The sequence below is a fragment of the Hordeum vulgare genome, chromosome 4H, assembly GCF_904849725.1.
Source record: "Hordeum vulgare subsp. vulgare chromosome 4H, MorexV3_pseudomolecules_assembly, whole genome shotgun sequence".
NCBI classification, from domain to species: Eukaryota; Viridiplantae; Streptophyta; class Magnoliopsida; order Poales; family Poaceae; genus Hordeum; species Hordeum vulgare.
Window position 1 is genome coordinate 195551603 of NC_058521.1, and position 72089 is coordinate 195623691.

Genomic DNA, 72089 nt, shown 5'->3' on the forward strand with positions numbered 1-72089 from the left:
AATAAAGATCGCCTACAATCCAGTACAACACTCTAAGACTAAGCACATCCAGATTCGTCATCATTTTCTTTGGGACCATGTCCTCAAGGGCAATATCATCATTGTTCATGTCAAGACTGACAATCAACTAGCACATATTTTCACTAAGCCCTTGCATGAGAGAAGGTTTTGCAAGTTGTGGTATGAGTTAAATATCTTATAGTCTTCAAATGTTTTGTCAAAACATGCACATATACTAACACTTATGCAAAATTGATGACTTAGATGTGCAACACACGAAGAATCGATTTTCTTCAATCAATGAAGAATATCACTCTTAGTGTGAGGAAATTAATGAAGAATTTGATTCTGAGGGCCCTACGACAATTGTAAGCAGCGCGTGAAATCATCATTCTTATACGGTGGGTCACGCAACCACCCAACTTTGACATTCTTCAAGCTATTTTTCTTCAAAGTTGAAATTCATCAATCTAACACTTTGTCACAAAATCCTCAAGTTTCTCGAAATTTTCAAAATCTTCAAATTCTTCAAAATATTTGATGACTTTCATTTGGATATATATATATATATATGTGTGTGTGTGTGTGTGTGTGTGTGTACATATATATATATATATATATATATATATATATATATATATATATATATATATATATATATGTATAGACTGTGATTTCAAAGTCATCAACAACATTCACTTATAGCTCAGTCTTCAATTTGATATTTCATCTAAATGAATATGATCGGACCCGTCTCCCCTCTATGCTAAGCTCAACCCAGTCTATTCATTTCTTCATATGCATTCTGCTTGAAACTTGTTCAAAATCCTCACTGTGTCCTTGTCAACTGAGGACTTTGCAACCAAATCCTCAAAACTTCAAAAATCAATTTTTATAACTTACAAGTAACTGGACCCACTTCCCATGATGGGATAACCACGAACTCCACCGCTTGGGCAAGGGCAGTTCGGTCCGAGAGTTTCGGTCGAACAGTTTTCACCTCAGCTATAAATAGGCCCTTATCGCCCCCCCCCAGTCAAAACTCTTCGTCATCTCGTCTTCTCCGCTCGAGCTCAACCCTAGCGCCGCCGCTAGCAATCTCGTCGCCGGTGAGGAAAATCTTCACTTCCTCGCCCTCGTCGTCGCCAAACTCATGCCGGAAGAGAAATCTGTCCCTCCACCACCGTTGTAGCTGATCTCTATCGCCAAGTTAGGGCGTGGAAGATCTGAATCGAAGAGCTTCTTGTTGGGGAGCGTTGCATGGGAAACAAAAAATTTCCTACGCACACGAAAACCTATCATGGTGATGTCCATCTACGAGAGGAGATTTGGATCTACGTACCCTTGTAGATCGCACAGCAGGAAGCGTTTAAGAAACGCGGTTGATGTAGTGTCTTCACGTCCCTCGATCAGCCCCACAAACCGTCCCGCGATCCGTCTCACGATCCGTTCCGATCTAGTGCCGAACGGACGGCACCTCCGCGTTCAGCACACGTACAGCTCGACGATGATCTCGGCCTTCTTGATCTAGCAAGCAAGATGGAGAAGTAGATGAATTCTCCAGCAGTGTGACGGTGCTTCGGTGGTGGTGAGGATCTACTCCTGCAAGGCTGCGCCCGAGCTCCGCAAAAATACGATCTAGAGGTAAAACTATGGTGTCTAGATCTGAGTTGCACGTGGCAAAAGTTGTCTCAAATCAGCCCTAAATCACCACTATATATAGGAGGGAGGGGGAGGAAGCTTGCCTTGAGGGCCAAGCCCTCAAGGGTGCGCCGGCCAAGGGAGAGGAGGAGTCCTACTCCAATCCTACTCCAATTAGGATTGGAAAGTGGAGTCCTTCTCTTCCTTCCCACCTTTCTTTTTTTTCCTTTTTCTTCGGTTTTCTTTCCTTGGCGCCAAGGCCCTCTTGGGTTATCCCACCATCCCACTAAGGGCTGGTGCGCCACCCGTAGGTCCATTGGGCTTCCCCCGGGTGGGTTGCCCCCCTACCGGCGAACTTCCGGAACCCATTCGTCACTCCCAGTGCATTCCCGGTAATGCGTGAAAACCTTCCGGTAACCAAATGAAGCCATCCTATATATCAATCTTCGTTTTCGGACCATTCCGGAAACCCTCATGACGTCCGTGATCTCATCCGGAACTCTGAACAACATTCGGTAACCACACATATAACTCAACTATACTAAAACATCATCGGACCTTAAGTGTGCAGACCCTGCGGGTTCGAGAACTATGTAGACATGCCTCGAGGCACTCCTCGGTCAATATCCAATAGCGAGACCTGGATGCCCATATTGGATCCTACATATTCTTCGAAGATCTTATCGGTTGAACCTCAGTGTCAAGGATTCATATAATCCCATATGTCATTCCCTTTGTCCTTCGGTATGTTACTTGCCCGAGATCTGATCGTCGGTATCCGCATACCTATTTCAATCTCGTTACCGGCAAGTCTCTTTACTTGTTCCATAATACAAGATCCCGTGACTTACACTTAGTCACATTGCTTGCAAGGCTTGTGTGTGATGTTGTATTACCGAGTGGGCCCCGAGATACTTCTCCGTCACACGGAGTGACAAATCCTAGTCATGATCCATACTAACTCAACGGACACCTTCGGAGATATCTGTAGAGCACCTTTATACTCACCCAGTTACGTTGTGACGTTTGATGCACACAAGGTATTCCTCCGGTGCCAGTGAGTTATATGATCTCATGGTCATAAGAACAAATACTTGACATGCAGAAAACAATAGCAATAAAACGACACGATCAATATGCTATGTTCATAGTTTGGGTCTAGTCCATCACATGCTTCTCCTAATGATGTGATCTAGTTATCAAGTGACAACACTTGCACATAGTCAGAAAATCTTGACTATCATTGATCAACTGGCTACCAACTAGAGGCTTGCTAGGGACATTGTTTTGTCTATGTATCCACACATGTATTTATGTTTTCATTCAATACAATTATAGCATGGATAATAAACGATTATCTTTAAACAGGAAATATAATAATAACTATTTATCATTGCCTCTAGGGCATATTTCCAATACTTCTCTCTTTTACTGCTCCTGTTCTTCGTGTTCTTCGCTCACGATAATTAAAATCTTATTTTACTGCCTCTGTTGATCTATAATTTCACTCTAGACTCGCGAAATCTGTTTTTCCTCGGAGTGTTTGTCAGCCACGCACACTCATTCCTCAAACACTTGATGAATTTGACTAAGCCACTCAAATTCTTCATGAGATTCCTCAATTGTGTAAATTCTCAAATCTGCACAACTCTGGAACCCAAGATCAGAATGCTTAGTCAAATTCCTCAACCCATTGGTCAAGTTCCTCAACTTCTAAAATTTTCAATTTCTTCAAATCTGAGAACACATATGACCTCTCCAAATTCTTCGCACCTATACTCTGTTCACAGGTACAAAAATGTCAGCTGATGAATCACTAGGTTCTCATCAACTTAACTCATTTGCAGCATTCCTCAAAGAAACTTTACCGGTGTCATCAGAATCTTCAAGAGTGCATATTCCTGAACAAAAGCCTTAGTTGAAGAAAATGGAAGATGACAGGAAGCAGAAGGGATGAAAGAAGCTGAACAGAACACAACTTTTTCAGATTCATGAAGACATATACGCTGACTACTGCACTCCTGATAAGGAAATTCATGGCAAAGAAACCATGGCGAAGCGCAAGATAAGGCTTCGGAAAATTGAACGCAGGTGGGCTAAGGATTGGAAGGAGTACAAATATGTTACTCCTAAGTATGCGAAGAAATTCACCCACAAGCCACCTTGCAAGAGTCCTCCTCAGGGTGATCAACAAGCTGCTCATCCCTCAAGCGTTGAAACTATTGAGGATAACCGTGATGAAAAAGACAAATATTTGTCTAAGTTACAAAAGAAGGCAGAAGCAACCGTGAAGAAATTCAATGATGACTCTGCTGCTGCAGGCACTGCCGCCACCTCTTCAGCTGTTGAGGCCTGTGCTACAGCAATTCCTTAGAAGAAGACTGTGTTGAATAAACCAAAGGTCTCGGTGCCAAAAGAGCAATTGCCTCAAAAGGCTGCACCAGTGATAAAATCTTCAACAACACCAAAGTCCTCACAGCCTCAACAGAAGCAAATCATTAAGCATCAGCCTGCTCAATGAAGTTCCTCAGTGTTGTCTGCCACGAGCTCGGCTACAAAGTCTTCACCACCTCCGTTGAAGACTAAAATGACTGCTGGAAGAGGCACCAAGCCTAGTCCTAGCAAAGTCATCAACATTCCTTCTGCATCAGAGGGAAGTGAGGAATTTGATGAGGAGACTCTTCAAGCTATCATCAGAAACAAGCAGGAACGAGTTGCTCAAGCCTCGGGCAGCTCTATTCCTCTTGCCATGGACCTGAAAGTTTTGCTGGACTTCATCAACCTCCGGTATGAAGATCCAAACACTCCCATTGATGACTTGAAGCTTCCCCTGGTGTAAGACACATGGTAGCAACTTTTATTAATGAGGCAAAATGGAAAGAACAACAAGCCAAGCAAGCAAAGGCTGCTAAACTCAAGAAGGAGAAATTCCTCAAGCAGAATCTCCTCAAGTTGACGCCTGAACCTCTTGTATCTACTCATGCTGAACTTAAAACCTTGACAGATAAGTACACAAGTCTACCTGATCGTTAAAGTGTCAAGGTGAATTTCATCAAGGATGCAACAACTGCAGTTGATGAATACAAGAAGAAGGCTGCTCCTCCTATGCAGCAAAAGCCACCTCAGTCTAGCTACACTGTTCAGCTGACAGAGGAAGATGAAACTTTTGAACCTGCTGTTGAGGAAATTCCTCAAGATACTCCAGCTGAAGAAACTGCTCCAGCTAAAGACACTGCTCCAGCTAAGGAAACTGCCAGGACTGGATCTACAACAACTCCTGATGAAACTATTCCTTCACCTCCACCCTCAAAGGTCAAGAAGATGATTCCATCTGCATCAGGCATGAAGAAGACCAAAGCTGCTGAGAAAGAAGCAAAGAAGAGAAAAGCTTCAATGAACTCAGAATCCTCAGAGGCCAAGCACCAACAGGACACTCCGTCAGGGTCTTCAACTGCCCTGGTGGATGCTACTCCTCTGAATGTAGCTCCATCTTACTTGATCGTTCCCTTCGGAGTTGACTACGTCATTCCTGAAGATGATGAAGAAATGGAAGATGCGGAAGATGAAGAAATCATGGATGAGGAAATACTGATTGACGATATTCCTCAATCCACCATTCCTCAAAAGACCTCTGAAAAACGTGTGGGTGATGATGAAACTGGGTGCAGCACTCCAGTGATTCATGATGAATTCTGTGAAGAAACTCATGCTCACCAAGGTCAACTCAAATTCCTTCGACTCCCGCTGCAACAAAAATCCTCACAGGCTCTGATGGGAAGACCTTCCATGAGGAATCTGCTCAAGAATCAGCTGCATCAGCTGAAGACAATGCTGCAAGTGCCTCCTCCAACAAGCAAATTCCTCAAGCTGAGGAAAATCCTCAACCTGATGAAAATGCTCGGAATGAAGAAAATGCTCCTATCCCAAACACTGAAACTGCTATTGTTGTGGTAAAAACAGAAACATCAATGATAGTGGCTCCTTCTCAAGAACAGCAGCATAATCTTCAACCGCAACAGAATCTGCCTTTCTCCAAAAGGTCAAAGTTTCTAAAGGAGGCATTCTATGAAGAACGCATGTATTTTACTCGCGAGAATCCATATGATAAGCTTCGCATCAGGCACAGGAAGTTTTGGACAAGGAACCAACTCAACTACTATGCTTCAGTGCTCTGTGGGAGGAACAAGATATTTCAGCACAAACATATTCCTCACTGTGATATGGAGGAAATACATTGCTTCAATCCAGTCCTTAACGTTCTTCACAAAGCTGGATTACTGCCTCTCTGCACTGACATTGGTAACTGGAACCACGACATCATTCTTCAGTTCTACGCCACTCTGCACATCTCTAGCGATCCAAAGGATGTCAACACTTGGGTTTTGGATTGGATGACTCAGCACACACACTACAAAGCTCCTGCCACCGAATTGCTTCTAGCTCTTCCAGTCTCAATTCTCTTAGAGGATGCAGTGCTGATGTATGATGAACGTGAACTGCCTAATAGACTAATGGAAGTCCTCATGAAGCCTTTGGCCAAGGACCAACCTCCACAGACTCGCTTTCCGGTACAAGACTTGAGGTATGAACCACGAAAAGTCTACAGAATCCTTGCCAATGTCATTGCTCCTATCAAAGGGCACGACGATGAAGAAGATGTCATAGGCATCGTGAAGAATATCCTTTTCAATGTCATCCATGGCATACTAATGAATCTTCATGATTTCTTCCTGAGGACTTTGGCCGATAATGCACTGTCGCCTTTTGAAATGAAGATTTATGCTCCATGGATCATGAGATTCATCAGAAGTAGGTCAAGCATCAACTACCATGCTGATTTTCCTAATCACATCGGATATCTGCCGCCAATTAGAGTCATCAAGAAAACATTTGAGCATGTTGAAGGCAAAGGCAAATCTGTGATTGATGAAGGAAATCGGCCCCTTGATGGCCAGTTTCGTCAAGCAGAGTCATATTCTTCATATGATGACACTGCTACCCAAGATCCATCAAGCCCAACTGCCCCAAGAGTGATGAATAACACACAGCTACTCCTCAGTCTTCATCACAAGGTCGATCGCAATCACAAATGGGTCAAACGTCAATTCAGTGCCATTGTGAAAACCCTCAACGAGACTCAGAACATAGTGAGGAAAAATCACTATTATCTTCATGAGGTGTTTGATCATACCTGGGCCACCTTGGCTCATCAGAAGACTCAAGAGGAACTTGAGGAATTGGAGTTTACTCAAGACTTTGACTGGTTATTGCCTCCCAAGAAGAAATTCAAGCCACTTCTAGTTCCTGACCTTGAAGACAGTTCTTTTTCTTCATTCGCACTGCTGAGTCAGATGAAGAACCAGAAGACACTGCAACTGGTACAACGAAGAAGCCTATCGCCAAGAATCCTCACGCCTCTTCATCATCCAAGAAGTGAATTTCTTCAAAGGGCGTTAGTCCTCAGTTTGTCCCCTTTCATCACTTGATGACAAAGAGGGAGAAATCTGAGTTAGTCTTCAAACAGGGTCTATTTTGGGGCTTATAAACATTATTAAGTTACAAACTCTTGGTTCTTCTGAAGTGTTTTATGTAATGAGTTGTAACTTAAGCCCGATGGTGCACTAACTCTTCTGAACGTTTTTTCGCATGCTTATTCCTCAAAATATATTAATGCAGGCATGCTGAAATTCGTCAGACACCATTTCTCATCATGCATTCTCAAATTCCTCATTTTATATGTCAAATGTATGCATGATTTACAAGATACAAGGGGAGATATCCATGATATAAATCATCAATGTGCATCTGTAGTGAAAAGCAAATTCCTCAAAATATGCACGTCTTCACGTGGAGTCTCTCAGTATATTGATTTCAAATTCCTCAAACTCAGTATTTAGACTTCATATTTTTATCCACGTTGAAAACTTAACCTAATTGTCATCAACCACCAAAAAAGGGGAGATTGTAAGTGCATCTAGTGCCCTTAGTGATTTTGGTGGTTTGAAGACTTATAGGTTAAGTAACAAATGTATTTGTAAGTGTACACATGCTCTATAAGTCGCTGAAGAGTTTGAGTTATACGATGAATATGAATATCGACCCCTAAAAATGTATGTCTTCGGCTGAAGACTTTGGTCTTACCTTGAAGACTTTGACCGTGAAGAAATGCGATGGAATTGATATTCCTCATGAAGATATTGAAGATGAGGAATTCAGTGTGTCCTGAAGAAAAACTGTGTGAAGACTTTGAAGCGTGAAGATTTACTCCTTTTGTTTCATTTTATTTACTCTTGAGTCATAGGATCACCGTATTATTAAACGGGGTCGAAGTAATACTACGGAATGAATTTCCTCATGATGCTCAACCCAAGCCTAAACATACTTAAGACTCAAAGTGAGGAATAGGAGAGACATGAGGACTTTCACAGTTGAAAGTTCCGACCGTTGCCGCGACACGCGCCACCTCACTGATCTTATCCACCCAAGGGTCACAATATTTGAGGGCATTTATGTCAAATAATGTCGGGATGCTCCCAGGCTATAAAATTAAATAGCCACCCCCTACAACCACTAGTTGGTTGGCTGCTCCGCGAGAAACTCACACTTGTCATTTAGAGCAACCCAAATTCCTCAGAGTCTTCGATAGTAAATCATCAAGTGAGGAAATACCCCAAACACCAAACCACAAACCAAAAACCAAGTTATTGAGCATCACTGAAGAATTTGTTCCTGCGTGGAAGTGAAGCCTTTTACCTTTGAGGACTGTGCATCCTCTAGACGGTTAGGCATCATGGTCTAGAGCATCCAGCAGTCAATTGTCGATCCCCGGGTGACCGAGTTTTTGAGGGCTTGGAAGTCTGCCCTGAAGACTTACCACGAGTGTTGGGCAAGGACTGTGTGTCCTTAGCTCAAGGAGAATACGTTAGGGACTGTGTGTCCCGGGACTGTGTGTCCTTTGGTTTCAATACCAAGCTGCTCCAAACTAGACATACGACTGTCACAACAGTAGGAATTGGGTCATCAACAACCGTCTTCATCGTGATACGGGTTCTATTTCTTCAACACTTTCATTTCCTCAGAATTGTATGTTGAAGACTTTCATTTGTATTGTTTGAAGAATTTGTCTGAAGACTTTCTCTGAATTTCCTCAACCTCAAATTCTTCAGTATATTAATCTTCACCCGCGTTCTGCGTACCTGCGTACCGTGCAAACCGATTCTCATAATCTTCACCAAGTAATCTGTTGTTGTAATGTTTGCACCTCTGATCCTGCGCTATTTTCGCTGCACGTAATTCATCAGTGAGGAAATTCCTCAAATGGAATTTCCTCAGCGATGAAATTCTAAAAAATCGCCTATTCACCCCCCTCTAGTCGATATAACGCACTTTCAGTTCCTCGGTGCCATCTGCCACTAGCTTTGCTGCAAAGTCTTCACCCACTCTGTTGAAGACTAAAATGAGTGCTGGTAGAGGCATCAGGCTAAGTCCTAGCAAATTCATCAATGTTCCTTCTGCATCAGAAGGAAGTGACGAATTTGATGATGAAACACTCCAAGCAATCATCAGAAACAAACAGGGGCGTGTTGCACAAGCCTCGGGCAGCTCCATTCCTCTAGCTATGGATCCGAAAGTTTTGCTGGATTTCATCGACCTCTGGTATGAAGACCCAAACACACCGGTTGATGACTTAAAGCTTCCCCTGGTTTCAGCCATATGGTGACTACTTTCATAAATGAAGCAAAGTGGAAAGGGCAGCAAGCCAATCAAGCAAAGGTTGCTAAAATCAAAAAGGAGAAATTCCTCAACCAGAATCTCCTCAACCTGACGCCTGAAGCACTTGTATCAACTCAGGCTGAACTCAAAACCCTCACAGACAAGTATACAAGTCTTCACTCTAATCGTCATGGCGTCAAAGTGAAATTCATAAAGGATACAAACAACTGTTGTTGATGAATACAACACGAGAACTACCCCTCCAAAGCAGCAATCCCCACCTCAGCCAAGCTATACTGTTCAGCTACCTGAGGAAGATGAAATTGATGAATCAGCTAAGGAAATTCCTCAAAATATTCCAGCTGAAGAAACTGCGAGGCCTGACACTGAACTAGTGCCTCATGAAATTGTCCCTTCGCCGCAACCCTCAAAGGTGAAAAAAGTGACTCCGTCTGCATCAGACGTGAAGAAAAAAAAGTTGTTGAGGAAGAAGCCAAAAAGATAAAAGCTTCAATGGCTTCAGAATTCTCATAGGCCAAACGTCTGAAGATCACTCAGACATGATCTTCATCATCCCCGGTGGATGCCACTCCTCTCAATGTAGCACCATCATACATGGTCGTTCCCTTCGGAGTTGACTATGTCATTCCTGAAGAAGATGAAGAAATGAATGATGATGAAGTAATGGATGAGGAAATACAAATAGATGATATTCCTCGGTCCACCACTCCTCCAAAGACCACTGAAGAATAAGTGGGTGATGATGATGCCATTGGGTGTAGCACACCAGTAATCCATGATAATTTCTGGGAAGAAACTCATCCTCACTCACCAAGGTCAACTCAAATCCCTCCAACTCCTGTTGCGACTGAGATTCTCACCGGTTCTGACGGAAGAAGCATTCATGAGGAATCTTCTCAAGAATCAGCTGCATCAGCTGAAGACAATGCAGCGACAAATATTACAACTGCCTCCTACAACAAGCAAATTCCTCAAGCTAAAGAGAATCCTCAAACTAAGGAAAATGCTCAAACTGAAGAAAATGCTACTACACCCAACACTGAAACCGCTATTGTTGTGGTGAACACAAAAACAACAATGGTAGTAGCTACTCCTCAGGAACAGCAGCACAATCTTCAACTGCAGCAAAATGAGCCTTTCTCCAAAAGGCCAAAGTTTCAGAAAGAGGCATTCTATGAAGAACGTATGTACTTCACTGGCAAAAATCCATATGACAAGCTTCGCATCAGACACAGGAAGTTCTGGACAAGAAATAAGCTTAACTACTATGCTTCTGTGCTCTGTGGGAGAAACAAGATATTTCAGCATGCCCATATTCCTCACCGTGGTACGGAGGAAATACCTTGCTTTTCTCCAGTCCTCAACGTTATTCATGAAGCTGGGTTACTGCCTTTCTGTACAGACATCGGATATTGGAACACTGACATGATTCTTCAATTCTGCGCCACACTGCACATCTCTGGCGACCCAAAGGATGTCAGCACTTGGGTTTTGGATTGGATGACTCAGCACACGCACTACGAAGTTCCTGCCACTGAATTGCTTCGAGCTCTTCCAATTTCAATTCCCTCAGAGGTTGCAGTTCTAATGTATGATGAACGAGAACTGCCCAACAAGCTGATGGAAGTCCTCATGAAGCCTTTGGCCAAGGACCAACCCCCAAGGACTCGATTTCTGGTATAGGACTTGAAGTATGAACCTAGAACAGTTTACATAATCCTGTCTTATGCCATTGCTCCTATCAAAGGGCATGATGATGAAGAAGATGTCGTAGGCATCGTGAAGAATATCTTGTTCAATGTCATCCATGGCATACCTATGAATCTTCATGATTTCTTCTTGAGTACTTTGGCTGACAATGCCTTGTCACCATTTGAGTTGAAGATTTACGCGCCTTGGATTGTGAGATTCATCAGAAACACGTCAGGCATCAACTATCAAGCTGATTTTCAGAATCACCTCGAATATCTGCCGCCTATCAAAGTCATCAAGAAATCATTTGAACCTGTTGAAGGCAAAGGCAAGTCTGTAATTCATGAAGGAAATCGGCCCCTTGATGGCCAATTTTGCAAGGCAGATTCCTATTCTTCATATGATGACAGTGCTACTCAAGATCCTCCAAGCCCAGCTGCCCCTAGAGTGATGAATAATAGAGAGCTACTCCTCAGTCTTCATCAAAAGGTCGATCGCAATCACAAGTGGGTGAAACGCCAGTTTGATGCCATTGTGAAAACCCTCAACGAAACCTAGAATGCAGTGAAGAGAAATCACTATTATCTTGATGAGGTGTTTGATCGCACTTGGGCCACCTTGGCTCATTTGAAGATTCAATAGGAACTTGAGGAATTGGAGTTCACTCAAGACTTTGACTGGTCGTGGCCTCCAAAGAAGAAATTCAAGCCAATTCCAGTTCCTGACATGGAGGTTAGTTCATTTTCTTCCTTTTGCACTGCTCAATCAGATGAAGAACAAGAAGACACTGCAACTGGTCCAAGGAAGAAGCATGTCTCCAAGAATCCGCACGCCTCTACATCAACCAAGAAGTGAATCTCATCAAGGGCGTTAGTCCTCAGTTTTGTCCCTTTTCGTCACTTGATGACAAAGGGGGGGAAATTTGAGAGTTAGTCTTCAAGCGAGATCTATTTTGGGGGCTTATAAACTTTATTAAGTTACAAAATCTTGGCTCTTCTGAAGTGTTTGATGTAATGAGTTTTAACTTAAGCCCGATGGTGCTCTCACTCTTTTGAACGTTTTTCTTCGCATGCTTATTCCTCAAAGTCTATTAATGCAGGCATGCTGAAATTTGTCAGACACCATTTTCATCATGCAGTTTCAAATTCCTCATATTATATGACAAATGTACGCATGCTTTACAAGATACAAGGGGAGATCTCCATGATATAAATCATCAATGTGCATCTGTTGTGCAAAGCAAATTCCTCAAAATATGCACATCTTCACGGGGAGTCTCTCGGTATCTTGATTTCAAATTCCTCAAACTCAATACTTACATTTCATATTTTTATCCCCATTGAAAACTTAACCTAATTGTCATCAACCACCACAAAGGGGGAGATTGTACGTGCATCTAGTGCCCTTAGTGATTTTGGTGGTTTGAAGACCTATAGGTTAAGAGACCAATGTGTTAATAAGTGTACACATGCTCAATAAGTCGCTAAGGAGTCTGAGTTATACGATGAATATTGACCCGTAAAAATGTATGTCTTCGGCTGAAGACTTTGGTCTTACCTTGAAGACTTTGACCGTGAAGAAATTGCGATGAAATTGATATTCCTCGTGAAGATATTGAAGATGAGGAATTCGGTGTGTCCTGAAAAAAACTGTCTGAAGACTTTGAAGCGTGAAGATTTACTCCTTCTGTTTCATTTTATTTACTCTTGAGTCATAGGAACATCGTACTGTTAAAGGGGGTCGAAGGAATACTACGGAATGAATTTCCTCATGATGCTCAACCCAAGCCTAAACCTACTTTAGCCTCAAAGTGAGTAATAGGAGAGGCATGAGGACTTTCACAATTGAAAGTTCCGACCGTTGCCGCGACACGCGCCACCTCACTGATCTTATCCACCCATCGATCACAATATTTAAGGGCATTTATGTCAAATCATGTCGGGATGCTCCTAGGCTATAAATAGCCGCCCCCAGAACCACTAGCTGGTTGGCTGCTCCGAGAGAAACTAACACTTGTCATTTAGAGCAACCCAAATTCCTCAGAGTCTTCGAGAGAAAATCATTAAATGAGGAAATACCCCAAACACCAAACCCCAAACCAAAAACCAAGTGATTGAGCATCACTAAAGAATTTGTTCTTGTGTGGAACTGAAGCTTTTTACCTTTGAGGATTGTGCATCCTCTAGACGGTTAGGCGTCATCGTCTAGAGCATCCAGCAGTTAATTCCGGATCGCCGGGTGACCGAGTTTGTAAGGGTTTGGAAGTCTTCCCTGTAGACTTACCACGTTTGTTGGGCGAGGACTGTGTGTCCTTAGCTCAAGGAGAATACAGTAAGGACTGTGTGTTCCGGGACTGTGTGTCCTTGGTTTTAATACCAAGCCGCTCCAAACCAGACGTACAACTATCATAACAGTTGGAACTGGGTCATTAACAACTGTCTTCATCGTGATACGGGTTCTATTTCTTCAACTCTTTTATTTCCTCAAAATTGTATGTTGAAGACTTTCAACTGTGTTGTTTGAAGAATTTGTCTCAAGAGTTTCTCTGAAATTTCTCAACCTCAAATTCTTCGCTCGAGTTAATCTTCATTTGCGTACTTTGTACATGCGTACTGTTCAAACCGATTCTCGTAATCTTCACCAAGTAATATGTTGTAGTAGTCTTTGCATCTCTGATCCTGCGCTATTTCCGCTGCACTTAGTTCATCATTGAGGAATTTCTTCACAAGGAATTTCCTTAGTGATGAATTTCTAAAAATCGCCTATTCACCCCCCCCCCTCCAATCGATATAACGCATTGGAACAACACTAAAAAGGACTATACTTAAGAAATCTGCTATGAAGTCAAAATCCTCAAGCTCAAATCTCTCACAGCTAATTCTTGAACCTACTTCCTCTATGGGCGAAGCGAAGCGCACGTGGACGCGTCCGACATAAGTTTAACTGGGGCGCCGACGCACAAACAATTTCCTTACTAATAATAGATAAATATAGGTAAAAAGGATAGAGATAAAGATTAACCCCGTAAAAGGTCCGACCTCTACCGAATCGGTACCCCTCTCCCTCCACATCTCTCCCTCTCGAACCCTACGCATGGTTCAGCGCCGCCTTTCCCGGATCTCCCCGTAGCCGGGCCCACTCCTCCGCTGGAAGATCCGACCGTCCCAAACTCTTCCCCGCTAGAGCCCATCCCATTGATACCCAAGACCTAGTCGCCAGCCAGGAGCAACAATCCCATCGCCTTTGACACCCGAGAGACCTCGCCCGAGGCATTGGTGCCTCTTTGCCCTCGCCTCTGTATAGATTGCCGAATTGAGCTGGTTCCAGCCGGTCCAAGTTGGCGCTAAATAGGCCAACATCACCTGCCATCCAAGGTGGCGCTGAGAGAAGCTCCTCCCGTGCCGAACTGACAGGAGTCGCTGGGTGGAGCGAGAAGCAGAATTTACAAAGTTAGAGAAGGAGTCGGGAGTGTTAGATTGATCTCTTCCCCAATAGGCCCAACGGCCCATTGGAACCTTAACTCACCCCTGATCGGGGGCGTGCAACCCAAGCAAGGCTGGTGGGCCCCTGTTGCGCAGTGCTATATAGAGGAGGTGGGGACCATGGCACAAGATACGAGGTTCACCGCCGCCACTGGTTCCCCATTCATAACCCTAATCCGATCTGGAGGGTAGCGCTGAAGTGATGGGAAGCTCACCGCCGCTGCTACAACATCTCTCTCCTTCCCCACCGTAGTCACTGCTTGACGATGGACACCGGAGGGAACTCATCGAGCACGGGATAAAGTAATAAATAACTACTATTAACCGAACTCATCTAGCCTGTAAGATCCACGAGATCTATCAATGGTATCAGAGCCATGAGGCTTTAGATGTGTTTTGTGTTGAAAGACACAAGGCAAAGAAAATTCCTCCCCAATGAACCCAAAAGGGTAAAAGCTTCACCGGAGCCCTCTCCGGCAAAGAGCGCCGCCTCGGCCGCGCCTGTTCCTCTCGATCCCCACACGCATCGGCAAGCCGAGGTGTGGAGAAGAAGAACCTACCTCCTCGGAGGCAAAGAATGGATCTAGATCCAAAAGGAAAACAAAGAAAGGAATCGGATTGGATCCGAAAAAGGCAAACAAAAAAATGCAAAGAAAAGGGGAAAGCAAAGAAATCCACCCCTCCCGGGCTAAAGGGCGCCACCACCGAGTCGATTGACGGTGGCGCGTTCACCCTAGAGGTGCTCGCGCACACCGGCAAAGGGGACGGAGACGGCGCCGTTGCGTCGTAGATCCGGAGCCTCTATGGTCATGGTAGTGGAAAGCAACACGAAAAGGAAAAATGAGCCGCAACCCATCGCTCGACAGCGGCGCACCCACTGCAAGGAGTGTGCGCAGCAGGCAAGGGGAACGCCATGGCTCCGGGGGAGAGACAAGGAAGGCGCGGTGGCGCGGCTAGTAGGAGTGTGCGCTGCCGGTGGATGAAACGGCGAGAAGTGGAGGTGCGCGGTGCGCGCGGCCGGAAGGGCTCGGCCCAAGCGCCGGCGGGCGGCAACCCCTCCTGCCAAGAGGCAACGGACATACGGGAGCAGTGTCCCGCGCCGAGAGGGAAGGGGAGAAAGCTGTGCGGCGCTGGGGGAAAGGAAATGAGCGCCTAGGGTTTTGGCTCAGTGGTAGATGGTTTTTTATCCCAGCGAGAGTCGCGCCCAGCCATCGGATTAGATCCGACGGTCCAGGGCGAAAACCCAGGCGTCGGGCCACTGCCCATGCCGAAGGGAGCCCAAAGGCCGGCGGGAGCCAAGCCAGATAGGCTTCGGCCCAGCCGAAGCCGAAGGGGAAAGGTAGGCCGAAGGGAGGCAGCAGGCCGGCCCATGTCGGCCTTTTTTCTGTAAAGGAACTTTTTTAATTTTCTGTCTATGTTTTAGGCACACTTAAAATGATACTCTATGCATATTTTCCTACGAAAAATATGTTTAGAAAAGAGAAAATAAAAGGTTCACAGTTTGTGTAAAAATAGACACAATAGCAACATTATTTTTCTGCAAAGAAAAATAAAAGTTTTTGAAAATATAATATTTTTTCAAAAAAATAAAAGTTCATGGCCTTTATAAAAGTATTAATAAAGTTCATGAATTTTTTATTAAGTGACAGAATATTATTTTTTTCGTGTAAAGAGTTTGCAACATGAAGAGTGTTGATTTTTCTGAAAAGAAAAATAAAAGGTTCTGAAAATAAAAGAAGATTTTCAGAAAAAGAAAAGTTCGTGGATTTTATAAAAGGTATTATAAAGTTCATGAGTTTTAATTTTAACAGAATATTTTTCTATAAAGGTGATGGGGAAAATTTTAATTGGAAGAACTATTCTTAGCAATATTTTTTCCCCTGTGGGAAAAATAAGATTGAGATAGTTTCCGCTATGACAAAAGAAAGATGTTTGTTTTAAAGTTAAAATATGGTATTGTTGTTTTCTGACCAACGTTGATGATAACAATACTATAATTGTATGAGTCATCTTATGTTCAAAGCTTAAATCTCTGATAAATTTTGTATCAAAGTGATCAATTTTCACAGCATAGATAGAGAAATGTATATTTCTTTTTTCTGCTGCAATATGGTTAACGATGATGATTATTTCTTAGCAAAATTATTCAATAGAAATACTATCATCACATTGTTTATGAGTTATATGCATTATTTCCATTTCTGCCCAACGGTGGTATGGAATTAATGTAGAAGGATGATGGTTTATTCTAATTCTGCCACAACGGTGATTTAGAATACACAAGAAAGTTTTAAAAGGTTTAATGTGCATAATTTTAACCAGACCAACGTAGGTTATTTTTATGCTCATTATTGTTGTTTATTGGCTAAGTTTTCTAAGACTAAAAGTTTTTCATGCTTGCATTCATGAAAGCGAATGGCTGGGTACTAGTGACCCAAAAGATGAACAAGAAATGTCATAACTTGAGGGAATATGTTCTCTTTACAGAATGGCTTCAAAAGAAAAGAACCCTTGGATATTAATTCAAGAAACGAAAAGAGATAGATCATTGAGAGTCTTGGTTGACGAATGTCTTTCATGTAATCTCTATGAAGAAGTCTCCTTTTTCAGTCAACATGATTGAGATGAAACAAGCAACATGCATGTTTAATTTGACCAACATCGGATCAAGCATGTGTGTCAAAGATAATTCAGATTTATTTCTGAATTTGATGATTGAATATGCAGTCAAAAGAGCCAATTATGACATTTATGTCCCTTATAGGGAATTACCCGCATAGCGGGAAAATATGATTATGATAAAACCCGCATGGCGGGAAAAGTCTGGGAAAATACCTGCGTAACTCGGTAAAGCTGACATTGTATTATGTCGACAATCCGTGTATAATGGGAGAAATTTTGGCAAAGGACTTATCTTGTATGTCAGGAGAAAGCTTTGATCACTCATGTGCGGTTAATGTGTCCCACTATGGGAGGAAAGTATGGAGTAGCTATTAAGCTTTCCTAGTATCGACCGTACACCTTATGTGTAATGGTCATTAAGCAATCAATAAATCCAAAGAGGATAAAAGTAACAGACGAACCTAAAGAAAAGAATGATATGCAAGTGTGATGTAACGACTAAGATGCGATCCTTTCCGATTAGGGGAACGAGGCCCCGAATTGGAAAGAAGCGCATCTAAGCGTTTCGCAAGCACGGTAACATAGCACATACATAATAATAGAAGAATGACAATAAGGGGTTCAACTGCCATCTCATAAATATATCAGAGTTACATCACACATCCAAACAAGGTAGTTCCGCTACGGACTACAAAACATGAGAAATGACTAAGCGACCCCGCATGCTTGCCCATGATCACGACCACGCCTCAGTCTTCTGGATAGTTCACGTACAAGCGGTCGTTCTCCTCATCATACTGCCACGCCAGCTGCGTGCCGTCGGGATCACCTGTCTCAGGGGTACCTGAACCTGTTGGTGTTGTGAAGGAATCTGTGAGCCACGGGGACTCAGCAATCTATGACCTCGGTGCCAGAACTAGTCAAGTTATTAGGTAAGGGAGGTGGAGTGTTTAGGTTGCAACATCCTAAGCATATATGGTGGCTAACTTATGTAGAACATGTATTGAAGGTGGTCTATGCTAGCGGTCGATGATAGATGATCACTAAGTGATCCTCAACACCTACTTGCATCAATCATAACCCCACCGTGTTCCCGATCGAAGAGAGATCTTCAAAGGGGACAGTCACGGTTACGCACATAGTTGGCAATTTTATTAGCTTATGTTTAAGTTATCTATAACCGGATGTTAACAAATATTCCAAGTTGCCACATAATCGCGGGCACGGCTTTCCGAAAGATTAAACCCTGCAGGGGTGCTCCAACTAGTCCATCACAAACGTACACGGGCCGCAAAGTAACCCTCTATCACGAATCTCGTGATCTCGTCGGATTCCTTAGAGGAAAACCTCAACTCTGGGGAGAACCAAATCTTCACCGGGATTCCTATACGCAAGATATATCGCTAAGGTAAGACAAGACTAGCAGGACCTCCCGACGTGTCGACGACCCTGATAAGAGCCGCGTATCTCAGTCTCAGGACACGCCGGATGAGCACAGCGTACACTGGCCTGATAGACATCTCCCGAGTTGCCCCGGGTTGGCCCCGCACACGACTCTAGTTTGGACCAACACTCATGAGGAACACTGGCCCTGGTTGTTGATTAAATTCCCCAAGGTAGCTACTCCCTATGCAGATTATTATTAAGCGATAAGCAAATTAACACCAATGTTGGGTCCTGCCGGACAAGTCTTAACACTACGCGATTTATCGAGGGGGTCCCCATAACAGCCCCGAACGTGTTAGGAGCGATCATTATGGAATCAAACACCGGTAGCCGGTAACTATGGCGGCAATAACGGAACAAAACACCCGACAAAAGGCTAGGGCTTCCGTTATTTACCAAGTATATAGGTACATTAATTAAATAACAAATTTAACATAATGATATCAAGCTCATGTTATCACATGAGACAAAGCACGTGCAACTAGCAACGCTAACATTAGTAGTTGAGCAAAGCCTACTTAGCCATTCAAGATTTGCTAGGAAGGGACAAGTGTTTGGGTTTCATGGCAATTCAGGAGGCAATTATTTCAGTGGTAGGCAGCGAGCATATGACGGAAGAAACGTAATCTAGCATAACAAGTCTATAGATGGAATCAAGGTCATATCATCTTGCATGTGATATCCTCAGCTTGGAACTGCTCTTGTTCGTCCTGCACGTACTCTCCCCAATCAACGTACTCGTTCTCCGATCCCGGTGCTACCCAACATAAAAATAACATCCAATGAACAACAGCACCTCAAGATGCAACAAGCACATGATGCATGAGATGAATATGAGCATGCATCTCTATTCTACTCACTAGCACAAGCATGAGAAGAAAATACAAGTTCCTGGACAGAACTGCACTCTAAGCTATCTTGACATGCATGAGTATAGCATGAACGGATGCGTCACGCGAAAACGATGCAAAAGCATATAAAGAACGTTACAACCGGAGCTACGGATCAACGGGAAACAACGAAACAAGAAATGAAATGCTACGTGCCAAATACATCACAACACACTCCAATGGCATACTTCTGGTGTTTCCAGGTTGCCAAGACATAAAAAAAACCAACATGTATGGGGTGGTGCAAATAATAACACCACACCATCATCTATGCACTCACAATCATCAAAACACCAAAACTACACAGTCTGCCATAAACAGCATCATAGCCTTTTGAGAGCTACATGCAAGTCACCTACAGCCACCTAAACATGCCAAATAGGATATGTGGCACAAGCTATCCAAGAGTACTACAAGCACAAGCAAAAAGATCACACAAAGGAGTTACACAGCTGCTAACTTGGCCAGAAATATCAGTTTTCACGGACTTAGTGAAAATTCCAGATTCTCACTAGTTGTCTATGCTCTGAAGCATTTTGACAACACCCAAAACAATATCTACAGGACTCCAAATGGAATAAAAATTTATAGGGTGCTAGACAAACATAAAAGCTACAACTTCCCTGTTGAAATCTAAGGCTGAATCACAACACATGGACCTCTACAAACACAACAACACGAGAAGAAAATATAAACAGTCTCAGACTTGGTCACTAATTTGGAATTTCGGCCACATGCCTACTTTGATTGGGCACAACTTGCACATATGAGTTCCTAAACAAGAAACAAATCCCAACATGCCATGGAGGGGGGTCACCCTCTAATGCCACAACAAGGAATCAACCTCTTGGGCTCACCATATCTCATGGAACCAAGCTCCAAACATAGAACAAATCTGAAATAAGTCATCTCCAGAAAGTGTTCCAATGGCTAAACTGACTTCACCAATGGATTCCTTAGATGATTCTACCCCAAAAACATATATAATACATATGCACTTGTATAGAACAAATGCGCACAAACTAGAAAAAAAAATCTACATGGAATCACATATAGTGAATAGTGCATCATCACATGTGCTATTCACTAGATCTACACCTACACAAGCACTAGCATATGCATGCTCTCACAAGCCAAATGGTGACATGAGGGTTTAGACCTCATCCATGTGTGCCATAGCACATCACCATTCCCACACAATGCATCAAGCACAAGCACCACACACCTACACATGCTAGAATAATACTCCACTAACTACACACACATCATCTAGCCTCTGTGCCCTACACATACAAGCACATGTGCTTATCATGGCACACCTTGCCATGACATGTGTGAGATATACACACATCAGCACACACACACTCACATACATGATCAACTATCTACACACACACAAGGTATGTGGGGAGGGGGAAAACCCATCCACACAGATACAGACACTTGCACAAGATCACCACCATGAGGATGATCAGCAACCCCACATAAATCACTAGCCTAAGAAATCACACATGTTGCACACTCACACATGCATGGAATCAAGCTCACATCCACACACTACACACCCTACACGGCTACACATGCAAATAACAACTACCAAGCTAGCCAAAACTTGCAACACATGCTGGTTGAGGGCATAAACAAATGCCACATATGTCATCCAAGTAGCTACAACAAAAATACAACATACATAAGCAACCAAGACAGTATTACAAAAGAAAAGAACAAAAAAATAAAAGAAATGGGGTGAGGGTTCGAAAACTAGACCCCTGGATCCACAACACTACAACTACACCACTGGGCTATTGCCTATTGCTCGACAGAACAGAGAGGCTTTGCTAGGTGAACCATCCTCTGCCCACTGTGCCGAAGCAAGGAAAATAAAAAGGGGGGCAAGCTAGGACTCGAACCCACGCCCTCGTCAGAACACACACACGGGACTACCACTGCGCTATGCTTCGGGTTCTGATAGAGAGGAGGTGAATTACTAGGTAACCTACTAGCATGCCCTGCTCTGCTCTTTTATGCTCACATATGTCGGCAACAGGGAACATCATCGGAGCGCTCGCCTCTACTGTCGTTGCTATGACGAGGGGGATCCACTACGGCTACGGCGCTACTACTACGAGGGAACACCTCTGATCTGCTCTGCATCTACCGAGCAAGCCACAACACAACACAAGCACTACACCACAAGCCGAACTACTCTCAGGATAGAGACCAGGGCGACGATCTATGCGGATCCCATCGAGGGGGAAGGAAGGAGGAGGCTAGCTCACCTTGGGGAAGGAAGAAGAGGGACCGATCGGGAAGAAGGGGCGCTCTGGAGTCGATCTGAAGGGGAAGAAGAGATGATGTGCAGAACCGAAGAAGAGGACGAAGAACACCGGGTGCCCGTCGATGGCGAGCTCCTGCCCGTCGGTGAGGTCGCTCCTCGACCTCAGCGGCGACGGGAATGGAGCGCGGCGTGCTTCCCCGAGCCCCTGGACATGGCGGCGGCGCCGGACGACGACGGGAGCAGGGGTAGACGCTGGCGACCACTTCTCTCCTCTCTCTGTTTTCGATCTGCAGGGCTTACCTGAAGGGGAAGGAGAGAAGGAGGGAGATGATGGCCGCGCTAGATGGCGAAAGGAGGAGCCCTAAGGGATGGGCACGCACGCCGAGGTTATATGGGGGGGCCTTGACGTCTGTGAGCCTTCACGGCGACTCGCGTGCTCTCTGTTGCCTGACGGAAAGTGTGCACCAGGGAGAAACGGCGTCAAGAAGGAGAAGAGGGACGCGCTGCTGGGCTACCGCGTGGGGGGTGAGGAAATGGGCCACGCAGGAGGGAGGGAGACCACCTGTGGCGCAAGATAGAAGCAAATAAATCTGTGGGGCTTTTCCAATTACAAAAAAAGACTAGAGAAGAAAAGAAAGCACAAACAAATCTATAAATGCTAAAAATAAAACTAGCACACCCCTGGTCATGATAAATTATGACCTATTTGAATAAATTATAAAATGAATATTTGGAGCAACTAAATATTTACAAAACATGAATTGTTTGGACTATTTTGTGAATATTTGCACCTTTAAGACTTGGATCAAAACAGCAACTTCACATCTACAAATCCACCACAAAATATGCTAAACCTTGGGCATTTTTAAAACAGAAAAGGATCAAGTGAAACTTGACCTTGAGATGAAATAGAGAGGGGGAAGTTTTCCAAACCCTAGTGCAAACCAACATGTTCTCCTACTATCACATGCATACTCCACACAAGCTAACACGTCACATCACCAACCATCATGGATCACACCAACACATAAGATCACAAGGCCTCACACATAACACAAGGACATGAAATGATATGGCATGCATGCATGCAAAGGAAGAGTAAACAAAGTGACATCACATGAAATCATATGCATAGGATAGCTCTCATATCATGACAAGGTGGACCCACATAGACAAGGTTAAAAAAGGGGAAAGATACACTCTTGGGGCATTACAAACTCTCCCACACTACAAAAATACCTCGCCCCGAGATCTACGCCTGAAAGAACTCCGGAAATTCAGAACGGAGGTGATCCTCGCGTTCCCAAGTAGCCTCTTTATCGGAATGGTGTGACCACTGCACTTTGATAAATTTGACAGTCTTGTTGCGGGTCTTGCGCTCAGTCGCCTCGAGAACTGCAACTGGATGCTCACGATAAGATAGGTCAGGTTGAAGGTCGATGTCTTGAAGATGAACAGTGCGCTTGGGGGTCTTGAAGCACCTCCGGAGCTGAGAAACATGGAACACATCATGCACATTTGCAAAGTTTGACGGGAGCTCAAGCTGGTACGCAAGGTCGCCTCTCTTGCCAACCACTCTGAACGGACCAACGAAACGAGGCGCAAGCTTGCCTTTGATGCCAAAGCATTGCGTACCCTTCATAGGCGACACCTTGAGATAGACGAAGTCATCAAGCTCATAAGACATGTCAGGATACTTTCTATCATAATAGCTCTTCTGACGGTACTAAGCTGCTCTGAGGTTGTCACGAATGACCCGACACATCTCCTCAGCTTCTTCTATCAGGTCATTCCCAAGGATCTGACGCTCACCGGTCTCGGACCAGTTGAGCAGGGTACGACACTTCCTGCCATAGAGAATTTCAAACGGAGCCTTGCCAGAACTAGCTTGATAACTGTTGTTATACGAGAACTCAGCAAAAGGCAGGCAATCCTCCCACTTCATGCCAAAAGAGATAACACAGGCTCTCAGCATATCCTCAAGAAATTGATTGACTCGCTCCACTTGACCACTAGTCTGAGAGCGTATCTTCGTGCCCATCGCAGACTGAAGAGAGTCCCAGAAATTGGAAGTGAAGATACCTCCTCGATCCGAAGAGATCGTCATAGGCACGCCGTGCAAAGACACAATCCTGGAAGTGTACAACTCTGCAAGCTGAGCTGACGAAATGGATTCCTTGACTCAAAGAAAATGAGACACTTTACTCAACTTGTCAATGACGACGAAGATGGCATCATTACCCTTCTTGGACTTCGGAAACCCGGTGACGAAATCCATCTCAATATGATCGAACTTCCACTCGGGAATGGGCAAGGGATGCAAAAGACCTGTTGGACGTTGATGCTCTGCTTTCACCCTTCGACATACATCACATTCATTTACGAACCGAGCAATCTCACGCTTCATACGAGTCCACCAGAAGGTCTGTTTCAAGTCTTGATACATCTTGGAGCTTCCAGGATGAATAGAGAGCAGAGAGTTATGAGCTTCTTCCATGATTACCTTTCTGAGATCAACTTTCAGGACGACAAGACGATCCTCAAAGAACAACGTGTCTCTGGCATCAACACTGACGCACTTATATTTGGGAAGACTCTTTGCCACGCCAATCTTGACTTTCTTCACCATTGCATCAAGAAGCTGTGCTGCTTAGACCTGATCTTCCAAGGTAGGAGAGATCTGAAGGTTTGCAAGAAATCCCTAAGGTATTAACTGAAGGTTGAGCTTCCTGAAAGACTCACAAAGCTCAGGCTGGAGAGGTTACAGAATGAGACTGTTGCAGTACGCCTTCCTTCTCAAGGCATCTGCCTCGACATTAGCTTTGCCTGGCGTGTACTCAACACTCGGATTAAAATCTTGGAGCATTTCCACCCAACGAGTTTGCTGAAGATTCAGGTTAGGTTGAGTGAAGATGTACTTGAGACTCTTGTGATTGGTGAAAACTTCAACCTTTTGTTCCAACAAGAGGTGTCTCCAAGTCATGAGAGCGTGTACCACAGCTGCTAGCTCAAGATCATGCACAGGATAATTCTTCCCCACTGGCTTCAACTGTCTGGAGGTAAAAGAAACCACTTTCTTCTCTTGCATCAGAACTGCACCAAGACCCTGGAGAGAAGCTTTGCAGAACACCTGGTAAGGCTTGGAATCATCCGGAGGAACCAAGACTGGAGTGGAGGTGAGCTTCTATTTGAGTGTGTCGAAGGCCAACTGACACTTTGGAGACCAAGCGTACTTCACACCTTTCTGAAGAAGACTTGAGAGTGGCTTAGCAATCTTGGAGAATTTCTCAACGAACCTTCTGCAATAGCTTGCGAGCCCGAGAAAGCTTCGAAGCTGCTTCACATTCTGCGGAGGCTCCCATTCAACAATGGCCTGCACCTTGGACGGATCAACTTTGATGCCCCCGGCAGAGATAATGTGACCAAGATAGACGACTTCTTTCAGCCAGAACTCACACTTGGAAAACTTGGCATACAATTTGTACTCTCTCAGCTTATCAAGCACCAATTTGAGATGTTCTTCATGTTCTTCCTCAGTTTCAGAAAAGACCAGAATGTCGTCGAGATAGAGCAAGACAAAGTCATTCTTGAATGGAGAGAATATGTAGTTCATCAATCGACAAAATGTCAGACGAGCATTTGCTAGACCAAAAGACATGACCGTATACTCATACGAGACAAAACTAGTCCTGAAAGCAGTCTTCGGAATATCTTCTTCGCGAATGCGAATTTGATGATAGCCCATTTTGAGATCAAGCTTGGAGAAAATCTTAGCCCCTTTCAACTGTTCGAACAACTCAGTTATGTTCGAAAGTGGATATTTGTTCCTGATTGTCTTCTTGTTCAATGGACGGTAATCGACACACAGCCGGTTCGTGCCATCCTTCTTCTTGACAAACAGAACTCCAAAGCCCCACGGAGACGAGCTCGGTCTGATCAGACCCAAACGCTCCTGCTCATCGAGTTGCCTCTTAAGTTCCTTCAACTCTTCTGGACCCAATTTGTACGGCCGTTTGCACACCGGCTCGGTACCTGGCTCAAGCTCAATGACAAATTCAACTTCTCAGTGCGGAGGCATGCCTGACAACTCTTTTGGAAACACGTCTTCATATTCGCACACCACTGGGACTTGCGAAATAGGATTAATCTCACCCTTTTCATTCAAAGAGAACAGACGGATTGTATCATCGCATGCCGCGAATATAATCACGTCCTCCGAAGAGTGGGTAAGCTTCACTTCTTTAGCTTCACAATCAATCAATGCCTTGTTCATGGCCAACGAGTCCATACCAAGGATCAAATCAATGTCGGAATTGCCCAACACAATAGGAGATGCCAGAAAAGAATAACTGCCCATCCTGACAGAAACATTCGGGACCCGACAATTGGAATTCATCAATCTCCCAGGAGAAACTACCGAGATAGGCTTAACCAAATATTGACAAACAAACTCATGCTTTGCAAAGAATGGACGGGACATGAAGCAATGCGATGCACCAGAATCAAATAACACTCTAGTAGGAATATCATTAATGAGGAGGTTACCCATGATCACATCTAACGAGTTTTCTGCCTCAGCTGAATTCACCATGTTGACTCGAGCTGACCTGGGGTTGAACTTCACGAGAGCATTGCTAGGAGGTTTGCCTGGAGGAGGAGGCGGCAAACGGAGCTGAGAAGTGCACTTGTTGGCATAATGACCCTTCTGCCCACACTTGTGACAAGTAACCTCTGCTGGCTGACGGTACTGTGACTGAGGAGGCCCTTGCTTCTGATGCTGGAATCTCTGCTGGAAGACTGGGTTGGGTGGGTGGGAAGAACCACGGACACCAGAATGCTTGAGTTGCTGCGAGTGCCGAGGAGGAGGAGGAGGAGACACCCAAAACTTATGTTGCTTCTGAACCACCTGAGTAGAGGAAGAGCTGGAATCTCTGAAGCACTTCTTAGAATTCTCCACCCTGAGCAAGGATGCCTTTGTCCTGAGAGCTAAGTTGTAGAACTTGTCGAACTCCTCAGGATCGTGCAAAGCGAGAGCCAACTGCAAATCTTGTTTCAAGCCACCTCTGAACTGATAAATCTTGCTCTTCTGATCAGGGATATCCTGCAAGGCGTATCGGGCTAGCTCGTGGAACTCAACGTTGTACTTGTACACAGAGTTATCACCCTGTTTCAAGCGCCTGAACTTCTCATGCATTTCCTCCACGAAGCTGGATGGAATGTAGTGGGACCTGAAGTCACGGCAGAACTCATCCCAAGTGATCACTCTAGCGCCTCTGGAATCCTTCAACTGTTACCACCACATAGATGCTTGCCCCTTCAGCTGGAATGTAGCAAATTTGACGAAATCCTTAGGACGAACATTATTGCACTCAAAATGCTTGTTCATGTCACGGATCCAATCCTCAGCATCAAGCGGCTGGACACAGGAAGTGAAAGTCTTCGGCTGATTCGACAGAAACTGACTCAGATTAGCAAACTGATTGCCACCATGCTGAAAATTGCCTTGCTGCTGATTAGCCCTCTCTTGCAACAACTGTAGCAGCATCTGAGTGTCTGCATTAGTAGCAGCCATCACCGCTTGCCAAGCCTCAGCAGGAGGAGGTGGTGGCGGCACATCCTCATGCCCTGGATTCTGATGAGTTGGTGGAGCCATCCTGAAGACGGACAACACATTAGCCCACAGAATAAATTGAAGATATAGCTGAATCAAAATGACAGGAATATAGTAATTGCACTTGAACAAAATAGTAAGAATGCTTCCTCACAGTGACGGTCGACAAAATTCTGATTAAGACCACTTACAAACAAGTATGAGCTAGAGCTTCTCGGAACAAACATATGATCGAGATTTCATCAGATATCTTCGTGGATAAGATCGCACGGGCTCGAATTTATAGTAGCCATCCTGTGCAAGGTAGTGCACACGACTTACAAAGTATCCCCGAGTCGTAGCGAGCTACAAGGACTCTTTAAGACACAACGAGAACCGCTGTAAGACGACCGTGAACAAACACACCCACTGAACATCGAATCCCAACCTCACATCATGCATCTGTAGGAAGATTGTCCTATAAGTTACTATTTGATATCCCACCAATGAATTCCCGAAATATCTGGTCATGCAATCTGGTACACGGATACAAGGAGTAATATCACACAACTCCTATACTAACCCGTCACCTGTATCACATCCGTCAACACACAACCAGAATCTCGGGCCTTCATCTACAACAGACCCTCGTGATCACAACGATACAAAGTATGGCAGTACTCCCGAACAATCTGCACCAGTACTGGGGACATCGGGCTTATCTCGCCACTACTAGTATTGAAGCAATTACGAACATCCTTCGTTCTTAGATACTCAAAAATCTGAATGATGGCGATGTGCACAAGAGTCCCCTGGAGCTCAACTCCCCGGAAGAAATCAAGGCAGACAGGAGGCACCAAGACAGAACTCCGTCACATCGAAAATCATATAGATCTCACAAATACCCGTGTGATATTAAAAAAAATTGAGCGAGAAGAGCAGTAGAATTAAGATTTCCTAAGTCGGGAACCTCACCAGAGCATGGAAGAGGAGAAAAAAGAATCCTACTCTCTGATATAACTAAGACTCAAAACATTTTACTAGAGTCGACTCGGCCAAGTACGATCACACAAAGGCTCCTATGGTCATAAGGCTCTGATTACCAACTTGTAACGACTAAGATGCGATCCTTTCCGATTTGGGGAACGAGGCCCCGAATTGGAAAGAAGCGCATCTAAGCGTTTCGCAAGCACGGTAACATAGCACATACATAATAATAGAAGAATGACAATAAGGGGTTCAACTGCCATCTCATAAATATATCAGAGTTACATCACACATCCAAACAAGGTAGTTCCGCTACGGACTACAAAACATGAGAAATGACTATGCTACCCTGCATGCTTGCCCATGATCACGACCACGCCTCAGTCTTCTGGATAGTTCACGTACATGTGGTCGTTCTCCTCATCGTACTGCCACGCCAGCTGCGTGCCGTCGGGATCACTTGTCTCGGGGGTACCTGAACCTGTTGGTGTTGTGAAGGAATCTGTGAGCCACGGGGACTTAGTAATCTATGACCTCGGTGCCAGAACTAGTCAAGTTATTAGGTAAGGGAGGTGGAGTGTTTAGGTTGCATCATCCTAAGCATATATGGTGGCTAACTTATGTAGAACATGTATTGAAGGTGGTCTATGCTAGCGGTCGATGATAGATGATCACTAAATGATCCTGAACACCTACTTACGTCAATAATAACCCCACCGTGTTCCCGATCGAAGAGAGATCTTCAAAGGGGACAGTCACGGTTACGCACACAGTTGGCAATTTTATTAGCTTATGTTTAAGTTATCTATAACCGGATGTTAACAAATATTCCAAGTTGCCACATAACCGCGGGCACGGCTTTCCGATAGATTAAACTCTGCAGGGGTGCTCCAACTAGTCCATCACAAACGTACCCGGGCCGCGAAGTAACCCTCTATCACGAATCTCGTGATCTCGTCAGATTCCTTAGAGGAAAACCTCAACTCTCGGGAGAACCAAAGCTTCACCGGGATTCCTATACGCAAGATATATCGCTAAGGTAAGACAAGACTAGCAGGACCTCCCAACGTGTCGACGACCCTGATAAGAGCCATGTATCTCAGTCTCAGGACACGTCGGATGAGCACAGCGTACAGTGGCTGATAGACATCTCCCGAGTTGCCCCGGGTTGGGCCCGCGCACGACTCTAGTTTGGACCAACACTCATGAGGAGCACTGGCCCGGGTTGTTGATTAAATTCCTCGGGGTAGCTATTCCCTATGCAGATTATTATTAAGTGATTAGCAAATTAACACCAATGTTGGGTCCTGCCGGAGAAGTCTTAACACTACGCGATTTATCGAGGGGGTCCCCATAACAACCCCGAACGTGTTAGGAGCGATCATTATGGAATCAAACGCCGGTAGCCGGTAACTATGGCGGCAATAACGGAACAAAACACCCGGCAAAAGGCTAGGCCTTCCATTATTTACCAAGTATATATGTGCATTAATTAAATAACAGATTTAACATAATGATATCAAGCTCATGTTATCACATGAGACAAAGCACCTGCAACTAGCAACGCTAACATTAGTAGCTCAGCAAAGCCTACTTAGCCATTCAAGATTTGCTAGGAAGGGATAAGTGTTTGGGTTTCATGGCAATTCAGGAGGCAATTATTTCAGTGGTAGGCAGCGAGCATATGACAGAAGAAACATAATCTAGCATAACAAGTCTAGAGATGGAATCAAGGTCATATCATCTTGCCTGTGATATCTTCAGCTCGGAACTGCTCTTGTTCGTCCTGCACGTACTCTCCCGAAGCCACGTACTCGTTCTCCGATCCCGGTGCTACCCAACATAAAAATAACATCCAATGAACAACAGCACCTCAAGATGCAACAAGCACATGATGCATGAGATGAATATGAGCATGCATCTCTATTCTACTCACTAGCACAAGCATGAGAAGAAAATACAAGTTCCTGGATAGAACTGCACTCTAAGCTATCTTGACATGCATGAGGATGGCATGAACTGATACGTCACGCGAAAACGATGCAAAAGCATATAAAGAACATTACAACCAGAGCTACGGATCAACGGGAAACCGCGAAACAGGAAATGATGTGCTACGTGCCAAATACATCACAACACACTCCAATGGCATACTTCTAGTATTTCCAGGTTTCCAAGACATAAAACAAACCAACATGGATGGGGTGGTGCAAAGAATAACACCACACCATCATCTATGCACTCACTATCATCAAAACACCAAAACTACGCAATCTGCCATAAACAGCATCATAGCATTTTGAGAGCTACATGCAAGTCACCTACATCCACCTAAACATGCCAAATAGGATATGTGGCAGAAGCTATCCAAGAGTACTACAAGCACAAGCAAAAAGATCACACAAAGGAGTTACACACAGAAAGTTACACAGCTGCTAACTTGGCCAAAAATATCAGTTTTCAGGGACTTAGTGAAAATTCCAGATTCTCACTAGTTGTTTATGCTCTGAAGCATTTTGACAGCACCCAAAACAATATCTACATGACTCCAAATGTAATGAAAATTTACAAGGTGCTAGACAAACATAAAAGCTATAATTTTCGAGTTGAAAGCTAAGGGTGAATCACAACACATGGACCTCTACAAACACAACAACAGGAGAAGAAAAATATAAACAAATTCTCAGACTTAGATTTTCACTAATCTGGAATTTCAGCCACATGCCTACTTTGATTGGGCACAACTTGCACATATGAGTTCCTAAACAAGAAACAAAACCAACATGCCATAGAGGGGGTCACCCTCTAATGCCACAACAAGGAATCAACCTCTTGGGCTCACCACATCTCATGGAACCAAGCTCCAAACATAGAACAAATCTGAAATAAGTCATCTCCAGAAAGTGTTCCAATGGCTAAACTGACTTCACCAATGGATTCCTTAGATGATTCTACAGCAAAAACATATATAATACCTATGCACTTGTATAGAACAAATGCGCACAAACTAGAAAAAAAAATCTACATGGAATCACATATAGTGAATAGTGCATCATCACGTGTGCTATTCACTAGATCTACACCTACACAAGCACTAGCATATGCACGCTCTCACAAGCCAAATGGTGACATGAGGGTTTAGACCTCATGCATGTGTGCCATAGCACATCACCATTCCCACACAATGCATCAAGCACAAGCACCACACACCTACACATACTAGAATAATACTCCACTAACTACACATACATCATCTAGCCTCTGTGCCCTACACATACAAGCACATGTGCTTATCATGGCACACCTTGCCATGACATGTGTGAGATATACACACATAAGCACACGCGCACTCACATACATGATCAACTATCTACACACACACAAGGTATGTGGGGAGGGGGAAAACCCATCCACACACATACACACACTTGCACAAGATCACCACCATGAGGATGATCAGCAACCCCACATAAATCACTAGCCTAAGCAAATCACACATGTTGCACACTCACACATGCATGACATCAGGCTCACATACACACACTTCACATGCAAATAACAATTACCAAGCTAGCAAAAACTTGCAACACATGGTGGTTGAGGGCATAAACAAATGCCACATATGTCATTCAAGTAGCTACAGCAAAAATACAACATACATATGCAACCAAGACAGTATTACAAAAGAAAAGAAAAAATAATAAAAGAAATGGGGTGAGGGTTCTAACCCTAGACCCGTGGATCCACAACGGTGCAATTACACCACTGGGCTACTGCCTATTGCTCGACAGAACAGAGAGGCTTTGCTAGGTGAACCATCCTCTGCCCACAGTGCCGAAGCAAGGAAAATAAAAGGGGGGGCAAGCTGGGACTCGAACCCACGCCCTCGTCAGAACACACACACGGGCCTACCACTGCGCTACGCTTCGGGTTCTGACAGAGAGGAGGTGAATTACTAGGTAGCCTACTAGTATGCCCTGCTCTGCTCTGTTATGCCTACCAGAGACAGGGAACATCACCGGAGCGCTCGCCTCTACTGCCGCTGCTACGCCGATGGGGGATCCACTACGACTACGGGGCTGCTACTACGAGGGAACACCTCTGATCTGTTCTGCATCTACCGAGCAAGCCACAACACAACACAAGCACTGGACCACAAGCCGAACTACTCTCAGGGCAGAGACCATGGCAACGATCTACGCGGATCCCATCAAGGGGGAAGGAAGGAGGAGGCTAGCTCACCTTGGGGAAGGAAGAAGAGGGACCGATCGGGAAGTAGGGGCGCCCTGGAGTCGATCTGAAGGGGAAGAAGAGATGATGTGCAGAACCGAAGAAGAGGACGAAGAACACCGGGTGCCCGTCGATGGCGAGCTCCTGCCCGTCGGTGAGGTCGCTCCTCGACCTCAGCGGCGGCGGGAATGGAGCGCGGGGTGCTTCCCCGAGCCCCTGGACATGGCGGCGGCGCCATACGATGACGGGAGCAGGCGTAGACGCCGGCGACCACTTCTCTCCTCTCTCCGTTTTCGATCTGCACAGCTTACCTGAAGGGGAAGGAGAGAAGGAGGGAGATGATGGCGGCGCTAGATGGGGAAGGGAGGAACTCTAAGGGATGGGCACGCACGCCGAGGTTATATGGGGGGCCTCGACGTTCGTGAGCCCTCACGGTGACTCGCGCGCTCTCTGTTGCTTGGCGGAAAGTGTGCACCGGGGAGAAACGGCGTTAGGAAGGAGAAGAGGGACGCGCTGCTGGGCTACGCGCGGGGGGAGAGGAAATGGGCCACGCAGGAGGGAGGGAGCCCACCTGTGGCTCAAGATAGAAGCAAATAAATTTGTGGGGCTTTTCCAAAAGACCAGAGAAGAAAATAAAGCACAAATAAATCTATAAATGCTAAAAATAAAACTAGCACACCCCTGGTCATGATAAATTATGACCTATTTGAATAAATTATAAAATGAATATTTGGAGCAACTAAATATTTACAAAACAGGAATTGTTTGAACTGTTTTGTGAATATTTGCACCTTTAAGACTTGGATCAAACCAACAACTTCACATCTACAAATCCACCACAAAATATGCTAAACCTTGGGTATTTTTAAAACAGAAAAGGATCAAGTGAAACTTGACCTTGAGATGAAATAGAGAGGGGGAAGTTTTCCAAACCCTAGTGCAAACCAACATGTTCTCCTACTATCACATGCATACTCCACACAAGCTAACACATCACATCACCAACCATCATGGATCACACAAACACATAAGATCACAAGGCCTCACACATAACACGAGGACATGAAATGATATGGCATGCATGCATGCAAAGGAAGAGTAAACAAAGTGACATCACATGAAATCATATGCATAGGATAGCTCTCATATCATGACAAGGTGGACCCACATAGACAAGGTTCCAAAAGGGGAAAGATACACTCTTGGGGCATTATACGTGACTTGCAAAAGTGCCAATTATAAAGAACTCTGTTGAGTTTCTGAAATGAAATGAGGGAAAAGTACTCCCATACTAGTTAACATATAACTTCATTTTGCATGAAGTGATAAGATGAATGAACTAGATAATCGAAGTTTCCTCAATTCACAAGAGTTATGAATGGGTTTCGAAATTGTGGCAGAAAAGTTCTTGCCACATTTTTAGGGGGAGAAAGACATGTGAAATACATTGTATTTCAAGACTCCCCTGTACTTTAGATGATGTGATGCACATTATGCATCTAAAGTGATCCATTAATGAAGAATGTGATTGTCAAGGGGAGTACGACAGTCATTATAATACCGTCATTATGATACCCCTAAAGAAAAGAAACAGTTGTATTTTTGGATCTTTTATAGTTCCGAAAGCAGACTAAGGAATACAACAATGGTGCTTAAAGTGCCATAAAGAATAAAGTTTTAACAGAATAAACCCAAATGATAAAGTTTAAAGATACGTCATTTCTTTAGTGAAGATGGAGTAATCTGGGAGAGCATGTTGTATGACCTATACAACACCTGTTGTTAGCTCTACAAGGGATCTTATGATACAGGTCCCTGTAAAACCTATTGCCTTTTGGAAATGGGCGACTATAGAATTAATTGCCTCTTGGCAATGACAGAGCAACGACAACCCCATATGAAAGAAGTGCCAGTACCTGAGATTTTGATGGTCTCTAGGAATGTGAAAATCAGATACTTTTGATTACTATGAAGTCTATGTTAGTGAAATTCCACCATTTGAATTTCACTAACATAGACTTTATAAAGGGTCTACAAGGCAAATGTGACTCCAAAGGAAATATGTAAAGGTGTAAAACATGACTTAAATCGAAAGATTTTGTGCAAAGAGAATGAATAGATAACAATGAGTGTTGGTGGCACATCATGATCGACATCATGATCTAGTAACATCAGATGAAAGTAAAGATCACAAGGAATACTGCTTCAAGAAGTCTTTTATGGACTAGAGCAAGTCTCTAGACAATGACATTTGAAGTTACAAGAATCAGATGTTGTTTTGGGTTAAAGAAAATGAGAGGACAATTGTATTCATTCAAAGTTATAGAATGGGAAATTCGTTTCCTAATTCCTGTGCATGTGGATGACGTCCTACTTGCTAGTGGTGATGTCAATCTACTGCATGAAGAGAAAAGAAGTTCTTGTCCTCAAAATTCAAAAGAGTATTCTCAGTACAGTGTCTCTCGTTATAAGTATCGAGATTCACTAAGAAAAGAATAAAAAGGGTATTAGGAATGTCGCATGGACATGCTAAGAAATATCTCTAAAGTATGCATGCGAAAAAACCTGCCTGTTTTAATAGTCAAGGGTAATGGAACTGGAAACTATGGTGTTCCAAAAGTTGATCAGAAACGATTGAAAACGGATATGGTACCATATGCTTCAGCTGTTGGAAGCTCAATATATTACCCTGACACAGATCACGTATATATCCGGGTTGTTTTGGCAATGTCCAGTCCATATATAGATCAACGGAATGGAGTCAAAGATATCGGCCTCATGTTGGAAGAAATAAGTGCTCTGAAAAGATTGTGAGTACAAAGACAGGACTTGTGAAATGTATAGCGAAATCCACAATTGTCGCTAACTTTCATACTTGGAGTTTTGTGTGGAAAATCTCCAAATGAATGAAACAATTATTATCAATGTGATGCAAAGATATGTTATAACTTGATATGAGGCTGAGGGACAGGCAAAATGGTTAAGGAGACCTGTACCCAGAGTTGATAATGGTTGACAACAGCGATAACCATTTTAAGTTTTTCGCTCCTATGACAACGAGTCAAGTGTTGATGCCAAACACACTGACGCAGAGTTATGTGTTGTAAAGGAGAAAGTCCGAAATTATGAAGAAATGCTTGAAGCATAAAAGCAACAGACAAGTGTTTGCAGATCTGCTTATTAAAGGCTTACCATCGAGTGTGTTCGGAGAACGCACAATCGACATGGGTTTTATGGTATAGTCTAAAATTTCCGGACAATAAAGGGTCCAAGGTTAAAGAATTTGTTTCAAAATAGAGAGGTACGTTGTGGCTGTCTGATTCTATCGACAATTGAGCCGTGACGATGAAACATGTCCTATGTATTGATCTGTTACGAAACGAGTAAAGTTAAAATTATATGATGAGATCAAGGGAAAGAATGTTGGATTGGAACCTTGACTCACGCCCTGATCGGGGACGTCCAGCCCAAGCAAGGCTGATGGCCCCCTGTCGCGCAGTGTTATATAGAGGAGGTGGGGACCATGACACAAGATACGAGGTTCGCCACCGTCACTGGTTACCCACTCCTAACCCTAATCCGATCTAGAGGGTAGTGCTGAAGCGATGGAAAGCTCACCGCCGCCGCTACAACATCTCTTTCCTTCCCCACCGTCGTCACCGTTTGACGATAGACACCGGAGGAAACTCATCGAGCACGGGATAAAATAATAAACCACTACTACTAACTGAACTCATCGAGCACGGGATAAGTAATAAACTACTGCTACTAACCGAACTCATCTAGCCTACAAGATCCACGGGATCTATCACGGAGAGGTTCCGAAGAGGGCCTAAACCCTCACAAACCCTTCCATTCGAGTAATGGCTGGCGGCGGCGCGGTGCCCCCGCCACCGCGGCAGCTGGAAGTTCGACGCTTCTCGTCTGACCGCGTCGGAGAACTACGGTCCCTGCACGGCGCCGTCTCAGCTCTCGTCAGCGGCCGCTTCCAGCAGCCCCGCACCGCACGCCGCCGCACCACGGGGCACCTCCCCTCCAAGCGCCGTCGCACAAGCAGAGGTGCCGCGGCGGGCCAGGCTCCCGAGGAGGGTAACCCCTCGGCGCGTCAGTCAAGGAGGGTGAGGCGCCGGCGAGAGCTTGCTGGCAACCCCGCAGAGGGGTTCTCAGTCGCCGGTGATGGCGCGCGGCGGCTGCGCACCCACCTGTGGCATGCAAAGAGGTTCGCCATGGCAAGGCGGTGGGGTTTCGTCTTGCCCATTGGCTCCCACGGGAGGTGAGTGCCAAACGAGCTCTTCCTTTTGTGTTCCTCTACTCAAACCGCGGCGAGAGAGGAGATGCGATAGAGTTTTCTACGTTGAAATGTTAATTTCTTTGGTCGGCGCGCTCAAATTGGTACTGTTGATTCATAATGGAAGGCAATTCTCATCATTCCACTGTAGCTTGCTTCTTATTTTGGATCCTTTGGAGTAACTTCCTTTTCTAAAACAGCGTTTTTGTATAGCAAAATGATGTAGATTGCTAGCTCTTCTGAGTGACAAAAGGCAAAGCTTGTGTGCAAATCATTACGTACCAGTTCCATTATTATGTGGAATAGAATGTAATAGGCTGTACAAGTTGTCGGTGTTCCTGAAATTAATCTTACATCCAGTTGACTAACTTCACAAATTATTCATGATTGAGCTTCGCAAATTGTTCATGATTGATTATATTTTACGAACACTAAGATCATATATGTGGATTTAAATGAGTAACAAGGTCAGCATCCCATCTTGCAGCGGGAGGGGTTCAAGGGCAGTTCTCAAGTGGTTGAAAAATGGAACAATTGTTCATGATGCTAGCTACTTCATTCCGATTCAACTAAACGGTCCAGAGGTGGAAATTCCTTCTTCTGTTGCTAGCCTGTGCTTTATATCTTGACTGTCATCATTGCCGAATACTGACTGACATTTGTAATAGTTTAACAAACTAATCTTGTTGCTGGCTAACTTTTGTAGGATTCCCTATTAACCATTCTGGGAATGGTTATTTGTCCATCTCCCGCAGATAAAGCACCTGATTTAAAGCACCTACAAGATAAAGTTATGCAAGGTGTTTGCATTGAAAACGCTATGGTATTTGCATATTTACCACAGACAGTGTAGGTAGAACAGTGTTTGGAATGACAACTGTGGCTTAATTGGTCTTTCCAGCTTTGGCGTGCTGGGTGTCCCCACTCTCATGTTGTTGGGCCAGTGACATACATGTGGCGGCCACTCTCAATAGGGAGTAGCAAATTGGAGGCCAAAGAAGCAGATTTGTCCAATTCTGATACTAGATTTAGTCAAGGAAGCTGCAGTTCATCACAGCGCCAATTATGGATATGGATTCATCCTGCTATGCTGGGTGAAGGGCTGGATGCAATAAGAATTGCATGTGACAAGCAGGTGCTTCCTCTGTTTCTGTAGAATCAGAATGCTCGCTTTTCTTTCTGTGCTCTTTGTTTATCCTATTTGTTTTGTTTATCTTACCTACCACATTCAGTTAACTTGAAGGAAACCTGTCCATTTTCCTTATATCTAAAGAGTTGAATGTCCAACATTTAATTCTTATTATCTGAAAGGACAAACCTATCTGCTCTTGATTTGCTTAATTTATCTTATGCAACTCAGGGCTTACTTCATAACAATTATAAAAATAAATTTCTTCCGTGTAGTGACATCGTCCGTACTCTCTTACCACCATTCAGTATGTTGCCTCACATTGCAGATGCAAGATTCTGGTGTTCTGGTCAACTGTTGTTCACTAGAGGGGAAAATTGCAAGATTGGAAGTCATGGGATGCAAGGCTATGCAATCTCTTAAGAGTATATTGCACCCAGTTAGTAAGTAAGTTATTTCTTTCTCTTTTTTGCATTCAGAATAATTATGTCTAGGCATACTATAACGTACATTTTTCTAACAAGAGTTATTCGAGTATGATCAACAGGGTACTTGATACAAGTGATATGTCTAAACCATTTGATCGTTCTCTGGATATCTCTACTGGCACTCATCATTTGGAAGCATCTTTGATCGATCATGCTGAGATTCTTCAGCCGGGTGCTATACTGTCCATGCAAGTTCATGACCCCAGGGAGGTTTCATCTGAGGTGACAGATTCTCCTTTGGAAACAGTTAAGAATCAGGACAACAAACTCTTGGAGGAGGGAGACCTGGTTCCAAATGTTGATGAGGCACCATCCGAGGAGAGACCCATATTCTCATCGATGCAAATGCACTCTGGAAGGCATGATTTGCTCCTTTCTGACTGTAGAGAAATGTGGGATTCTGACTGTAAGATAAATGCCCCAGTGGCAGAGGAGATCCTTTGTATGAAAAAGCACCACAGACGTATAAATTTTTTCTGCCTAGATTCTGAAAATGACCAAGTACAAGCAACTCAAGCGAATGATTGCTTCAGTCGATCCTGCCCTGTTATTCTTCTGAAACATGCTAAAGAAAGGTTGGTATCCTTTGCTAAACCCAGCATTTTGATTCATTTGTTTAATGTTCTTATTGTAGGGTTTTGCTATTTATATTACATCAGCATGTCACACTCTTTATTTGAATTTTTTTTATTGCTTCATGTTTTCTCTTTGAGCTAATTGCTGTTTGACGTTCAATGAATGTACAGGTGGTCCATTATTGTGCCTTTGAGCTGGGTAAAGCCCTTTTGGCTCTTTCTAGTATCTCATGGTGCACATGCGATTGGCTTAAGAGAGAGACGGTGGATTGCATCAAAGGTATTGTATGTGTAATACGAGGTTCTTATAACTTTTATTGCCATTGCTGAATTAGCTTCCTTATACTCAGTGGCGGTGCCAGGATAGAGAGCCTGTGATATCACGTGGCTGTTAGAGTTATAATACAACTCATGTACCCTTTTGTATTTATCCCAATATATAAGGGGTTTTCCTGCATATAGTCCATAACCTGTACATGTATATATATCGGCCTATGGCCTCATGGGAATACAAGTTGCTTATTCCTAACATGGTATTAGAGCCTAGGTTCTTTTTGCACGCGCAACTCGTGCTCTTCCCGATCTAATCTTTCCCAAATTCGTCTCGTCCCGCACCTCGTCGCACCGGCCCTCGTCCTGCTCGCCTCGTTCCCGCGTCAAGGCGGCTCCAGATCGAGGCCTCTCCACCAGACGCGGACGCGGTTCCCGCCAGCCCGCGGACGCGGCTTCCTCTCCAGCGGACGCGATTCCCACCAGCCGTCGCGACCCCCGTAGCAGATCGAGGCCTCTCCACCGACGCGATTCCCACCAGCCGCCGCGACCCCCGTAGCAGATCGAGGCCTCTCCACCACCACCAGTCGCCAGCTCCTCGTCAGATCGAGGCCCTCCCGCGCCGCGTTCCCATCGGCATCGGCAGAGGCGGTTTCCACCAGCAGAGGCGGTTCCCTTGAGCCCGCGGACGCTGCTTTCCATCAGCAGAGGCGCCCGCGTCCCATCTCCATCAGCAGCGGCGCCCGCGTCCCATCAGCCCAGGCGGTTTCCACCAGTGGACGCGGCTCCTCAGATCGCGCCGCCCCTGGCCCTCGACTCCATCCGCACCAGATCGCATCTCAAAAAAAAAAATGTCTGCTGCATCCGGCTACGTTGCTGTTCCTCGTTGTCCAGTGATCTTTGATGGCACTAACTACACCGAGTTCATTGGCTTCATGCGCATTCACATGCGTGGCATCCGCCTATGGGGTTTTCTTTCCGGCGAGGTCTCTTGTCCGCCATGTCCGGTTCCTCCCGTGGCTCCCACCCCGCCGATCCCACCGGCTCTACCTGCGGATGCTTCTCAGGCCGCAAAGGATACGACTCAGCTTGCTGATGAGGCCGCTGTGAGTGCTTATGATGAGAAGGTCTTGGCTTATGAGGAGGCTCTTCAGGTGTATCGTGATGCTCTGTCCGTTTACACCCAGTGGCTTGATGATGATGCTTGTGCTGCCGCTGTTCTCACTGCTAGTGTTCTGCCTCAGTTTGCTTCTGAGTTTCTGGGCCTTCCTACTGTCTTTGAGATGTGGACCCGCCTTCGTCAGCGCTATGAGCCCTCTGGTGATGCCTTATACCTCTCTGTGGTCCGTCAGGAGCATGCTCTTCATCAGGGTGACTCTACTGTTGATGACTTCTATGCACAGAGTTCTGCTATCTGGCGCCAGCTTGATTCTCTCTGCAGTGCTGGTTGTCGTACTTGCCCCTGTTGCCAGGCTGTTCAGGCCGACTTGGAGTTTCATCGCGTCTACGAGTTCCTGTCTCGGCTCCGTAAGGAGTTTGAGCCCCGGCGTGCTCAGTTGTTTGCTCGTGGCCGTATTTCTCTCATGGAGGCGCTTTCTGAGATTCGTGCTGAGGAGACTCGCTTACGTGGTGCTGGTTTGCTGGAGGTTCCCTCGGTGCTCGCTGCTCGGACTTTTTCTACGCCACCTGCTGCACCGACCCCTTCTCGCTCGACTGCTCCGCCGCTCCTGCCCACTCCTTCTGGCGGCTCAGGTCGCCCCCGTCCACATTGTAACTACTGCAACAATGATGGTCACATTGAGTCCCACTGCTACACGAAGAAGAAACACTTGCGCAAGGCGCGGACATCATCTACAGCGACTTCGTCACCTACCTCGACAACTTCAGCCATCGCTTTCACTGAGCAGGATATTCTGAGACTTAAGCGTCTGCTCGCTGCTTCAGGTTCTTCCTCAACGGGTACTGCTGGTTCTGTGACTGAGGCTTCCCGCACTGAGCAACCACCTTCTACACAGTCAGGTACATCCCCATGGGTTCTGGACTCTGGAGCTTCCTTTCATATGACTTCTAATTCTTCCACTCTGTCCTCTCTTCGTTCGCTTGATTCTCCTGTTCATGTCCTCACTGCTGATGGTACTCCCCTTCCTGTCGTTAGTAGAGGCACTCTTACCACTCCTTATTCTGTTCCCAATGTTGCTCATGTTCCTCGACTTACCATGAATTTGTTTTCCCCTGGTCAACTTGCTGATTCTGGTTGTCGTGTCATCCTTGATCTTGACTCTTGTTCTGTCCAGGACCGTCGCACGCACACTCTGGTTGGGGCTGGTCCTCGCCGCCGTGATTCTGAGGGTCTTTGGGAGTTGGACTGGCTTCATGTTCCTTCCGCTGCCCATTCTATCGCCAGTTCTTCCGCTTTGGTCGCCTCGGCTACTGGTTCTTTCCAGCAGTGGCATCATCGACTTGGTCATCTGTGTGGTTCTCGTTTGTCGTCGTTAGTTCGTCGAGGTCTTCTGGGGTCTGTCTCAGGAGATGCCTCCTTAGAGTGTCAGGGTTGTCGTCTTGGCAAGCAGATTCAGTTACCATATCCACATAGTGAGTCAGTGTCTAAGGGTCCTTTTGATTTAGTCCATTCTGATGTATGGGGTCCGGCTCCCTTCGCTTCGAAAGGGGGTCATAAATACTATATTATTTTCATCGATGACTTCTCTCGTTACACATGGCTTTATTTCATGACTTCTCGTAGTGAGGTGTTGTCCATTTATAAGCGTTTTGCTGCCATGGTTCATACTCAGTTCTCTTCTCCCATTCGTGTGTTTCGTGCTGACTCCGCTGGCGAGTATATCTCTAAGATGTTGCGTGGTGTTCTTGCTGAACAAGGGACTCTCTCTCAATTCTCTTGTCCTGGTGCTCATGCTCAGAATGGCGTGGCTGAGCGCAAGCATCGTCATCTTCTTGAGACGGCTCGTGCATTGATGATTGCTGCCTCTCTCCCGCCTCATTTTTGGGCTGAGGCCGTCTCCACCTCCACCTATCTCATCAATTTCCAGCCTTCCGCTGCTCTACAGGGTGGTGTTCCCTTCGAGCGTCTTTTTGATCGGCCTCCCGATTATTCGACGCTTCGCTTGTTTGGTTGTGTTTGCTATGTTCTTCTTGCCCCCCGCGAACGCACCAAACTGACCGCTCAGTCTGTTGAGTGTGTCTTCTTAGGCTATAGTGATGAGCATAAGGGCTATCGTTGTTGGGATCCTATCGGTCGTCGGATACGTATCTCTCGGGATGTGACTTTTGATGAGTCTCGTCCTTTCTACCCACGCCCATCTTCCTCGACTTTTTCAGTGGAGGATATCTCTTTTCTCACTTTTCCTGACACACCCATCACACTCGTCGAGCCTTTGCCTACTCATTCCGCTCCCTCTGCTTCTCCACCTCCAGTCGATTTGTCGCCACCATCTTCCACGGTCTCCTCGTCTAGCATGTCACCGGATTCTACACCTTCATCTCCGGTGACTTCTTCGTCGCCACTCTCCGATTCTACTTTAGCGATTCCTCCTTCCATTGTTCCATCTTTTCCTCAGTGTTACACTCGTCGTTCACGTTCTGTGGATGCCTCTCTGGATGTGCCGTCATCCTCGTCTCAGCCTACTTATGGCTTGCGTTCTCGTCCTCGTCCGCCTGTTGATCGCTTAGGATTTTCCACTGCTGGAGCTGCTGTTCTTGAGCCGACTACTTATCATCAGGCTGTTGTTCATCCTGAATGGCAGTTTGCGATGGCTGAGGAGATTGCTGCTCTTGAACGCACAGGTACGTGGGATCTTGTTTCCCTTCCTCCTGGAGTCCGTCCCATCACTTGTAAGTGGGTCTACAAGGTAAAGACTCGCTCCGATGGTTCTCTTGAGCGTCACAAAGCTCGTCTTGTGGCTCGTGGTTTTCAGCAGGAGCATGGTCGTGATTATGACGAGACTTTTGCTCCTGTGGCTCATATGACCACCGTTCGTACACTTCTTGCCGTGGCCTCTACACGCCACTGGTCTATCTCTCAGCTTGATGTTAAGAATGCTTTTCTTAATGGTGAGCTGCGTGAGGAGGTGTACATGCAGCCTCCACCTGGGTATTCTGTTCCTGATGGCATGGTATGCCGTCTTCGTCGCTCTCTCTATGGCCTTAAGCAAGCCCCCCGAGCCTGGTTTGAGCGTTTTGCCTCTGTGGTGACTGCCGCTGGTTTTTCACCCAGTGTTCATGATCCAGCATTGTTTATTCACCTTTCTCCTCGTGGTCGGACTCTTCTTCTTCTTTATGTTGATGACATGGTCATCACTGGGGATGACCCTGAGTATATTGCCTTTGTCAAGGCTCGTCTTAGTGAGCAGTTCCTTATGTCTGATCTTGGACCTCTTCGCTACTTTCTTGGGATTGAAGTCTCTTCTACCTCTGATGGCTTTTTTATATCCCAGGAAAAGTATATCCAGGATCTTCTTGCTCGTGCTGCTCTTACTGATGAGCGCATTATTGAGACTCCTATGGAGCTCAATGTTCACCTCTCTGCTACTGATGGTGATCCCCTGCCTGACCCGACGCGCTATCGTCATCTTGTTGGCAGTCTTGTTTATCTAGCTGTCACTCGTCCGGATAAGAAGTCTTGTTTATCTAGCTGTCACTCGTCCGGATATTTCTTATCCGGTTCATATTCTGAGTCAGTTTGTCTCTACTCCCACATCGGTTCACTATAGTCATCTCCTCCGTGTTCTCCGATATCTTCGGGGCACAATCTCTCACCGTTTATTCTTTCCTCGCTCCAGTTCTTTACAGCTTCAGGCCTATTCGGATGCTACGTGGGCTAGTGATCCTTCCGATCGCCGTTCACTTTCTGCTTACTGTGTTTTTCTTGGTGGTTCTCTCATTGCCTGGAAGACGAAGAAACAGATTGCAGTTTCCCGTTCGAGTGCAGAGGCTGAGTTGCGAGCGATGGCTCTTTTGACGGCAGAGGTGACTTGGTTACGGTGGTTACTTCAGGATTTCGGTGTTTCTGTCACTACACCGACTCTGCTCTTATCTGATAGTACAGGAGCTATTAGCATTGCGCGCGATCCTGTGAAGCATGAGCTCACCAAGCATATTGGTCTTGATGCTTTCTATGTGCGCGCTGCTGTGCAGGATCAGGTTGTTGCTCTTCAGTATGTGCCCTCCGAGTTACAGTTGGCGGATTTCCTGACGAAGGCTCAGACTAGAGCACAACATGGTTTTTATCTCTCCAAACTCAGTGTTGTTCATCCACCATGAGTTTGAGGGGGGGTGTTAGAGTTATAATACAACTCATGTACCCTTTTGTATTTATCCCAATATATAAGGGGTTTTCCTGCATATAGTCCATAACCTGTAAATGTATATATATCGGCCTATGGCCTCATGGGAATACAAGTTGCTTATTCCTAACAGTGGCTTGTGTAGTCATTTTTTTTCGAGAAAGCGCAAAGGACCTTTGCGTTTCATTATATTGGAAAGATAGAGTTTGTTACAGTCCTCCTAGGAGGCAGGATACAAGCATTCTAATGCTACTTAGTGTACATCCCATGTCTGCGGTAGGATAACCCGAAGCCCTTTGGCTCCAGCCCTTGCCCATAAGGTAGCCTCCTCTTTGATATTTGACAGTAGTGCAGCAATTGAGGGTTGTGCCCTGTCAAAAACGCAATCGTTGCGGTGCTTCCATACCATCCAGGGTAGGAGCAGGGTGATGGATGCCAGCCCTTTTCTCTGTGGGTGGGGGGTGTTGTGTCGCGCGCGGTTCCACCAGTCCAGCAGCGAGTCCTCTTGGTTGGGGCATCCTATTGGCAATCGAAACCACGCGAGGACCTCGTGCCAAATCTGTTGGGTGAATGGGCATTCGATGATGATGTGGTGGATGGTCTCGAAGGCCTGGTCGCATAGAAGGCATCGTGGATGGTGCTGCAGGCCGCGCCGGGCGAGTCGGTCTGCAGTCCAGATCCAACATCTGTCCTGCTGCGCAAGCCAGAGGAAGAACCTAACCTTTGGCGGCGTCCATGCCTTCCATATCATCTTCCAAGCAGGGCAGGTTACTGATCCATGGAACGTGGCGAGGTAGGCAGACCGTGCTGAGTATGTGCCTGTGGTAGTCCATTTCCATATCAGGCGGTCGGGCTCCTCGGTGAGGATGGTGTCCGCAATCATCTGCCAGAGCTGGAGAAACTGCCCCATCTCGTGTATGCCAAACACGCCCTGGATGTCGCGGGTCCAGCTATTTCCATGTTGGCCTTGTGCCACCATCCTCTGCTTCCGTCGTCGCTTGGGGCAGCAGGCATATACCAGCGGCGCGATCTCGCTGATTGATCGCCCAGCGATCCTCCCAGAATAGGGCCGTCTGCCCGTTTCCCAGCTCCATGGTCGTGGAGGCAAAAAACAGCTCACGCTCGGTGGCTGAGAATTGAAGGTCGAGCCCAGCCCATGCGCGATCTATGCCTGTTTGGGAGAACCATAGCCATCTCAGCCTTAATGCAAGCCCAGCACGCTCAAGGTCGCGTACGCCTAAGCCTCCAAGGGAGATAGGCCGGCATACGCGTCGCCAATTGACATGGCAATGCCCTCCCTTAGCTTCGGCTCTTCCGGCCCATAGGAATCCTCTCTGTATCTTCTCGAGCTGCTTGATGATTCGTTTGGGCGGGGCGAGCACAAGGAGCTGGTGGATGGGGGATCGCGACGAGGACTAACTTTACCAACGCGAGGCGGCCGGCGCGGTTTGTGAGGTGCGCCTTCCAGGCCGGCAAGGCATCGGCAGTCCGGCTCACGACAGGTTGCAGCTGCGCCGCGGTGGGTCGTCGCACCGTGAGCGGGATGCCGAGATATGTGATGGGCAGTTCCACAATTGGGCATCCCAGGTGAAGAACGATCGGTTCAGCCTCCTCTTGGTTGCAGCGTAAGAGTGTTGCGGAGCTCGGAGCTCTTACCAAAGTTGACGTGCAGTCCTGACACTCGCCCAAACAGTAGCAACATCTCCTTGACTGCAGTAATGTCGCTGCACACGGGGTGGCAGAATAGCATTACGTCGTCCGCGTAGAGGGACATCGCTGGGATGGCGCGACGTGGATGCAGCTGTTGTAGGATACCAAGATCGACAACGCGTTTGACCAGCCTGCCCAGCACGTCGACGGCGAGGACGAACAGCTGCGGCGATAGCGGGTCACCTTGGTGAAGCCCGCGCCGGTGCCATATGGGAGGGCTAGGTTCCCCGTTGATGAGCACCCTAGTGCTTGACGAGGATAGCAAGATTGCTAGCCACTCAAGGAATCTGTCTCCGAACCCAAACCGGCGCAGCACCTCGAACAAGAAGGGCCATGCGATGGAGTCGAAGGCGCGCGCTAGGTCGAGTTTGAGCAGCACGCGTGGCGCTCCCAGCTGGTGCAGCATCCGGGCTGATTGCCTCACGAGGACAAAGTTGTCGTGGAGGCTGCGGCCGGGGATGAACGCGTTCTGGTTGCGGCTCACCAGGTCATTCAGCTTCGGCGCTAGGCGCAAGGACAGAACCTTGGCAAAGATTTTCGCCACAAGGTGTATCAAGCTTATTGGGCGATAGTCGCCCAGGCGGCTTGCGTCAGGTCGCTTCGGTATCAGCGTGAGGAGGGCCTGGTTGAGCTGGCTAAACCCACGCCCTCGCATCTCGTAGAGCTGCTGGAACACGGCGACGTAGTCCTGCTGGACAATATCCCAGCAGGCACAGATGAACTCAGCGGTGAATCCATCCGGGCCGCCGGCAGTCGCTTCACGGTGCTCCAGATCTCGTCGGCCCCAAAGGGCGCGTCGAGGTCGAGCAGGTCGCGAGGCTCGATGAGCTGCTCAAGGTCTAGCGCGCAGTCGCGCTCCATCGGCGTGCCCAGCAGCGCGTCAAAGTGCTCGAAGGCCGCCTCCACTATATCCGTCTGGTCCGTAATGATCCGATCATGAACGTTTAGGGTGTGGATTCTGTTCTTCTGCCGGCGGTAGGTGCATTGCCGGTGGAAGAACGAGGTGTTCGCGTCTCCGTCCTGGAGCATGGGGATGCGCGACCGTTGGCGTGCGATGGAGCGCTCAAGGGAGGCCAGGCCGAGGTGGACCAGCCTCAGCTGCTTGTGCAGCCATTGCTCGCTGGGGGTGAGGATCCGGGTGTCTCTTGCGCACCGTTGAAGCGCAGGCACAACTCCCTGGCTATCGCAAGTTTGTGTTTCACATTCCCGACAGAGCGCGCACTCCAGCTAGTCAGGCTGCGCGCAGTGGCTTGGAGGCGAAGCGCAAGGCGCTGGAATGGGTCGTCGTCGTGGACAGAGTGCCACGCAGCTTGCACAGTTTCCTGGAATCCGTCGAGGCGTAGCCAGAAATCTTCAAAATGGTACCGTGGGCGTCCTTTTGGCAGTGGCGAGCAATCCAGGAGCAGCGGGCTGTGGTCCGATATAACGGACGCGAGGCAGCGTAGGTGGCATTCTAAGCACACGGTCCAAGTGGACCAGGGTGGGCGGTGACTGCCCGCTAGACCAGGTATAGCGCCGCCCGTTTAGGTAGATCTCCTTGAGCGCCAGGTCGTTTATGAGGCGGCGGAAACGGCCCATCATGCGCCGGTCTAGATTCCCATTTTTCTTGTCCTCGTCTTTGTATATGAGGTTAAAATCCCCACACACCATCCATGGGCCGGTGCAGTCTGCACGCACATCACGGAGCTCCTGCATGAACGCGATTTTTGCCGCGTCGTCCTGTGGTCCGTATACCACGGTGATCCACCATGGGGTCCCTGTCTCGGTGGAGAGCTTGGCGGAGACGGCGTTTGTGGTGAACAAAGGGTCCGTGATGGACACAACTTTGCTTTTCCACGCTAGGAGGATGCCTCCTCTCGACCCATCGGCGGGCAAGTACGTGTAATCGTCGAACTCTGATCCCAACGGCTCGAGGACGGTCGACGAGCAAATCAATGCCATCTTTGTTTCTTGCAGACATACAACCGATGCATTTGTTGTGCCAAGGAGCAACCTAATGCTCGACCTGCGCACGCGCATTCATGCCTCGCACATTTGCCACAACTATCTGAAGGCCGTGATCCATAGACACGAGATCGACGGGCCTTGCGGTGCGATAGGGCTAAGTCGCGACAGTGGCGACGATGGGGTCAGAGGGGCTCGACGCTTCCTCGAGGCTAGATGGAATCTCCCGGTACACCAAAGCAGCGATGGCTGCGAGCACGGTCAAGGGGATGGGTGTGGCGAAGACCCCATCATAGGCACGCATCTCGGCCTGCGTGATCTTCTGGTTTATCCCGATGATGCCGAGTGTGCGTAGCACTTGGACCTGCGCCCTTCTCTCCGCGGTCGGAGGAGCGGCTGACTGTGCAGCTTTGGTGGCTGATCTGCCGCGGCGCTGGGTGGGGGAGAAGTTCAATGGGCGATGTCGTGGGCGTCTCTCGGGCGCGGGGAGAGCAACGTTCAGGTGCTTGGTGGCGGTCGTGAGGAACTCCCCCAGCGTGAGCGCGCGAGGCCTCGTCTTCCGCACTCCTGTGCGACGCATCGTGACAGGAGGCGAAGCGAACCTGCCAGGCGTTGGGGTAGCCGACGCAGGCGTGGACTCGTCGTCGATCAGCTGCGGCGTGCATGGCGTCTCGGCCACAAAGCTGGGCTCCTGGCCCAGTAGCGCAAGGGGCCCCAGCGGTGGTTTGGGAGTTGGGCCTGCACATTGGCTTGCTGCGTTGGGGCCTTCGCATGGGCCGTCTGCGTCGGGGCCAGTACCGGCCGGTGTGGCGGTAGAGGCATTGTTAGTCTCGTCCTCCCGCGCCAGGCTGCGTGTGGGCCAGTCTGCAGAAGACTCCAAACCAGCAGCAGGGCGTGACCTAGGCGAATTGCCGCTTTGTCCCGACACAGGATCAATGCCAGGGGCGCGGATGGGCCTCGCTGGCTGGGTGTCTGGTACCTCGCTGCAGGGAGAGGGGTCCTCCTGATCCCGAGGCGCGCACTGGTTGGTCGCAGCGTTGCTGGGCCCAGTGGATCCGCTCGACCCCGCGCTAGGCGACATTCGTTTTGAACCGTCGTTGGTCCGGGCCGCAGTCGTGGGTGGGTTCGGGGCCAATGGGCGTTCTCCAGCAGGCGGTGCCTTTGATCCTGTCGGGCAGGCCGCTGTTGGCACGCCAGCTTTCGCAGGAGCGGCCACAGGGGGTGCCCCCTTTCGCTGCCAGATCTGCTTTCCCCTTTTGGCAAAGCGACGAGGGTGCTGGGCCCTGCCACGCTGACCGGGCCAGCCCTCCATCTTCTTCCCCGCGTAGCGTACGGACGGCGGCGCTGCAGAGCGAGCAGAGGGCCAGTTGGAGACGGCCACCCCATCAGCTCGAAGCGCACGGCCTTCCGTGTGCCAGCCGAGGGAGTCGATTGCCATGCCATCTGCACGGCCGGCCAGCGGCGCATCGGTGCGGCGGCGCTTGCGGGCGCGGCGGCGGGCGCGGCCAGGCCCTGGGCCAGTGGCCGGGTCGTTGCCGGTTCCAGCCCCTCCGTTGCCGTCGCCAGGGTTTGCGCCACCCCCCGCGCTACGGGCCACCGCTCTGTCCACCTCGGAGCGGGCGAGCGCGACGGTGAAGGGGTAGATGAGCGTGCGGACGGAGGGCGCGACGGAGGTGGAGCCGGAAGGGATGAGCTCAACAATCTCGAGCTCGCCGGAGCGGCGAATGTGGCTGGGGTCATGGGTGCGGCCAGAGAGGTGGAACACGCCGAGGTCGGCGCGAGAACGCTGTGCGTGGGTGGAGGCGCTCGATCCACACGCTGGGTCCGAGGATATGCTCCGCCGTTGCGAGGTGCCAGGCATGGGCGGGAATACCGCGGAGCTCGAGCTCAACGCGGTACTCGAACGCGCCGCACCGGCATGGGCGAGCTTGCTCCAGGGACGAAGCGTGAGGGTGAAGTGCAGTCCTCGCACGAAGTGGTCGCCGCGGAGTCGGTCCATGGAATGCTGGGAGCCGAAGATGGTGAGGAAATCCTCGGGGTAGTGGGAGTGGACCGTGAAGTCCCCCTCCTCGAGCTGGAACGAGCGGTACATCTCGCCGGCGACGTCCTCCGGGGTCACGCGCGGCCTGGTGCCCGTGATGGTGGCCACCAGGGCGCGGGACAGCACCACCTCCGCCTCCTCCATCTCGACGGAGCGAGCCATGATGATGTGCGCTGGCACAGGGCCAGCGGCCATCGGCGCTGCCGGAGTTGGGGCCGGAGGGGGTGGGGCTGTAGCCTGGCGTGCGGGTGCAGCACGCGGCGCGGCGGCGGGTTGAGGCGCAGGGCTGGCGCACAGGTGGGTCTCGCAGTAGCGGGAAACGTGGCCGGAGATGAGGCACCGCCGGCACCTGACATTATTGGTGCAGTCCCGCACCCTGTGGCAGCGGTCTAGGCAGCGGAAGCACAGGCCGGCAACCTCCTCCGGGGAGGGACTGCGCGGGCGCGGAGGGCTCGGCGCAGGCGTACGACGAGGCCGGCGGTGGTGCTTGCGCCGGGGGTGTTGGAACCCGTCCACGTCCACAACGACCTCGCGTCCGACGCGGTGCACCTCGGAGCAGGGTCCCAGGCGGGCCTTGGCGGGGAGCTTGCCCACAGCAGTCGCCGTGTCCGCCGCGGGGCCGGGCGCCGCCGGCTCGGCGGCAGCAAGGCGCAGCGGGGCCGCCGGCGTGTTGAGGAGGACTCCCCATCAGACTCGCCCCATCGGCGCTCGCCGTAGGAGACGCGGTCGCCGGAGCGAGAAGGGGAGGCGCTGGGAGACGCCATGGAGGTGGGGTGGGGCTTGGAGGAGCGCTGCCGGCGGGAATCGACGGCGGCGTGGTAGGGGTGGGCTAACCTAGGCTAGGGAGGGGTGGGAGCGGAGCGGGGGTGGGAGCGGAGCCATCTCCGTGTAGTCATTTAAACTTGCTAAATTCCTATGTAGTCATTTGACCACACAGGTATAGCGTGGCTTCACCACTGCTTATACTTCTATGTTAAGCATTGACATCTGTTACTATTCAGTATATGGGTCATTCAAAATACAGTCAAATATGTTGCATTAAGGAGGATGCTGAACAATGAGCAGTGGTCATTCCGCTTCCATTGCTCATTTGGAAATATCTTCAATATTAACACACTGGCTATCCTTTTTGCAGTTAAAGATACCATGCTTCCCTTATGATTACCCAGACAGCAAAGCATATTCATCATTTATGACAGAAGAGGCTGCTGTTTTTGATAACGCAGCTGAGTACCGTCCTGCTGCCAAGAGACCTCCAAGAGTTCCTTTACCTCCATGGCATTGTATCATGGCTAGTTTAAATAAAGAGGGCATGGTGAGATGTCTTGAAGCAGATGACTTAAAGCCTTCTGATGCGGTGTTACCTGGGTGTTTCTCATTAAACTCCAACTCTGGAGATTCTTGCTCATCACCGACAAATGTCGTTGCATCATTCCAACTATTTGTGCCAAGAACCTTTCAAATGTTGAGACATTATGTGAAAGAACTTGATATGATGTCTTTGAGTTCTTCATCTGAGATGAAAATCGGTATTGACGAACCCAAATCGGCTTCTGGTGGCACTGTTAAGATAGCATCTCCTGTAAATGGATTATGCCTTGTAAGGGTCCTGATCCGAGCGTTCAAGGAAGGTTCCTTTGAAGAGGGTGCTGTAGTTTGCGCCCCATTTTCATCAGATCTTACAGCTTGGAAAACCAGGTACATATCTGTAAGCTTTATATTTGCTGATGGAGGCTTGGACATCGGAGCTACATTAAATTCTTCTTGTAGGCAAGAAAATTCTGGTTTACATATACTGAAGTCATGCTTTGTAACATTCATGCTGCCGTTCTTTTTATTTAGTAGAGTGTGGTTTTGTTTTGATGAAATCCATTTGCCACTCTTCTTTTAGTCGAAAACATTTAGTTCTGTACCCCACTGCTTTCATTTATAGGAAGGAAGCGGTGAACGAATCTGTTTAAGAAAAGTGTCATCCATTTTCGTGATTGTTACAGATCAGAGGAGGATGAGGAAGAATGTCTAGAAAAATGGGAAGTCCAGCTCCCGCAGTCCCATATCAGTGCTTATTTTTCACGTGTGGGTCCTGGCACCAGTGACCTTGAATGTCCCAAAGAGGACACCACATGGAAGGCGTTGAGATGGCCGATAGGCTTTGTCATGACTGGTTTCGTACATGGAAGGTTAACACTTGCTCTCCTTGTCAACTGTAACATGTCAGTGTTACGCTATCCTGTCCAATGAATACTAAGTCTGCATCTACTTTAATTATGGCAGCACTGGGAAGGATGGCGCGGCAGTTGCGTTCTGCGATGCAAGGCTTCTGGCGGTCTTGCGACAAGAGCAATGGAGTGATGAGAGTATGCTGGGTCAGGAGATCTGTGTTCTTGTCAGGAACGCTAGATCAGCAGCGTATCGACGGGCACTTGCCACAGTTGTTCTGGAGCAGCAGGAGGAAGATCTAGAGTTTCTGTAGTCTGCAACATCCCAATCTTCCATTGTGAAGAACTTGCTGCAAGCACGGCTATAGAACATGGTAATTTTGCTAGATGCATGAAAGTAATTTTTGCAACATGTCTGAGTTGTTAGACCAGTAATCTGATTTGCGTCTAGTGGTAAGTGGCAACACATTGTTTGCCCCCTACGTGTGTTATGGTTCACAGCTCGGGTCTGGACCCACATTTTATTGAGAAAACTGTAAAGGACAGATCTAGTGCATAGAAGCTCCCATACAAGGTGGGGTCTGGAGAGGGATTATAGGAACTTAGTCTTATGTCTGCTACAGTGCAATGCAGAGAGGTTGGTTCGAACCAGGACCGTTGGCACAAGTGGGGTGTACTTCACCACTGCGCCAAGCCTGCCCTCTTTATTGAGAAAACTGTGTGTCTCAAGAAATGAAAAAGAAAATTGCATGCATGCTACTTATTTTTGGAAAACCGCACATTGTTTTCCCAGAAAAGATGTTAAAAAAGGGCCCTTATTATTTAGCAAAGACAGGTTGTAAAGTTTCCGCCTTCTCTTTTGGCTCCTTTCTTCACGGCAAGGCTCGTAATTTTACAGGATGAGATTAGCGGCTACTGTCCGAGGGAAAATGCACAAGACCAGCATCACCTCTCGTTTCCTCCCTCGCTTGTCGTTCAAATACCTGCCGACCTCCAGCAGACATTTCATCGCACCGCCACACCACACCATGAGGGTCCAGCTCGCTCTACTTCTTCTCTCCCTCGTGGTCGCCTCCACCAGCCCCCTCGCTGTTGCTGATGATCTTGATTATGGCGGTGGAGTGAAGAAATCTGAAGCGCGCCCCCCGATGTCTCCACCAACACTGAGAAGAAACCTGAGGCAGACTCCTACATCTCTGCTAGTGCTGTCAGCGTCGAGAATAAACCCAAAGCCGCCTCTGACGTCTCCGTCAGTGCTGAGAAGAAACCTAAGGCCGACTCCGTCTCTGCCAGCGCCGAGAAGAAACCCGAAGCCGCCTCCGACGTCTCCGCTAGCACCGAGAAGAAATCCGATGGTGACTCTTACGTCTCCGCCAGCGTTGAGAAGAAACCCGAAGACACCTCCGACGTCCCCGCCAGCGTTGAGAAGAAACCCCAGGCCGACTCCTACGTCTCCGCCAGTGTCGAGAAGAAACCCAAAGCCATCTCCGCCAGCGCGGAGAAGATAGCCGAGGCCGCCTCCGACGTCTCCGCTAGCGTCCAGAAGAAACCCGAAGCCGCTCGTGAGAAGAAACCTGAGGCCGACTCCTATGTGTCCACTAGTGCTGAGAAGAAACCCGAAGCTGTCTCCGCCAGCGTCGAGAAGAAACCTGAAGCCACCTCCGACGTCTCCGCTAGCGTTGAGAATAAACCCGAAGCGACCTCCTACGTCTCCGCGGCCAGCGCCGAGAAGAAACCTGAAGCCGCCACCGACGCCTCTACCGCCCCTGAGAAGAAACCCAAAGCTGTCTCTGCCAGCGCGGAGAAGGGACCTGAAGTCGTTGCTGACTACGCCGGTGCTAAAAAGAAACCTGTTGTTGCCCCCGACAATGTTGTTGCGGAAAAGAATTCAGTAAGCTCCTCTGGCTATGCTGGCATGGAAAAGAAACCCGAAGGTGCCACCAAGGCCGTCGAGGAGAAGAAATATGAGGTCGCCTTCGAGAAGACATCCAAAGAAAAGAGCGAGCCCTCCCAACCTTCCACCACTGAGAAGAAACCCAAAGGTAAAAGCGACCATGGCACCGAGAAGAAGTCCAAAGGCAAGAAGGACGCCTCCGGATACACTGGTGTGGAGAAGAAACCAAAAGGAAAAGTAGATACCCCCAAGAAGGCCGGGGCCGAGAAGAAACCAAAGATGCCGAAGAAGGAAGAGCCAAAGAAGAATGACAAGCCCAAGTCATCAGAGCCTGCCACAACCGATGCTTATGTTGCACCGAAGGAAGAGCCAAAGACGCCAACAACTGCGGCACCCGACACTAACACCGCAACAAAGAAGGAAGAGTCGAAGAAGCCAGAAGCTTCAACGCCCGACACGTACACCGCACCAAAGGAGGAACCGAAGAAAGAGGAGCCCAAAAAGGAGGAGCCAAAGAAGGTGGAGGTCATGCCTGTCAGACCTGACACCTACAACAAGCCAAAGGAGGAGGCGAAGAAGGAGGAGCCAAAGAATAAAGAGATTACCGTAAACAAACCTGACACATACACCGAGCCAAAGAAGGAGGAGTCAAACAAGGAAGAGCCTAAGAAGGAGGAGATTGCAGCCAGCTCACCTGATACCTACACTGAGCCAAAGGAGGAGCCAAAGAAGGAGGAGGAGCCCAAGAAGAAGGAGATCGCTACTAGCTCACCTGACACCTACACTCAACCAAAGAAGGAAGAGCCCAAGAAGGACGAGATCGCGACCAGCTCACCTAACACATACATCACGTCAAAGAAGGAGGAACGAAGGAGGAACCAAGGGTGTGTTTGGTTGGAGAACCAACTGTCATGGAATGGAATGGTTCCATTCCAGAGGAACGGGTCGGTTCCGTTCCTGTGTTTGGTACGAGCAAAAAAGTGAAACGGGATGGTTCCGTTCCAGTGTTTGGTTGGGAGACATGGAATGAAAATTGGAATAACAAAAATTCAAAATTTCAGCAGCATTTCGTTTGTATTTTGAAGAAAAACAACACAACAATATATATATTGACATGTAACACAATTTGCAGCAACAGGCAGAGAGTGCAGCAGGCAACGCGGGCAGCAGCAGGCAGCGCGGCAGGGAGGAAGGGGCGGCGCGCGCAGGGAGGAAGGGGCGACGCGCGCAGCAGCAGGCAGCAGCAGGCAGCGCAGCAGGCAGCAGCAGGCAACGCGCGCAGCAGCAGGCAGCAGCAGGCAGCGCAGCAGGCAGCAGCAGGCAACGCGCGCAGCAGCAGAGCGCGGCGCGGCAGGGAGGAAGGGGCGGCGCGCGCAGCAGCAGAGCGCGGCGCGCCAGGGAGGGAGGCGGCCGGCGGCCGGCGGCGCAGCGCGGCAGGGAGAGAGGGAGGCGGCCGGCGGCCGGCGGCGCAGCGCGGCAGGGAGAGAGGGAGGCGGCGCGGCAGGGAGAGAGGGAGGGAGGCGGCGCGGCAGGGAGAGAGGGAGGCGGCGGCGCACCTGGAGAGGGAGAGAGAGCGCCGGCGCAGCTGGGGAGGAGATGAGGATAGGGCTGCGCGAGACGAGCCGTTCCGTGCGATTCCGTGGATTTGCTGGTGCTAGCGCATTCCGGATCTGAGGGGAATATTCCCTAAAGTGGAATGGGTGGGTTCTACTCCGGTTGGTAAACCAAACGCAGGAACGAGGGCTAGGAACGGGTCCGACCCGTGACATTCCAGTCCATGACAGCAACCAAACACACCCCAAAGGTACCAACAACCGACACCACTGACAGCTATGCCGCACCAAAGAAGGCCCAACCAGAGATGATGGCGGCTGCAACATCTGATAGCTACACCGCGCCGAAGAATGCTCAGCCAGAGACACCGGTGGCTAGCACAACCGACGCTAATGCTGCGCTAAAGACTGCCCAGTCGGAGACAGAGGCGGCCAGCACAACCGATAGTTATGCCGCACCGAAGACTGCCCAGCCAGAGACACCGGCGGCTGAAACAACCGATGCCTATGCCGCGCCGCGAGCAAGGCCCTGGAACAAGAAGATCGGACATTCCCTCCTGCCGCACATGTAAGTCCAACAACTCATCCATTTTCCTAGCGATCAACCAAGATAACTTCCCCTCTCAATTCACTTAAGGAGGTACTATGACCAGAAAACCGGCCGACGCTCATTTTTATACCCAATTTTCATTGTGTAACTACTTATCTAGAGTGTACCACTTATGCAACTCTGTTTGCAATATTATTGTATTGTCTGTAAAGAGAACTCATGTACTTGTCATGTAAAGAAACGAGTGTGATATTACTTTTTATTCTAAAAAGAACAATCATCTACCATGCATGTAAAGAGTGGATTCAGAATATCCAGGTTTCATGAATATTTTGGGGATTGTTTCATAGAGTGTGCAAATGCTTCGTAGAAGTTCCATCGCGCCTCGGCTAAACATTCATCACGTATAAAGTTTAAGATCTATGGCTCACATATATAATTTCGTTCCCAAATTAGTTAAGAGTCGCTAGGATTTCATCACATAGTGTTTTTTGGTACTATAGCCTTAGCTCCTTACTGCTATCATGGAACAACTAAAAGGATTGATATGGTTGACTAGAGAGGGGGTGGTGGAGGGGGGTTGAATAGACAACTAACAATCTTAACCTTTTCTTTAACAAATTAAGTTTAGCAACAAATAGGTTGTTAGATATGCAACCAAGTGAGCAACATATATGATGGTAGCAACAATAAAAACAAGTAACTAATACAAGTAAATGTAAGAAGTAACCACAAGTCGAACCAATGAAGACGAGGATGTGTATCCGAAGTTCCTTCCCTTTGAGGGGAAGTATTCTCCTTTGGAGCGGTGTGGAGGCACAATGCTCCCCAAGATGCCACTAAGGCCACCGTATTCTCCTCACATCTCACATAATGCGAGGTGTCGTGATTTCACTAGTGGTACCCTTGAAGGCGGCGACCAAATTTTTACAAACAAGGTTGGTGCAATCTCCACAATTAAATTGGAGGCTCCCAATGAAATCATGAAGCTTCACCACAATGGAATATGGCTTCGAGGTGACCTCAACCGTCTAGGGTGCTCAAACACCCAAGAGTAACAAGATCCGCGATGGATTGGTGGGGGAATCAAATTTCTATTGGTGGAAGTGTAGATCAAGACCCTCTCAAGCAAACCCTAGAGTATCAACAAGTTTTGTTGGCTAGGAAGAGAGATCGGATGAAAATGGAGCTTGGAGCAACAATGGAGCTTAGGGTTGGGAAAGGTGGTCTTCTCAGGGAAGAAGAACCCCTTTATTTAGTGAGGGAACAAATCCAACTGTTACCCACTCACTCAGCCCGCATAGTACCGCTAGGGCAGAGGGCAGCAGCCAGAGAGGGAGGCCGATAGTATTACCGGAGTGGTACTACCGCTGCTAGGAGTGGTACTACCGCTCACAAGAGGTAGTACCGCCTCCTATATCCGATCAGGATATGCTGCGGACCTAGCCCAGAAGTACCAAAGGGTTCTGGCGCGGTAGTAACAAGCGGTACTACCGCTCGCTGGGCGGTACTACCGCTCGAGAATCCGCTCAGTCCGACACGAGAAGTGTCGAGACCCACGTGCAGCGGCACTAGCGAGCGGAACCAGCTAGACAATTTCCGCCCCGGAGGGGTACTACCGCCGACCAGGGCGGTACTACCGCTGATAAGAGGTAGTACCGCTTGGATCTTTCTAGGCAGGATATGGGAATGTAGGATGCTGCATTAAGGTGGGAAAGAGGGTGCGAAGGAATGTGTACGTGATGATTCCACCCAAACCTTTTCGAAGTGGACCCCCTCTTAATAGTACGACTTTTCCTACGACTCAAGTCCACCGACAACGAAACGTAAGAGAGAAAACGGTCTTCATATAAATGCACCGAGGGGCATGAATCGTCTTGTGCCAAATGATGAAATACATGAAAGGCTTAGTGCACACAATTAGTCCGCAAACACATTGTCATCAGTCACAAAAACCACTAGGGTAGAAATATGCCCTTACAATCTCCCCCTTTTTGATGGATTGATGACAACATGTGATCTGTACAGAAGATAAATATAATATAGAATGCAAACCCCACTTTCTACAAAATGTACACAACCCCCACTAGATGTGTGCACTGTTTAAGTATGCTTTTGGAATGCAAATTGCACACACTAGGATCAACACCCACCTATAATTTATAGGCAAACACTACTTGCACTTAGGGAAACTAAAAGTAATATAGATGCAAGAAGTGATGTGAGCATTAATAATAGGGCACAAGATAAGCATCTCACAAACTTAATACATACGATAAAATTAAGGTAGCATATGTCCCACACCATATTACGTAGTCTCACAAGAGTCCTACACACATAAAAAGCACAACAAATGATAAAAGAGTTCACGAGTGAATAAAGATGGGCAACGAAAAGAATACTCGTGACTCTCTCCAATCCAAACTCTCTCCCTCTTTTGCAGCAAGATGCCAAAAAGGACAGAGAGAACAAAGAGGATGCAGGAAGGTTGGTAACTCTGGTGACGAACTTCAATATTCTCCAGACTCAGAGCTGTGATGAACGGTGCCAGGAGGAGGAGGAGAGCGAGGCAAGTCAGCATCGAAATCCCATGGGCAGTGACGAGCAATCCAGGTGTCCTCATCAGTGAGTCTGTCCTTAGAACCGCTCTTAATCGTTAAACCACCGTGCCTACCAAGAGCCTTGTGATGACTAATAGCCGCCTTTTCAGCCGCATGAGCCCTGTACCAACCCTTGGTCTGCAGACAGAAGAGCTTCTTCATCTTCTCCTTTAGCTTCTTAGCCCAAGATGGTTCTACAATAGGGGCACAACACGGGAAGCAGTGTCATCTTCAGCAACAAAATTCTCACCAGCCTCTTCATCATCAGAATTTGCATCCGTATCTTTTCGCACATCCTGCTCATGGACAATGTGAGTATCCCACTTATCCTTCTATCGAAGTTGCACTACCTTGTATGATACCAACTCCCCACACTCAAACAACTCGCCAAGAAGGTTTCTTCCCAGGTCTTCTCAATCAAATACATCAGACGGGGCCCATAGATGGGGAACTTACGCTCAGAAACAGTAGAAAGAAGCTCACAACACATAACATGAGAAACATCCAGTGGCTTCACATTAACCTTGAACTTATGGCGGTAAAGGAGCATATCCACCAAGTATGAGTGTACACGATCCAGATTCCCAACTCGAGGGAACAAAGTGTGATGGAAGATGCGGTGCATGATATCTAAAAATGGTTCCAACACCCAAGTGGACTTGCCTGTTGTAGAGGAGATCTTCTCGGTACTGTACTTGTAAAGTGCTTGCTTATGGGTTGCGGCATGCTCTCAGTGTGGACGGAAGCCAAAAGGATTCTCGAGTCCCTTGTCATCAAAGACAAGCAAGTTCATGAACGTCTTTTGGTGAGGACATCAACACCATTGTTACACCTACAGCCCCAGCTGCTATACATACTGGACCAGTTACTAGAGCTTACGTACGCCAATTGAATTACCAGGTACTTTTGTTTCTTGGAAAACCTTCTAATATTCATGAACATATGCTGCTGCCTAAGTTAGATACTTTTGTTGTACTTATGAATGAAGGACCTAGCATGGACAAGAAGGATATCTGCTGGAGCGGGATCAAGCATGGAGAAGAAGGTGCACGCGCGGGAAAGAATAATGGAGCTTCCATTCGTGATTTTTGCACTTTGAAGCCACCATAAGGAGAGCATGAAGGCTTGGATGAAATATTCAAGACACCACTTTATAAATTTTGTCCATAGGCTATTATAGGTGCTGCACCACCTTATTTTTGGGCCAGGCCCATGTAATTTTGAAATACCATATTATAGGCTACATTTAGAGTCTGTATGTATGGGGAAACTGAGTTAGGGTCGGTTTCGGACCCGTCCTCCAAGGGGTCACGAAAATCCTCCTCTATTCGCCATATATACAGCCCTTAGGGCGCCGTTTAGACTTGGGTTTTCTTTAGATTACAAGATTGCCATAGCTGCAACTTCACGTTCTTCGTTTGTGTTCCATGACCAGACAAAGGCGTCACAGAACCCCAGTTTCATCAATAAAGCTTTCCTCTTATATTCGCAATATCCAGATTGCAATCTTAGTTTCTTGCTCGTTCTTCGTTTGTGTGCAGGAAACGGACCATCATGTTCAGGTTGATTGTGCTCCGGTGTGGTCAATAACCTCTCCGAGTTGGTCTAGCGATTGCTAAAACGTGACGTCCTCACACGTTCGTAGTCAGATCGTCAAAGTATACTCCACCAAAATGATAACCACCATCTGGTCGAAAGAAATTGGCAACTTTGCCTCTATCAAGTGGTATCAGATGTCCAGGTTGCTCGGTGAGATTTTACCAGTTTTTCTTAGTTAGATCGCATCGGTTCTTCATACCTATAGTCCACGGAAACGCCACAAAAAGAATTAGGGTTAGATCATCATATCCGAACCAATCCGCGACTTTGCATAGTCTTTTCAGTATTTTGCTTTGTTGAATTTGCGGTTACATCGTCATGTCGAGTTGCTGGTCTTAGTGTCTAGTCCTTTAGAGTTTCGAGTTCTGTTCACAGGTTGTCACGCTGCCACCGCGCCATCTTTCATCACTGCCATATACCACCACCACGCTACAATCATCGCTGCTTCCATATACCACCACCACACCACCATCATCCTTGCTGCCATATATCACCACCACATATCCACCACCAATCCTAGTCCGAGTCCTTGACGTATTAGGTTAATTTTGAGATCCTCTTGTTTTCGGTTTCGCGTTCCCTTACCTGAGTAGGTTTCGGAAAAAAGAGTCTAGCACGCTTTTTAGGCCAAAATTTCGGAGGGTGAATATTATTCCCATCGTGTTGTTAGGCTTTGTAGAGAGTTTTGATACACTTGCTACCATAGTGATTTTTGTCGCAACTTTTGGTCGTCGCAGCCCCGAATTGCTCCAGAAAAAAATTAGTCAATTTTTTTCGTGCCTATCCTGGTTTTAGTCCTTCGGAAGAGTTTTGAGACACTCACCATTATAGTTATTTTCTGAAGAAAGAGCGCAAAAAAAGAAAAAAAAGAAAATCAGAGTAGCGCTAACCATGCGAGGATCACAAGACGACGAGGTCGACTGGGAGAGCCTGACCAATCGGGAGCTCCATGAGAAATTTTAGCAAATGATGGCTGACGAGGTACAAGACTTCGTGACCAGCCTTGGAGAGGCCATGGAGAAGCTAGACGGTTTGGAGAAGACATTCGATACCAAGATGGACGCCAAGCTCAGTGAGGTGCTTGCGCGTCTACCGCCGCGAGCTGCAGCTTCCGTCCCTCTCCAACAACAACAACAACGACATCAACGAGGCCTGGATTTTGTGGGACGAGCACGACATGTGCCTTCCGACCAAGCACCAAATTCTGGTGCTGTTGCTCCTGCTGCTACTACTAAGGTTTCTGTGGCTGAGCAGAATGAGGATTATGATGGTGATAACGATGATGAGGGAGAGGTTGCTCCAAATCAGCACCAGAGGCAACAACCACAACCACAAGCACTAGGTCGTCCACATGGCTACAATCATAATGGTAGGGCTGCACCCCCCCTCAGGTACGAGATCATGACCATCTCCCTAAACTTAAGTTGAATATTCCTACATTTGATGGTCAGGATGTTCCTGATATATATCTTACTTGGGAGTTAGAAATAGAGCAACGTTTTACATGCTTACAATTTTCTAAGGATAGACGTGTTGCTGCTGCTGTTTGTTCATTCACTAGTTTTGCTTGTGTTTGGTGGTCTGAACATTGTAGAATACATCATGCTAATATTCCAACTACTTGGGCTACTTTGAAAACTGCTATGCGTACTCGTTGGGTTCCACCATATTATCAAAGTGAATTACTTCAAAAATTGCAGCGTTTAAGACAAGGAATTTTTTTGTAGAAGAATATGGAATTACAAACTAGCATGATTATATGTGGTATTGTTGAGGAAAACGAAGCTATGCTTGCATGTTTTATGGGTGGATTAAATAGAGATATTCAGACTATTCTAATATATAAGGATTATAACACTATCACTCGTTTATTCCATCTTGCTTGCAAAGCTGAACATGAAGTGCAGGATCGACTTGCATTGGCGAGAACTAACTTTTGTGCAGGCCATACTTTCTCATGGACGCCACAGACCTCATCTACTTCCACACGTCCTCCTACATCAACACCGCCTACTTCAGCCACCGACTCCAACAGATATACGAGGAAACAGGCCCCTGCCCCACCCTCCGCCAAGAGCACATAGCTCTTCTTCATCCATGGCATCCACATGGCAAACACATGAGGTTATCTATCATCGGTGCAAGGGTGGAGGTCATCATGCGAGAGAGTGCCCATCCAAGCGTGTGATGATTGTTACTGAGGATGGTGGATATGACTCTGCTAGTGATTATGACGAGAAGACTCTGGCTCTTATTGCGAGTGAAGAACAGGGTGTAGATGATACTAAACAAGAGACACAATATATGGCTGCTGACTACGCTGACAGGTATGAAAGCTTAGTTGCTCAACGTGTTTTAAGTGTGCATGCAACACATGTTGAGCAAAATCAGAGGCACAACTTGTTCCATACAAAGGGAGTTGTGAAGGAATGTTCTGTTCGTGTAATCATCGATGGAGGGAATTGAAACAACTTAGCTAGCATGGAGATGGTGGAGAAGCTGTCTCTCACCACCAGACTACATCCTCATCCTTATTACATCCAGTGGTTCAACAACAGTGGCAAGGTTAAGGTAACACATACTGTTCGTGTGCATTTTAGCATTGCTACATATTCTGATTTCGTTGATTGTGATGCGGTACCCATGCAAGCATGCTCTGTTTTACATGATAGACCATGTCAATTTGATAAAAATTCTATACACCATGGTAGGACAAATCAATATACTATTGTTCATAAGGATCAAAATATAACCTTGCTTCCTATGTCTCCTGAACATATTATGAAACATGACATTGCTAGAGCTAGTAAAGCAAAACAGGACCTACATAAGAGTGAAAATCAGATTGTAGCAAAGGAATATGAGCAACACAATAATCCTAATAAACCATCATGTAGTGCTGCATCTGAAATAAAACTGAAGAGTCATTGTTTACTTGCCACTAAATCTGATATTACTGATTTGGATGTTACTACATCTGTTTACTATGCTTTCATATGCAAATAGGTATTATTTTCATTCGAGTACATGCCTCCCTCTTTACCTCCTGCTGTCATTAACATTTTGCAGGAGTTCATTGATGTGCCACCGGGATTACCACCTATTAGAGGGATTGAGCATCAGATTGACTTAATTCCCAGTGCATCGCTACCTAATTGTGCACCATACCGCACCAATCCAGAGGAGACGAAGGAGATTATGTGTCAAGTACACGAGCTGCTCAACAAAGTATATATACGCGAATATCTTAGTCCTTGTGTTGTTCCTATTATTCTAGTGCCGAAAAAGGAAGGTGCATCGTGTATGTGTGTTGATTGTAGAGGCATTAATAATATTACTATTCGTTATCGTCATCCTATTCCTAGGCTAGATCATATGCTTGATGAATTAAGTGGCTTCACAATTTCCCCCAAAGTTGATTTGTGTAGTGGATACCATCAAATTCACATGAAATTGGGAGATGAATGGAAAATAGCATTTAAAACTAAGTTTGGATTAGATGAGTTGTTAGTTATGCCTTTTGGGTTAACTAATGCCCCTAGCACTTTCATGAGATTAATGAATGAAGTTTTACATGCTTCCATTGGACGGGTTGTTGTTAGGGCATATTTTATGCCTAAGTAATTTTGGTGATTGATGACAGTACCGTAAAGGACTAATCGTGTGTGTTAAGATTTCAGATAACGCATGTCAACGGCACAAGACGACTCGCCCCCTTCCATGGAACAGAAGCACGGTGTACTCTACGATTCTCTTTCTTTGAGTCATAGGAACGCCATACTATTAAGAGGGGACCCGTAGTGGAAAGGTTTGGGTGGAATCAATTTTGCACACACACACACTTTATCTCCTTTCCCTTTCCCTGCAACTTTGGAGTGGCTCTCGCCTCTGGTTTATCTCCTCTAAGCAAAAAGGTCTCTCAGCGGCAGTACCGCTGTGCCTAGCGGTGGTACCGCTCGAGCTGGCGGTAGTACCGCTAGCCCTAGCGGTAGTACCGCTAGCCCTAGCGGTAGTACCGCTAGCCCTAGCGGTAGTACCGCTAGTGCTGACGGTAGTACCGCTGTGCTGGCGGTAGTACCACCCCTGGTCAGCGGTAGTACCACTCCAGGAACTTAGTACCGCCTTCCTAGCGGCTGTACTTCGTCGGACTTTTTGCGAAGACTTTCTTGGCGGTGGTTGGCCCGGTAGTGCTTCTGCACTACCATGGGCCTAGCGGTAGTACCGCTGCAGCCAGCGGTAGTACCGCTGGAGTACCAACGGTAGTACCACTGCAGCCAGCGGTAGTACCGCTAGGCTCGGGCTGTGAGTGGGAAAACGATTGGATTCCCCCCACTATATAAGGGGTTCTTCTTGCTCTAGAACCCTACCTTTGACCCTCCCAAGCTCCATTCTTGCTCCCTAAGCTCAAAAGTGCCCGATCTCTCTCCCTAGCCAATCAAATTTGTTGATTCTTTAGGGATTGGTTGAGAAGGTCTAGATCTACACTTCCACCAAGAGAAAAGTTGATTCCCCCACCAATCCCTTGTGGATCTTGTTACTCTTGGGTGTTTGAGCACCCTAGACGTTTGAGGTCACCTCGGAGCCACATTCCATTGTGGTGAAGTTTCGTGGTCTTGTTAGGAGCCTCCAAGCTTTGTGTGGAGTTTGCCCCAACCTTGTTTGTAAAGGTTCGGTCGCCGCCTTCAAGGGCACCTATATTGGAATCACGGTACCTCGCATCGTGTGAGGGCGTGAGGAGAATACGGTGGCCTTAGTGGCTTATTGGGGAGCATTGTGCCTCCACACCGCTCCAACGAAGACATACTTCCTGTCAAAGGGAAGGAACTTCGGTAACACATCCTCGTCTTCATTGGTTCCACTTGTGGTTATCTCTAACCTTTACATCGTGCATGCTTATGTTGTTGTGTATCTCTTACTTGTCTTAGTTATCTTTGTTGTTAGCATCATATAGGTTCACCTCCTTGTTGTCATTTTAGTGAACCCTTATGTTGCTTGCCCTAACTTGCTAAGATTAATTAAAAAGTGGTCGTTGCATATTCACCCCCCTCTAGTCAACCATATCGATCCTTTCAATTGGTATCAGAGACACGTCTCTTTATTAATGGTTTCACCACCCGAAGAGTATGGAAGATCATGAGGGAGTTCCGCGTGCGCAAACCGGGGGCATGGACTTGACTCGATCACAAGGGACGACTTGAATACGGCTATGGCCGCACTCAAGACGTCCATGACGAACGAGGTCATGAACATGCTTAAAGAGTTAATTGAGGGAATTAAAAGTTCTCCCGAACCGGCGTTGGTGGTTAAACCCACCAACACGGATTCAGAGGCCATTTCCTTTAGGTAAACGGCTAAAGGTATGCAACCTTCCCCTCCTCCCGAAAACGATGGGAATGGGACTTATGCATCTATTCCACCACCCTTAGACTATGGAGGACCGGTTCCCACACCACGTCTTAACCCTGTTGGTCCTCCTCCTAAGCTTGTAAAAGGTGATTTTGCTAACTAGGTATTTTCTATTAAGTCTCATTTGAATCACAGCTCAACAAATTTGTGGAGAATCATCGAGCAAGGCTATTATCCCCATGACCCAAGCAACCTCACTCCAAGAGAAGAAGTGGACAATCAATATAATCACTCTGCATTGTTTATTCTCCAGTCCGCAGTGCCACCTGAAGATCTTCCTCACTGGCGTCCCGTCACTTTGGCAAGGACTGTTGGGAGCACATTATGGTGTTGTACAAGGGAAGCTCAAGCATTCAACGGTCCAACTATGAAGTGGTACTTGATAAGGACGATGAGTTTGTGATCAAGGAAGATGAGGACCCTCGAGATCTCTATCGAAGGGTGACTGCTATTGCTGTGGCACTCAAGGACCATGGGAGCAAGGATGTGGATGATATATGGGTCAAGCGCAAGTTTCTCAAGGCCATCATGCCTTTCAATAAATCCATGTCATCTGTCATTCGCCAACGACCAGATTTCCGCTCCTTATCTTCCAGTGAGGTGTTGGATGAATTCATTGCAATGTCAATCATGAACGAGACAACTGACAATGCACTTGCTCGTGTTCGCTCAAAGACAGCTTCACCCAACCTTGCGTTAAAGGCAAAAGCGGCTTTTGAAGAAGAAGAAGAGGATGAGGAAGAGGAGAGCATCCCTGAAGACACGAAGTATGCTTATCATGAGCACATGGCTCTTGCATCAAGGCAATTCTAGGGCAACAAGAGGAACTCAAGACCCACCTTCACCAAGAAGAACTCAAGTGGGTTCAAACCCAAGCAACGAGTGAGGACATGCTATAACTGTGGTAATGTGAGTCACTTCGTGGCTGAATGTCCCTTTGAGAAAAGGGAAGACAACGGGGGCAAGCTCATTCACAAAGACAAAACCAAGTCATTCCCAATCAAGAACAACTTTGTGAAGAAACCCCACCCAAAGGGTATGGTGGCCCTTGAAGAGTACCCTTCCGATGATGATGATGATGATGATATGGTGGCAACTGCAACTCTTGCTATTGCCACCCCCTCTCCCAAGAAGGTGTCTCTCTTCAACGCCCCCAATGAGAACCACATCGCCAAGTGCCTCATGGCAAAATGTATCGATCATGTAACCCCCATCATTAAGACCAACATCGCTACTGCTCCTTCATTGTTGAATTGTGTTGATGATAGTGATGTTAGGGAACTTAATGAGCATGATCTTGACAAATTTCTATGCACTATTAAGGGAGAATCCAAGAAGCACTTTGTTGCTCTCTTGGAACAACTGGGTGAGGCTAATGACCTCATCGAGTCTCATGAGGAGACCATCTCCGAGCTTCAGGGACATAGTCGTGACTATGCCGATGATTTTGCTGAATTATCTATTGCACTAGAAAAGGAGCGCACTCTACGTTTGGCTCTTGAGGAGTCATACAACGATGACTGCGCTAAAATGCAAAAGAAACTAGATCATGATACTGTTCTTACTCGTATGCTTAAGTCTGACAAGTATGCTCTTGGGGTTGGCCATGACAGACTCAAAGTGGAGTTTGACACACTTGACAAGGCTCACAAGGTCTTGAAAGGTGTTCATTTCTCTCTGAAAGAGTCTCATGATCAACTCCAAGCAAAGCTTACCAAGGAAATCTCTACTTGTCCTCCCTTTGTGATAATTGATAATGCTTGTACAACTAACCCTTGTTGTGAGCATGTACGTCTTGTGGAGGAAAATGCCAAGTTAAAGGAGACACTTGAGAAGGGCCTTGTGTCATGCATACAAGGCGAGAAGAGGCTGAACGACCTCTTGAGCAATCAAAAGGGTGTTGTAGGAAAGGAGGGACTTGGACTTACCTCCAAGTCAAAAGGAAAAAGGAGGATTAGGAACAAACGATCCCCTACCCTCATGGACATCTTTGTCAAAGAGGGCGAAGGGACTCAGGAGGTGAACATGAACAAGGTGGATGATGGTAACATCAAGAAGGGCAAAACCATTCCTACTAACACAGTCGGCAAACTCAACCCTTCCTACGTTTTATGTCGTGCTGGTGATGGGCATGTTTATGCCAAATTTGTTGGTTCTTACTATGAGTCCATTGAATGGGCTATTTTGGTTCCTAAGACCCTTGTCTCTAACATTAAAGGACCCATTCGAAAATGGGTACCTAAAACCAAGCCTTGATCTATTGCAGGAGTTTGGTTCCGATGGGGTGTCATGGTTGCTTGATAGTGGAGCAACAAATCATATGACCGGAAGCAAGGACTTAGTGGTGGATGTGCATCCTTCTCCATCTATGCCCACCCATGTCCAATTCGCCGATGCATCCTCGTCAAAGGTATTGGGATTTGGTAAGGTGGTCATCTCTCAAGAGTTATCTATTGAGAAGGTCATGCTTGTTGAGTCCCTTGCCTACAATTTAGTTTTGGTTCGTCAACTTGCAATTATGGGGTTTTCCACTTTCTTTAATCTTGATACCGTGGTCCTCTTGTGGAGCAAGACTCTTAAAGTAGCCTATGTTGGATATGTCGAAAATGGTCTTTATGTGGTGAACTTTTCAAAGCGACCCACTAAGACTGCGACTTGTCTAATGGCTAAAGTTGATGTGGGCTGGCTTTGGCATCGCCGACTAGCTCATGTCAATATGAGATCTTTGCAAAGTCTTCTTAAAGGGGACCATATTCGTGGACTAACAAATGTGAGTTTTGCTAGAGAACGTGCTTGCAGTGCCTGCATTGAAGCAAAGATTCATGAAACTGCTCATCATCCAATGACTCTCATTTACACTAAGAGGCCATTGGAGCTCCTCCATATGGATCTTTTTGGTCCTCCATCATTTGATAGTCTTGGAGGCAGAAAGTACTGTTTGGTAATTGTTGATGACTACTCAAGATACACCTGGGTATATTTCTTCAAGAGGAAGAGTGAGACTCAACAAATTGTCATCAACTTTGCTAATGAAGCTCAATGTCAGCATGATGCAAAGATTTTGATGATTAGAAGTGACAACGGCACCGAGTTCAAGAACTACACCTTGGATGAGTTTCTAGGTGATGAGGGAATAAAACATCAATATTCAGCACCATATACCCCTCAACAAATGGCGTGGCGGAAAGGAAGAACCGTACCTTGATGGATGCTGCACGAACAATGATGGCGGAATTCAAATCTCCATATAACTTTTGGGCTCAGGCCATCAACACAACATGTCACATGTCCAATCGGCTCTATATCCGCAAAGGCTTGAACAAGACCCCATATGAGATTCTCACCGGAAACAAACCCAATCTCAAGTACTTCCGGGTATTCGGTTATAAGTGTTTCATTCTCAAGAAAGGTGCACGTTTAGCTAAATTTGATTCTAGAGCACAAGATGGCATCTTTGTTGGTTATGCTACAAACTCTCATGCTTACCGTGTCCTCAACAAGTCCACCAGACTCATTGAGGAGACGTGTAACGTGGAGTTTGATGAAAATAATGGCTCCCAAGTGGAGCAAAGTGGTCTTTGTGATGTAGGTGATGAAATTCCTCCCCAAGCCATAAGAAGAATGGGGATTGGTCAAATACTCCCCATTGAGGAACCCCTTGTGGCCGAAGGAGAAGGACAATGCTCTACTCAAGTGGAGGCATCACCCTCACAAGCCCCACACGCTTCCGATGCACAAAGAGAAGACCCTCCACAAGTTGAACAAGCTCAAGGTCAAGATCAATTGCCCAACGATGGTGATGTGTCCCATGATGTACAAGCACCTACCCAAGGTTCCGAACCTGCTCAAGATCAAGATCAAGTGCAACTACAAGATCCAGACCAAATAGAAGCACAAGATCAAGATCAAGAGCAACCACAAGTACAAGGACAAACAAGTGAACCTGCTCAAGTCGAAAATCAAGTTGATCAGGATACTGTCTCGCAGTTCCCGTCTGCAGCACCAAAAGCCGGTGCCAAGGGTGGTTCAAGACGCAAGGGCAAGCAAAGTAAACAAGTCGATGCTCCCCAGTTATCCAATGAAGAACTCTTGGAGCGTCGAGCAACCAAGATTGCGAACAAGCTGAGAGTCAAGTCACATCTTATGAAGAATGTACTTGGCAGTTTAAAAAGGGGAGTATCCACCTGTCAACAGATTTGGAATTATTGTGAGCATCACGCGTTTGTTTCGTATTGTGAACCTCAACAGGTACAGGAAGCGCTCGATGATGAGGATTGGCTTATGGCCATGCATGAAGAACTCAACAACTTCGAGCGTAATCAAGTCTGGGATTTAGTGCCAAGACCAAAGGAGGAACATAATGTCATTGGGACCAAATGGATTTTCAAAAACAAGCAAGATGCCAATGGGATTGTGATTCGAAACAAGGCAAGATTGGTGGCTAAAGGCTACTCCCAAGTCGAGGGTATCGACTACGGTGAAAACTTTGCCCCTGTTGCTCGTCTAGAATCTATTCGCATGCTGCTTGCATTTGCTTCTCATCATAATTTCAAATTACAGCAAATGGATGTGAAAAGTGCTTTTCTTAATGGTCCTTTAAATGAGTTGGTCTATGTCAAACAACCACCGAGATTCGAACATCCCAAGCTCCCAATCATGTGTACAAACTTAATAAGGCACTCTACGGCCTTAAACAAAGCCCCACGTGCGTGGTATGAGTATCTTACTGAGTTGTTACAAGATCGTGGGTTTGAAATTGGGAAGATAGATCCCACTCTTTTTACTAAGAGGGTTAAAGGGGATTTGTTCATATGCCAACTATATGTTGATGATATCATTTTTGGTTCTCCAAACATTTCTTTCAATGAAGAATTTGCTGCACTAATGACCGAGAAATTTGAGATGTCCATGATGGGAGAGTTGAAGTTCTTCCTCGGATTCGAGATTAAACAAGGCTTAGAAGGGACCTTCATCAAACAAGCCTAGTACAATCAAGACATGCTCAAAAGGTTCGAGCTCGAAGATGTCAAGCCGGTCAAGTTCCGCATGCCAACAAGATGCAAGCTTGATAGTGATCCCAATGGTAAAGCAGTGGATCAAAAGGTATATCGCTCCATGATTGGATCCCTCCTTTACCTTTGTGCATCTAGACCAGATATTATGTTGAGTGTAGGGATCTGTGCACGGTTTCAATCCGCACCAAAAGAAAGTCATTATATGGCTGTTAAGAAAATCTTCCGATATTTGGCTCATACCCCAAACTTTGGTCTATGGTATCCCAAAGGAGCAAACTTCAACCTAGTGGGCTATTCTGACTCAGATTGGGAAGGAGATTGTGTGGATAGGAAGTCAACTTCTGGAGGATGCCAATTCCTTGGTCGCTCACTGGTAAGTTGGTCTTCAAAGAAGCATAATTGTGTCTCACTATCATCCACCGAAGCTGAGTATGTGGCAGCTGCAAGTTGTTGTGCACAGTTGCTATGGATGAGGCAAACTTCAAAGGATTACGGTGTCACTTGTGACAAAGTGCGTCTTCTATGTGACAATCAAAGTGCTATCAAGATTTCCCTCAACCCGGTGCAACATAGCAAGACCAAGCATATTGATATTCGCCATCACTTCATTCATGAACATACCAAGCTTGGTGATATTGAGATTCACTTCATCCACACTGAAGAGCAACTTGCAGATATTTTCACTAAGCCCCTAGATGAAGCAAGGTTCCGGGAGTTAAGGCATGAGCTAAATATCATTGATTCAAGTAATGTGGATTGAAGCTAGGCACTTTGCACCTCACTATGCATTAGATCTTGTTCTAGATGTAGGCATAGACATAGGGGGAGTGTTGTTCTCTCAATGAACTTTCCCTCCCCCCATTATGCATAAATTGATCAAGTCTTTCACTTTAGCCATTACTAAATGGCACTTGTGCTTCAAAGACGAGCATTGGTCATGAACCCAAGGATAATTCTTCGCGGTGTCATACCTTTG

At 47.0% G+C, this 72089-nt stretch overlaps 2 protein-coding genes across 2 annotated transcripts; both read left to right on the forward strand.

Annotated features, from left to right (window-relative positions):
• Positions 1 to 36377: 36377 nt before the first annotated feature.
• Positions 36378 to 53270, forward strand: LOC123448377 (ribonucleases P/MRP protein subunit POP1). The gene is made up of 10 exons (XM_045125232.1): positions 36378 to 36865; positions 37368 to 37464; positions 37587 to 37703; positions 37782 to 38015; positions 38338 to 38456; positions 38557 to 39072; positions 39244 to 39352; positions 51473 to 52035; positions 52332 to 52517; positions 52612 to 53270. The coding sequence occupies exons 1-10, from the start codon at positions 36456 to 36458 to the stop codon at positions 52808 to 52810; spliced, it is 2550 nt and encodes an 849-aa protein (XP_044981167.1). The 5' UTR covers positions 36378 to 36455; the 3' UTR covers positions 52811 to 53270.
• A 2687-nt stretch (positions 53271 to 55957) lies between these two features.
• LOC123448378 lies at positions 55958 to 60232 on the forward strand. Its single transcript, XM_045125233.1, has 2 exons — positions 55958 to 56511; positions 59828 to 60232. The coding sequence occupies exons 1-2, from the start codon at positions 56394 to 56396 to the stop codon at positions 59983 to 59985; spliced, it is 276 nt and encodes a 91-aa protein (XP_044981168.1). The 5' UTR covers positions 55958 to 56393; the 3' UTR covers positions 59986 to 60232.
• The last annotated feature ends 11857 nt before the right edge of the window (positions 60233 to 72089 follow it).

Bases quoted from the DNA above. Each gene is read 5' to 3' on its own strand.
- LOC123448377 (XM_045125232.1), top strand. From the start codon at position 36,456: ATGGCTGGCGGCGGCGCGGTGCCCCCGCCACCGCGGCAGCTGGAAGTT. The intron at 39,073-39,243 runs GTTGGTATCCTT...ATGAATGTACAG, and splicing joins CTGAAACATGCTAAAGAAAG to GTGGTCCATTATTGTGCCTT. The intron at 52,036-52,331 runs GTACATATCTGT...TGATTGTTACAG, and splicing joins CTTACAGCTTGGAAAACCAG to ATCAGAGGAGGATGAGGAAG.
- LOC123448378 (XM_045125233.1), top strand. From the start codon at position 56,394: ATGCCGCACCGAAGACTGCCCAGCCAGAGACACCGGCGGCTGAAACAA. The intron at 56,512-59,827 runs GTAAGTCCAACA...GCATGCTCTCAG, and splicing joins CATTCCCTCCTGCCGCACAT to TGTGGACGGAAGCCAAAAGG.